The 72,089-nt window shown below is 42.3% G+C and overlaps 1 long non-coding RNA gene across 3 annotated transcripts; it reads right to left on the reverse strand.

The window, feature by feature from the left end:
- Positions 1 to 12,749: 12,749 nt before the first annotated feature.
- LOC126263665 (uncharacterized) lies at positions 12,750 to 39,722 on the reverse strand. 3 transcript variants are annotated; one of them, XR_007546882.1, is made up of 6 exons: positions 39,605 to 39,722; positions 34,808 to 34,914; positions 26,889 to 27,269; positions 20,546 to 20,694; positions 14,474 to 14,661; positions 12,750 to 14,375 (listed from the first exon to the last, which is right to left on the reverse strand). It is a non-coding gene; the product is annotated as an uncharacterized LOC126263665 (long non-coding RNA). The 3 variants fall into 3 exon arrangements; XR_007546880.1 differs by having other exon boundaries at positions 14,474 to 14,733; XR_007546881.1 differs by lacking the exon at positions 26,889 to 27,269 and having other exon boundaries at positions 14,474 to 14,733.
- Between the last annotated feature and the right edge of the window lie 32,367 nt (positions 39,723 to 72,089).

Here is a 72,089-nt window from a genome sequence, read left to right on the forward strand (position 1 = left end):
TTTGATTGTCTGGTCTAGAGAATGTAAACCGCATGTGCATTTTTCTTGTGTCACACTGTGTACTAAGTTCCTAAGATGGAACTGATTTATACTTTCCTTAATATAGACCAAACAAACATAAATTTGTAAAAATGCCACTGTCATAATATTGAGTTCCGTAAAGTAACTTGTAGAAGATTATTTTGTAATTCCAGCAATGTATCTAACTGTATTTTTCTGCCATTTACATCAACATCTACATCTACGTGATTACTCTGCTATTCACAATTAAGTGCCTGGCAGAGGGTGCAATGAACCACCTTCAAGCTGTCTCTCTATCGTTCCACTCTCGAACGGCATGCGGGAAAAACGAGCACTTAAATTTTTCTGTGTGAGCTCTGATCTCTCTAATTTTATCGTGATGATAATTTCTCCCTATGTATGTGGGTGGCAACAGAGTGTTTTCACAATCGAAAGGTGGTGATTGAAATTTCATGAGAAGATCCTGTCGCAAAGAAAAACGCCTTTGTTTTAATGATTGCCACTCCAATTCACGTATCATGCCTGTGACACTATCTCCCCTATTTCACGATAATACAAAACAAGCTGCTCTTCTTTGAACTTCTTTAATGTCATCCATCAGTTCCAGCTGATGCGGATCCCACACTGCACAGCAATACTGAAGAATAGAGCGGACAAGCATGGTGTAAGCAGTCTCTTTAGTAGACCTATTGCACCTTCTAAGTGTTCTGACGATGAATCGTAGTCTTTGGTTTGCTCTACCCACAATATTATCTATGTGATCATTCCAATTTAGGTTATTTGTAATTGTAATCCCTAAGTATTTAGCTGAATTTATAGCCTTCAGATTTGTTTGACTTATCGCGTAATCGAAATTTAGCTGATTTCTTTTAGTACTCAAGAGAATAAATTCACACTTTTCTTCATTCAGGGTCAACTGCCACTTTTTGCACCATACAGATATCTTATCTAAATCATTTTGCAGGTAATTTTGATCATCTAATGACTTTACAAGATGATAAATGGCAGCATCATCTGCAAACAATCTAAGACGGTTACTCAGATTGTTCCCTATGTCGTTAATATAGATCAGGAACAATAGAGGGCCTATAACACTTCTTTGGGGAATGCCAGATATTAAATAATTTAAATATTATATTTGTATTAACAGAATTTCCCCATAAAAGAATTAGGGCCTACATAAGTTATATGTGAACAGAATGCAAATTATAGAAATAATGAGGTGGTTTTCTTGATATAGCCTCTTAATTTTCACAAAGGGTATACTACCCCAAAAGAGCCTGCTGCATATTTTGTCTGTGTGAGTATGTCATGTAATTCTTTGGACAGTATGAAAACTAAGAAGTATTCTGACTTATTGTCATGTTCGGTGCATTCAAATTGAACACCATGGCTTCATTTTTTGTATCATTTACCTGCAGTGGATTTACCTCAAACAATTTGCTACATATATCTACTGCTGTTCCTACAGTAAGTTATAATTCCTCCAGGCTGAGATTTTGTGCATTTAGTGTAAAGTCACCTGTGCAGATTACTGTTTCACTTTGCAATAGTGCATCCAAACCATTCGTATACATTATAAATAAAAAGTGTCATAGAACTGAGCCCTGATGCACTTTATTTGTGACTGGTGGAATATCTTATTTTTATTTTCTACACACACAGGCTGCTTCATGTCATGTTTTCCATAATGGAGTAGCTTTTTAATTAGTTTGTTAGGGGAGACTTTGTTGGACGATTTACTCAAGTCAAGTAGTTTTGGAGAAGTAACTGTTTTATTGTCAGAGCTGTTATATACTTTTGACTTAAAGGTTTCCAATGCTTTAGCAGTAAAGAGGTCAGACCTGAAGCCATACTGTACAGAACTGGTTAAATTATTGTGTTCAAAACGTTTGCTAAGCTGTTGTCCTACACAATAGCCTACTTCATAATATTAGATCTTATTGGAATAATTGAGATGAGTCGGTAGGTCTTATTAAATGATGTTGGGGTGCCCTTTTTTTGTAAACGGTTTAATTATAGGGATTTTTAAGCGTTTTGTGTGAATACCATCATCTAACATCTCGTTTAATATGTTTGTTAATAGCATTACGATATCTTTTCTTATTGTTTTAGCTGCCGGCCGCAGTGGCCATGCGGTTAAAGGCGCTGCAGTCTGGAACCGCAAGACCGCTACGGTCGCAGGTTCGAATCCTGCCTCGGGCATGGATGTTTGTGATGTCCTTAGGTTAGTTAGGTTTAACTAGTTCTAAGTTCTAGGGGACTAATGACCTCAGCAGTTGAGTCCCATAGTGCTCAGAGCCATTTGAACCATTTTTTAGCTACAAAATTTGAGGTAGTAAGTTGATGTACGGGAGGGGGCTGGCAAAATGGGTGTTTAATACATTTGGTTGTGTAGGAATAGCACTGGCTTTCATCTGACACTGTACCTCTGTTTTAGTGACCTGCCACGCTGCCTTACATTTGTCTGTTGCATTAAGAACTCTTTTGAGATTCGATACCGCTAACTAAACTAATTTATTTTCAGATTACAAATGTATTGATAATATTAGCAGAGCAAGCAGTTTTGCAGGAAGAATTCGCGAGTCTTCATAAACATCAATGCATCTGCTCCTCTGGTTGACTTGTACTAGTATGGCCTGAGTTAGAATAAAGTCAATGTTATATTAAATGACCGTCTCATCAACTCCAGTGACAGCACTGTAGACAACTGAACGATGCACACAAGTCGGAAGCTTTAATTTAGGACCTACTCGCCAGTTAACTTGATCCACTAACTACCGTAGTTACGTACGGACCTATTCCAGGTATGTCTCTGCTCCCTCCGTTTACTCCTGCAGGGCATTTATTGTCTGCTCTCACGTTACAGGTACCTGACTCGGCGGTTCAACACACTCAAACATTTGTATCGCAAAGAGAAAAAGACTGATAGACTTTCTGTCGAATAAGAAGATACATTATTTTGTTTTTCGTACACAGCGGATATTTACAAAATGTCTTTCGAAACCAACTAAATAATGATAACGAATAACGCTGGAAAGATATTTAATTCAAACTACACATTAAGAGAGGGGGCTACGGCAGCCATCCCTCTTATGTCACCAGTAGACCTACTACAAATTCTTCTTGATCCATCGACCGGTACATAATTGTAGGTATCACCATTACTGACTTATGGCCCAAATTGTTGGTCCTAGACTGGGAAAGTAACGCATCACGCAAATTAAAAAAGATGTGCCGTAAGCCTAATAGACGAGACGTGAGGTCTTGACGTCCTGGAAAATACAGCTCGAAAGAATCTCAATTCTGAACTATTTTGAAACCGGTATTCAAATATTTTAGTAGATTCGTTTTTTTTGTAGATATAATTCAGAAAATTAAAGCTCACGAATTCGATTTCAAGCTCTCTAATCACCACTCTCAGTATAAGCCATTGAAACATGCTGAGAGAGAGACGCTGCTCTTTCAATATTGTGCTAATATTATCTCATTCTAGCACATTGACCATATTTTTGTGTTTTGTGGATATTACTCGGAAAGAAATTGTATCAATTTCTCTTTTTGTGTTTTAGAGGACATAAGGTCATAATAATGCACAACGGAATTAGACAGTCTAGAACGCCTCCAAGAAGGTTAATTCTAACTTCTTACATGTCACACATACGCCACATCTTCGATGTCGCGGCTGATATATTTCTCAATAAAACTGAAAACGCGCAAGAAAAATGTCATGAGAACAAGGAGAGACATGGGCCTACATGTAGTCGGTAGATGGTAAAGATGCCAATTTTGTAAAACCATTCACAAAAAACAGTAAACTGTTCCATTTTCACTATATGGATTTCTCTTTTCCTGTGCTTTCAGTGTCTTGTAGGACTGAAATCCGTGTGTAATGACTTTACTATCGGGCAGTATAAAGTGCTTTATCAAACCGATTAAAGCTATCTTGTCTCTGGACAACAATCTCACAACAAAACACTTCTCGGACTCTCGTTCTATGCCACCGAATACCCAAATATGTTTGATTTCATTCTTTCAATGTCGTCCTCTCTGGTTTTTGCTTCTTGCTATGTGCGACTCGTCCATTTCCACAACTTTATTACTTGGTCCACCAGTCGGTACACTGTCGTTCGTGACTATTATATAACACCTTTCTGTGCAAAACCCGAAATAGTCACACACGATAGTAGTAGGTAAGGCAGTTTCCGATGCTTTTGCTTGCAGTGTGTAGTCCCTAACCCAGCAAGATAGAAGAATTACGCTGGTCTGGATTGATAATTTGGAATAGCCAAACCATGTATTCTTCCTGATAGTCGTTCGTTTTCCACACTTTCTGCAATGAAATTGTAACGGTATTTCAGTATCAGAACTCTTCTTACGACGTTTTATACACTTCGCCCCACTGCAGTCTACACAGTTCCTCCTTTCCTCATCCGGTATTAGTCCACATTTGCGACAGAAATCCAAACAATTTTCTACATTGCATGCATAAGCATGGAATTAGATTCTTCCCCGTGAGGCAATCGGCAGAAGAAACGTCAACAACACCAGACATCCCACTCACTAAAGACATAAATCGTGTGGGTTTCCCTAGAAACATACAAATAATTTATCATAACGCCCGCCACCACAGTCGCATGATCGATTTACAGTCGCACGTTCGATATCTATCGTTTGGAGCTCGCGGCGTCGATTGGTAAACATTCTTGTATTGCTATCTCTATTTGAGAAACAGAATCATAGAACAATTCAGATGAATGACCCAAGAAAGAATATTATGCTTGCGGAAACGCAATACATGACAGCAGTTAGCAGTAATATCGACATCTCCATAGATGGAGTTCCTGGTTAGTATCGCAGTATGGAAATTGTATATCAAAGCTTTTTGAGTTTTCTGTACTTCAATGTGCTTAAGAGGACAGTGCAATGTTTGCTGATGGCCTACCTTCCGTCGTTATCTTGTCTGACAGGCGCGCTTGCAATGAAGATTCTCGATGGTGACCTTCCTTTGGAACTGATGCTAAGCAACGGCGCAGACGGCATATCATTCTTGGTTGATGACGTCACGTTGCAGTCTGCAAAGAGTACTGACAGAGCTTTCTGCGTGCTCTAAAGACCATGCATGCATGGTCAGTGCGAGTAATGAGTAATTCAGTGAAACATCAGTAGTACTACCGCAGTGCCAAGGAAACTAATTTAAAAATGGGGAACCAGAAAAAAAACTTAATGTCACCAAAAAAAGACAAATGGAGAAGGTAATAGCTTTGTCTATATTGTTCTAATGTGCGTGTGACAGTGGTGGCGTATTCAGAACTTTCATCGGTACTGCTCAGCATTCGGGAAGACCAAAGCAACAATTTCCACGTTATTGGGGATAGAGACAAGGCTTTCTATAATCTTATGGCTACAGTTTGTTGTGACCTTTAGTAATAATCAGCTATTTAATTATTTTCCTTGAGCAGAATAACAGTCAATACAGAACTGACCAATAATATTAATAAGAAATTCAAATGGAAGAATGCTAATGTTCAGTCACAGAGGGCCGGTCGGTGTGGCCGAGCGGTTCTAGGCGCTTCAGTCTGGAACCGCGCGACCGCTACAGCCGCAGGTTCGAATCCTGCCTCGGGCATGGATGTGTGTGTGTCCTTAGGTTAGTTAGGTTTAAGTAGTCTTAAGTTCTAGGGGACTGATGACCTTAGATGTTAAGTCCCATTGTGCTCAGAGCCATTTGAACTATATTTGTGAGTCACGAGAGGTGGCACTGTCGTTAGCTTTCACATGGTCTTGTTACGTGCAGCTGACTGTAATACTCGGTTACCCGGATCAGACGTGGATATGTTTGGTGTTTTGAACCTTTTGTGAATGTTATCCCTTTCAGTGTTATACAATCTATCGAGGTCAGCTTGCATCTTGTTACGTCTGTCTTCATTCCGTTGAGAGATTTGCAGGTAGCATAGGACACCTCACAGTGAACTGGCATTTTCTCTGGAATTTTGTGAGAGAGTGTGGTGTCTACAGATGTCACAGTCGTGTTCATCGCTCCTCACAAGTGGTTCTAAACAGTTCCTTAGTCTCTACGAAGCTCTGTCTTGACCAGAGTCTGGAAGCCCGCTCGGCATGTCCAGCACTGGTAATGCTGGCGTGTCAGTTACCTCGATCTTTCTGATGCTACTGCTGCTTCTCGTCTCGTTCGCGATGGTACTAAGCCAGTAAGGATGGGGTCAGCTTGAAGGCAGCCTGACACGATGCATCCTGCCTCAGTGATGGTGATGTGTGTCAGTTTGAGATAGTGTAGTTCTTTTCATTGTCGAGAACCTCAGCAATATTACTGGTACTCACTGCACTTGTGGTAAGCACCATACTATGCAGCTGTCAATTTGTGAATGTTAATGTTCGGAACAGACAATTTCATCTCTGTGTCATGGCATTGCTGTGTGTAGGCTAGAATTCTGTCCAGTTTCACTCCTGCATATTTTGAAGTGTTTCCGTGTTTAAGCTCTTGTTAATGCAATCTCACTCGAAGTGATCTTGCGAGTTCTCCATTTGTGGGCTGAAGGGCACTGGATAGAGTCGTGTTTTAGGCTCAGACCCTAGGGTGGCTTGGCGGAGGGGGATTATGGGAGTGGGGAGGGGGTGCCATCAGGGTCACGACCCTCCCTAATATTTCAATAGAAGTGTTCATACAGCTTGTTCAAACCCCTTGGGACAAACTGATGTAAGTGCTAGTGGGTCCACAACCGATTATTTTGAGATGGGGAACTAAAGGTCGGAAATGCATATTTATTGTATTTGGATATACACTGCATAACAACAAAGTAATAATTGTTCGCAGCGACGACTGCCAGTCTCAATGCACCCACGGCAATGATGCATTAAGTTCTGCTGCATTCTCTCAAAGATCCCTGGTGTCTTTTGTACCAGGAGACAGACAGCTTGGACCCCAGCGAGTCGTTTCTGCAGGGGTTTCATACACTAATATCTTGACGTAACACCAGAGGGAAAAGGCCAGCAAAAGTGCTGGCGATGAGACAGGACCTCCCTTTCCAACGATGAGGGTAGCTGTTGTTTAGGTGCTCATGGAAATTAATATCAAAGTGCACTCGTGCACTGCCATGTTGAAACCACATCCTTTCCCGGAACAAGGGGTAGAGTTTCCAAGAACTGTGGCAGCACATTTGGCAGGAACACCAGGTAACATGGACCAGTCAAATGGGGAGGCTTTGAACAAGTCCTGTGAGCTAGTTTCTTGTTATGCAGTGAACGCTGTGTATGCCCATAACACAATAAACATGCATTTCCGACCATTGGTTCGCTATCTCAATATAGTAGATTGTGGACCTACTATCCCCTATTTCAGTTTAACCCAGAAGTTTTGAGGCGCTCTGTACCTTTTCATATATCAGTTTCCCAATTGTGTGCTTCACTTGTTGTATGTCACGAGGTAAAGGGGAAAAGAACGCACTTTCCTTCACATATACCCAAAAGAAAAAAATCGCATGAGGTCGTGTCCGGCCAAGAATGCAGGGAGTGTCTCGGGGTGCCGTGCGCCCTGTCGAGCGTTGAGGCAGAGTTTCATTGAAAAACTGATGTGCGCTGTTGTACCAGTGTGGTGGCACTCCATACTAATGGAAAATGAAGTCCTCCTGAAGTTGCGGAAAAAGCCAGTTCTGCAGCATTTGAAGGCATCTCAACGTTGGAGAGGGCGCAAGGGAACCCGAGACACTGTCCTGCATTGTTGGCCCAAGACACGACTCCGTGCGATCTTTTCTTGTGGACACATGTGAAGGAAAGTGTGTTCATCTCCCCCTTACATCGTGACGTACTGCAAGTGAGGATAGAATAATAGCCGCCATAACTTCCGTAGAAGCAGATGCAATGTGTAAAGTTTATGACGAATTTAGCTGTCGTCTACATGTTGTTTGCTATGCTGCTGCTGGACACACTGATAATTTGTAATAGCGTAGCTAAAACTTTAACATTTTCTGAGTATTTTGCAATTCATCCCACGTCTGTAGTACGTTTTTACCAATAAATATGGAGTTTTGAAATCAGGTTTTTTCTTTAAACACTCTGTATAGTCCGATTAGAATCTGAGGTGGAGTGTTTTACCTTGGTCCACTTTTCATACTTTCGCCTCTAGCCAGCCTGTAATAGAAGGCTGATGAATTTCTTTATTCTGTATTTAAATTACGGCACTCACTTTCTATGGGCTGCAGTCCTCTTCTGAAATTACAAAAATTACTCCTAAAAATTAATGTTTTTCCAAATGTGGAAACATGTCCCAAGCTACGACATGATAATTTAACTAGGAACAGATATTCGACTGAAATTTAAATGCGTTGCAGTCAAGATAAGCTTGACGGTATTGTATTTAATAGTCAACATGTTACATTATTTCTCTACTTCACAGCAATAATCAGTAAGTGAAATCTAATTTAGTGGAAGTATTATAAAAAAAATCACAAGTTAAATACGTTTTGCAGCAGAAGTTATTGCAGACTAACACAAATTTACATTTTCAAGCCAGGAAAAACTGTCAGGACATTAAAGAAATTCAGTTCATTTGCAAGTATCACATGTTCCATGGCAAAAGGGTTACTGTTTCAAGGTACAAGATGGTGCACGACTGACGAAGTATGGCTTTACTGTCCACATGTTTCATGAATAGTTCTGACAATATATATCATTTTCTCTCCATAAAATTCAGTACCTGAAGAATTAAGAACGAACTGGGGTGACAAAATCATGGGACAGCGAAATGTACATATACAGATGGCGGTTGTATCGCGTACACACTGTGTAAACGGGCAATGTGTGGTGGAACTCTCATTTGTACTAAGGTGACTAATGTGAAAGGGTTTCCGACTTGATTATGGCTGCACGACAGGAATTAACAGTCTTTGAAAGCGGTATGGTAACTAGAGCTAGACGTATGGGACATTCTCTTACGGAAGTCGTTCGGCAATTCAGTGTTACTAGGTCCACAGTGTCACGAGTGTGCCGAGAATAACAGATTTCAGGTATTACAGGGTGATTCAAAAAGAATACCACAACTTTAGGAATTTAAAACTCTACAACGACAAAAGGCAGAGCTAAGCACTATCTGTCGGCGAATTAAGGGAGCTATAAAGTTTCATTTAGTTGTACATTTGTTCGCTTGAGGCGCTGTTGACTAGGCGTCACCGTCAGTTGATGCTAAGATGGCGACCGCTCAACAGAAAGCTAGAGAAAGTTAGAGAATTGGCTGTTCCCTCAGCTCGAACAAGAAGCACAACAATTCATATTTCAGCAGGATGGAGCGCCACCACATTGGCACTTATCTGTCCGTAACTACCTGAACGTCAACTACCCGAGGCGATGGATCGGCCGCCAGGCAGCCCGTGACAGAGCACTTCATCACTGGCCTCCAAGAAGCCCTGATCTTACCCCCTGCGATTTTTTCTTATGGGGGTATGTTAAGGATATGGTGTTTCGGCCACCTCTCCCAGCCACCATTGATGATTTGAAACGAGAAATAACAGCAGCTATCCAAACTGTTACGCCTAATATGCTACAGAGAGTGTGGAACGAGTTGGAGTATCGGGTTGATATAGCTCTAGTGTCTGGAGGGGGCCATATTGAACATCTCTGAACTTGTTTTTGAGTGAAAAAAAACCTTTTTAAATACTCTTTGTAATGATGTATAACAGAAGGTTATATTATGTTTCTTTCATTAAATACACATTTTTAAAGTTGTGGTATTCTTTTTGAATCACCCTGTACTGTTCACCACGGACAACGCAGTGGCCAACAGTCTTCACTTAAAGGCAGAGAGCGGATGCGTTTGCGTTGAGTTGTCAGTGATAATAGACAAGCAACACTGAGTGAAAAAATGTATCCGTTAGGACAGTGTGCTGAAATTTGGGGTTAATGGGATATGGCAACAGACGACCGACACAAATGCCTTTGGAAACAGCACGACATCGCCTGCAGCACCTCTCCTGGGCTCGTGACCATATCGGTTGGACCCTAGACAATTGGAAAACGTAGGCTTGTCAGATGAGTCCTGATTTCAGTTGGTAGGAGCTGACGGTAGGGTTCGAGTGTGGTGCAGACTCCGTGAAGCCATGGACCAAAGTTGTCAACAAGGCACTGTGCAAGCTTATGGTGGCTATGTGATGGTGTGGGCTGCGTTTACGTGCAATGGCCTGGGTCCTCTGGCCTAACTGAAGCGATCATTGACCGTAAATGATTGCGTTCGAGTACTTGGAGACCATTTACAGTTATTCATGTATGTTCCCAACCAACGATGGAATCTTATTGGATGACAATGCGCTATGTCACCGGGCCGCAATTTTCGCGATTGGTTTGAAGAACGTTTTGGACAATGCGAGCTATTTATTGGGGCACCTAGATCGCCCGACATGAATCCCATTGAACATTTATGGGACGTGATAGAGAGGTCAGTTCGTGCGCAAAGTCCTGCACCGGCAACAGTTTCGGAATTACGGACGACTGCAGAGGTAGCATGGCTCAATATTTCTATAGGGCATTTCCAACGACTCGTTGAGTCCATGCGGCGTCGAGTTTCTACGCCGGGCAAAATGAGGTCCGACACGTTATCAGGAGTTATCTCACAACTTTTGTCATCTCAGTTCTATTAAAAATAGCTTTAATACATGATACAAAGCTTATATATGTAGAACGAGAAATATCTACAAATGCTGTGCAAAACACATCATCATGTCCAACAACAAGAACAGCAGAAAATGGCGGGAACTGCTTATGGTGGTCTCTAGGACGCATTCTTTCATGTGATTCTAGAACGCGTCACTAGACTGTAGCCGGCCGAAGTGGCCGTGCGGTTAAAGGCGCTGCAGCCTGGAACCGCAAGACCGCTACGGTCGCAGGTTCGAATCCTGCCTCGGGAATGGATGTTTGTGATGTCCTTAGGTTAGTTAGGTTTAACTAGTTCTTAGTTCTAGGGGACTAATGACCTCAGCAGTTGAGTCCCATAGTGCTCAGAGCCATTTGAACCATTTTTTTTAACTAGACTGTATTACTGACAAAAAACATCATGTGTGTCTATTACACTGTCCGTCAGGCATAGTTCACATCCCTACTGTTGGGTCTCAGATTTTTGAAATGAAATGTACATTACCTGACCGTAACAGAATGTTCTCATTTTCTTCCAAGGATAGAGCGTATAGTGCACTTGAGGCTGTTTTCAGTTCGCGTTCAGTGGTATGAGATGGGAATATATGGATTCAAACCTCTTAGGATAGGACATCGTACAAAGTCCTATGTGAAAATAAACTGCCACCCCACTTAGAAACAATGTAACAGTGTTTTTCACGCTGCTATAAATCCTTTTCATAGAATTACCTAGCACTTAGGGTTTAGAGTACATCAATGCAAAAACCTGAAGGTCTGTGGGAAGAGCTGCTGTCCAGTCGTCGGATACGTAAAGCTAGCGAAAGACAGTTTAACATATTAACTGGATTCAGAGCGCCGTCGGCTCATTTTGCAGAACCATCCACAATTCTCGTGGCATTACATATCATGTGTAATACGTGGGCTGAAGTGTCGTTATCTTTAGTAAAGATGAAGTTGGAATGTGACTATTTTGACGCTTTGAGGTGATCGTCATCCTAACTAATACAATAAATTGTCTCAAAGCACAAATAACCTTAGGCACACAGTCATTAAAAACTCGCTGCACTCAAAGACGGTCTTTTCTGAGTTACAGATTTAATTCGGCAGCTAAAGTGACAATGTAATCCACAGATTTTAGATCACTTGAAGGTATTGTTCAGCTTTATCCACTTTAATTTATGACGTTATTCATTTTTCCGTCTCTCTTCAATTTCGGAAGTTTTGTTATTTCTATCGATACGTAGATTTTTTATATTATTATCAATTGTTAACTCGTGTTAAGGTTGTAGAGTACATACATAGGAGTGAACGTTATGTTCCGATTATTAATACTCTATTATTATATTCTGTTACTAATATTCTATTTCTTGATTTGTGCGTCCACAGTTGCTGTATAGTCAACTAAGGTCTTTCAAATCCGTCCATGCAACTACTAAAAAATAAGTTTTATTTTACCATACACGTTCCTTTTTCCTTCTTTACAGCGTCAGCGTCATTTTCGCCTAACCTAGACACTGACAGGTTTTAAATGAGTGAAACGAAACGTATACGGTGAAAGAAACTAACATTTTAATAGCTGCAAAGATGGATTAGACTTACCTTACGTGGGACTAAATATTCTTTTTATATAAATACAGGTATGTCGTTTGCATTTGTCACTTTTGTTTGATATACTGCTGTTGAATGTTTCTTGTATCTGTTACGAAGTATCAAGTGTGCTTTTCTATATTACTGCCTTCTATATTACTGCCTTATAACCCCATATGCAAAACTAGTGTCTCACCTACAATCAATTTAGGCAAGATGAAACACCGATGTGTAATTACGAGATAAATAAAAGAAAGTTTTTGGTATTTGGACTCAAAAAGGATGTGTCAGAGTAAACTCATATGTATCTATCTACTACACACATACTCTGCGAACCACTGTGAGGTACATGGCAGAGGGTACTTAGCTCTGCACACACAGCTAGTATACGAGTGTCTCTTTGGTTAAATGTTTACCAAGTATTCATGTAACCTCTGACGCTTACTGGATAAAAAAAAATCATATTTGCAATGAATATTGTGAAGTAAATGAGAAAGCGGATGCCATTTACAGACAATACTGGTACACAACTTTATTTTTCGAACATATAGACGTACAGAAGTCGTTGACACTAAAGGTAAGTGTTAGAAATGTAATAGCACTTAGAGTATTGTAATTATAAATGCTAAATGGAGCAAATCACTGACTTTTTCTCAGCGTTGCTAAAGCAAGAAAGTTAGAGATATTTCCTCCTTGGAGGAAATTTTCTCGTAACTTTATGTTATTAGAAATCTATTCTCTGAACACTGATTCCCGTATAGTAATCCTCATTTCGCGAGTCGACGTTTTCCTCATAATTACTATAAACGGGTGTCATATTGATTCCTTAAAAATACTACCACCCATTCTCTGTCCCCGCTTTGTCCAATGGAGCTTGTTCTCGGTATCTAGTCACCTCAACGTCGATAGTAAAACGACTGCTGCCTTCTGTAAGTCTCTCAGAGGACGTCTGACTGTCTTCTAGATAATAATCCTTCCATCACAAAATTACGCCCCGTCCGAGACGCTTCACATACGCCCGGAAGGCTGCGTGCTGCCTGTTAACTTTTACGGTCACCGATTTTATGTTAACTGAACAGGTACGATACATAATAGTTTCGAGATTTGTAATGACAACACGCATGAGATCCATATCTACCCGAAGAGCTACATGACGCACATAAAAAAACGATTCAGTTGCAGACAAAATCATTGACACTCAGAGCTGTGTCCCAGCAGACATTAGCTCCTATAGTTTTGCACTTAACTGCACAAAGTCTTTGTACAGAGTGCGGTGAGAAGAACATCGATTTGCAGATGATTCTCGGGTGTCATAGATATTCTCGTGTTCTGCACTTTCTGTCAATAAAACGTACACTGTAACTGGTGCTAAGCGCTCCAGTGAAAGAAGAAGCAAGTCTTAATATATATAATTAATTGATTGCAAATATAGGTAATGACTATTAATGAAACAGATAAGTAGAATGGGGCGTCTGATAAAGCAAGCGTGCCTTCTGAAAGGTAAGATGTCGGTTTTACTACTGTAGTTATCTTCTACTGATTGTAGTGACAAATAAGATTTAGTCACTGAATGGGAATACTTCTTCCTAATCAGCATATTATGTTCCATTGACTTTCAGGTACTTTTAGTCTCTTACTTGGTTCCATTATTTTATAGAGAGTGAGCAGTAGACTGTGTTTTTGGGGTATTCTATCGTGATTCTTACCTTCTTACCGTTCATTGCATTTCGAGTCTCAGTACAATGACAAAATTAGACAACGTCAGTGAAATGTTCACCTAAATCACTGGCACTATTGCTGATATAAACCAATGACGTATGTACCTATAATTTTTCACCATTATCAGATGCTCCAGGTCGCGTCACGAAGGGCATGCGGCCTCTGTCACTAATACTGCTTCAACCCGTATAAGAATGTCGTCACCATGGAGAAATGGGAAACGCTAAAGGAAAAGAAGAAGGAGAAGAAGAAGGAGAAGAAGACAGAAAATCAGATGCTCCAGCGTTGTTCCCCAGCCCCTAGAAATCGACTGTGGAAGCAATCTTTTTCTTTTTGTTCTTTACAGGTATTTTCAGTGTCTACTGGAGCCGAACACATGAAAGATCTTGAGATTATGAACCGAGAGCTTCAACCTGTAAGTAAATACGTGAAGATTAGCAGAAATTAAGAAAGTAATGATGAATTACATGTCTATCAATGTATTTCAAAGCCCAAAACCTAATATGTTTACCGTGGAAATCTATTAACTGTGGCCTTTTGTTTCAACGTGCTGTCCAGAAGAGGTATCCACCCCTTCGTACTCTTACGGATTAATGGACAGCTCTGCAGGATTCACGGTGTAAGTTCCCTCCGGCACTAGACGTTAGTCGAATCCATGCCACGTCGTGTTGCTGATCTTCTGCTCAGATAAGCAGATAACTGAAATAACAAAGCATAAAGACCAGCCACTTTGGCGCTTTTGTTCATCGTCGGCAGAGGACAGAGGATCACCTGTAACCGAACATCATTGAAAGATTTATAAATATACCTCGACATTGTCTTAATAACAAATTAAAATTCTAATATGTACCATACGATTCTAAAGTAACAGAAAAAGTGATAAATCTTCTATTTTTGTTTGTTAGTTAAATACACGTTGCCATTGGGGTTATATGGTTTTCGTAAAAATGGACCGAAAGACATACGATATTTTTCATGATGAAAAACGTAAGTTGAAAGCACAGATATTTTTAATCAACAATTGGAGCTGTAGCAGCTCTGGGAATTGCTATTTAAGCAGATTTTCTGGCCAGTGCAAATACACTGAAGCGCCAAAGAAACTGGTATAGGCATGCGTGTTCAAATACAGAGATATGTAAATAGGCAGAATATGGCGCTGGGGTCGAAAAAGCCTATATAAGACGACATGTGTCTGGCGCAGTTGTGAGATCGGTTACTACTGCTACAATGGTTATCAAGATTTAAGTGGTGATACAGTCGGCGCACGAGCGATGGGACACGGCATCTCCGAGGCAGCGATGAAGTGGTAATTTTCCCGTACGACCATTTCACGAGTGTACCGTGAATATCAGAAATCCGGTAAAACATCAAATCTCCGACATTGCTGCGACGGAAATGATCTTGCAAGTAAGGGACCACCGACGACTGAAGACAATCGTTCAACGTCACACAAGTGCAACCCTTCCGAAAATTGCTGCAGATTTCAACGCTGGGCCAATAAGTGTCAGTGTGCGAACCATTTAACGAAAAGTCATCGATACGTCTCACTCGTGTACTCTTGATGACTGCACGATAAAGAGCTTTCCGCCTCGCCTGGGCCCGTCAACGCCGACATCGGACTGTTAATGACTGGAAACATGTTGCCTGGTCGGACGAGACTCGTTTCAAATTGTATCGAGCGGATGGACGTGGGGACTGCTCAAGCTGGTAGTGGCTGTTTAATGGTGTGGGGCGTGTGCAGTTGGAGTAATATGGGACACTTGATACGTCTAGATACGACTATGACAGGTGACACATACGTATGCATCCTGTCTAATCACCTGCATCCATTCATGTCCATTGTGCATTTCGACGGTTTTGGGCAATTCCAGCAGTACAATGCGACACCCCATACGCCCAGAATTGCTGCAGAGAGGCTCCAGGAACACTCTTCTGAGTTTAAATACTTCTGCCGTCCACCATACTCCCCAGACATGAGCATTATTGACCATATCTGGGATGCCCTTAAACGTGCTGTCCAGAAGAGGTATCCACCCCCTCGTACTCTTGCGGATTTATGGACAGCCATGCAGGGTTCTTGGTGTTAATGCCCTCCAGCACTAGACATTAGTCGAGTCCATGCCACGTCGTGTTGCGGCACTTCTACGTGCTCGCGGGGGCCCTACACGATATTAGGCGAGTGTACCAGATTCTTTGTCTCTTCCGTGTATAAAGTAAGCACGATGGCTTTTAAACGCCTATGGCTGGTGCAAGGGGTTACTGTGAAGACCCAACTATTTTCCGTTCCCCAACATGCTCGGAAATTTGTGACAGTTTGAGACAAGTAACCAGAAACTTGACCTTCGGCCGGGTATGTGATTCTAACATGATGGAACTCCAACTCACACTATACAGGGTGGTCCATCGATCGTGACCGGGCCAAATATCTCACGAAATAAGCGTCAAACAAAAAAACTACAAAGAACGAAACTTGTCTAGCTTGAAGGGGGAAACCAGATAGCGCTATGGTTGGCCCGCTAGATGGCGCATGGCTGGCCCGCTAGATGGCGCTGCCATAGGTCAAACGGATATCAACTGCGTTTTTTAAAAATAGGAACCCCCATTTTTATTACATATTCGTGTAGTACGTAAACAAACATGAATGTTTTAGTTGGACCACTTTTTTCGCTTTGTGATAGATGGCGCTGTAATAGTCACAAACATATTGCTCACAATTTTAGACGAACAGATGGTAACAGGTAGGTTTTTTAAATTAAAATACAGAACGTAGGTACGTTTGAACATTTTATTTCGGTTGTTCCAATGTGATACACGTACCTTTAAAACTTATCATTTCTTAGAACGCATGCTGTTACAGCGTGATTACCTGTAAATACCACACTAATGCAATAAATGCTCAAAATGATGTCCGTCAACCTCAATGCATTTGGCAATACGAGTAACGACATTCATCTCAACAGCGAGTAGTTAGCCTTCCGTAATGTTCGCACATGCATTGGCAATGCGCTGACGCATGTTGTCAGGCATTGTCGGTGGATCACGATAGCAAATATCCTTCAACTTTCCCCACAGAGAGAAATCCGGGGACGTCAGATCCGGTGAACGTACGGGCCATGGTATGGTGCTTCGACGACCAATCCACCTGTCATGAAGTATGCTATTCAATACCGCTTCAACCGCACGCGAGCTATGTGCCGGACATCCATCATGTTGGAAATACATCGCCATTCTGTCATGCAGTGAAACATCTTGTAGTAACATCGGCAGAACATTGCGTAGGAAATCAGCATACATGGCACCATTTAGATTGCCATCGATAAAATGGGAGCCAATTATCCTTCCTGCCATAATGCCGCACCATACATTAACCCGCCAAGGTCGCTGATGTTCCACTTGTCGCAGCCATCGCGGATTTTCCGTTGCCCAATAGTGCATATTATGCCGGTTTACGTAACCGCTGTTGGTGAATGACGCTTCGTCGTTAAATAGAACGCGTGCAGAATATCTGTCATCGTCCCGTAATTTCTCTTGTGCCCGGCGGCAGAACTCTACACGACGTTTAAAGTCGTCGCCCTGCAATTCCTGGTCCATAGAAATATGGTACGGGTGCAATCGATGTTGATGTAGCATTCTCAACACCGACGTTTTAGAGATTCCCGATTCTCGCGCAGTTTGTCTGCTACTGATGTGCGGATTAACCGCGACAGCAGCTAAAACACTACTTGGGCATCATCATTTGTTGCAGGTCGTGGTTGACGTTTCACATGTGGCTGAACACTTTCTGTTTCCTTAAATAACTATCTGGCGAACGGTCCGGACACTTGGATGATGTCGTCCAGGATACCGAGCAGCATACATAGCACACGACCGTTGGGCATTTTGATCACAATGGCCATACATCAGCACGATATCGACTTTTTCCGCAATTGATAAACGGTCCATTTTAACACGGGTAATGTATCACGAAGCAAAGACCGTCCGCACTGGCGGAATGTTACGTGATACCACGTACTTATACGATTGTGACAATTACAGCGCCATCTATCACAAAGCGAAAAAAGTGGTCCAACTAAAACATTCATATTTCTTTACGTACTAAACGAATATGTAATAAAAAATTGGCGTTCCTATTTAAAAAAACGCAGTTGATATCCGTTTGACCTATGGCAGCGCCATCTAGCGGGCCAATCATAGCGCCATCTGGTTTCCCTCTTCAAGCTAGGCGAGTTTCGTTCTTTGTAGTTTTTTTCGTTTCATGCTTATTTCGTGAGGTATTTGGCACGGTCGCTATCAATGGACCACCCTGCACATCCTACTCGTGAACACTTTCGTTATACTTTCACTGAAAAGGCGAAAAAAAAAAGCTTCCAGCAGACTCCACATGATTTGTTCTTGTGAGCTGCTCTGAAAATTCTTGTGCGTGAAATAAGTATCGAGACCAAAGAGAATATCCTGTTAACAATTTTCTCTACGATTCAGTTCAACACCGAGCCTGTTCGAAGGTGTACAAGACTGCTTTGAACAACTGTTATGAATGTTGCACCTTGAGCGAGTTGTACTGATAAATAAAATTCTTACATAATCTGCTTATGACCAGCAGTTCGGTGGCAAAATTAGAAATTTTCTCATTTTGGCTTAAACTTCCGACTCAGCATTGCCCCTCTCCACCACTGTTGAAAGTTTTTGCCATCGTCACGGAAACAATCTTTCTAAAGGAATACACAATATGTGGTAAGTGCACTGTTAATGTAGTAGATCTGTACGCTAGTCTATCTTCACGTCTGCGTAACTAGTGCAACCTACATCCAACTGAAGCTGTTCGCGATAGTCAAGTCTTTTAGACTGTGGATGGCACAAGCTGTATCCCACCAAGGAATCCCCCCCTTTCAGTGTAGCTGTGCCATAAATTTGTTGTCTCCTCAGTTCGAATCACTACCTCTTCATTAGTTATAACGTCTATCCATCTAACCTTCCGCATTCTTCTATGGCACATTTCAAAAGGCTCTATGCTTTTCTCATCTGAACTGTTTATCGTCCGTTCTCACTTTCGTTACGTCCACTATTGATTCACTTCCGCACAAGGCTACACTCCAAACCAAATACCTTCAGAAACGTCTTACTAATGTATACATTTATCCTGTGGACTTGAAAAAACCCAATGATAAATTATTACACTGTTTGATCAAAAGTAGGGGTGGCCGTGCGGTTCTAGGCGCTACAGTCTGGAACCGCGTGACCGCTACGGTCGCAGGTTCGAATCCTGCCTCGGTCATGGATGTGTGTGATGTCCTTAGGTTAGTTAGATTTAAATAGTTCTAAGTTCTAGGGGATTGATGACCTTAGAAGTTAAGTCCCATAGTGCTCAGAACCATTTGAACCATTTGATCAAAAGTATCTGGTCAATTATTTAGTGGACATTGATATGCGGTATGTCAGTCGTTCATCTTTATGGCGGCTTCAGCTGTGCTGGGGAAACTTTCAGTGAGGCGTGTTAATGTCTGTGGAGGAATGGCAGCTATATTTTTTTCAAGAGAGAAGGTAGTGATGTTGGGCGATGATGTTAGAAAAGAAGTCTACTTTCTGACTAATCCCAAAGGTGTTCCGTTGGGTTCACGTCGGAACTCTTGGCAAGTCAGTCCATTTTAGGAATGTTATTGTCCAAAAACCAATTTCTCACAACTGATGCTTTACGAGAGGGTGCATTGTCTTGCTGATGCAGTCATGGTCTCCGAACGGTTCCTCTGTAGTGCGCACTACACAATGCTGTAAAATTTGCTCACATCCTTCCGCAATTAGCCTTTCTTAAGTACAGTAAGGGTACCACATCCCAACCACGAAAAACACACCCAACCCTAAAACCATCTGTTCCGTACTTCACTGTTGGCGCTACACATGGTGGCAGGTAAAGTACTCGCATTCGCCAAACCTAAACCCTTCTTTCGATTTGCCACGGCGTACAGCGCTTCCAGCTTTCCACTGTGCAGTGGCGTCTCTCTTTGCACCACCTCAAGTGACGCTTAGCACTGCCTGCAGAAATGTGTGGCTTATGAGATGCTGCTTGACTACTGTACCACATTCTTTGTAACTCCCGACGATCAGTCACTGTGTTATCTGGACTGCTGGTAGCACACTAGAACTCGCCATGATTTCTATCGCTGATTAACAGTGATTTTTTTTACAACCACACTCGACAATGCTCGACCGTCCCCATACGTCAGTGCATGAGATCTGCATGGTCTTAATTTATCTGTTGCTGTCCCTTCGTGTTTCCACTTCACTGTCACATCACCAACCGTCAACTTTGGGAGTCTTAGAAGGGTTGAAATGTGCCTGATGGATTTGTTACTCAGGTGACATCCAGTTACTAATCAACGTTCGAAGTCACAGATCTCCGCTGACTGACCCATTCTGTTTTTACTGCTTCCCTACTGACAACACAAACTCCCTGCCTCTATTTATACTGTCGTTCCGCCTCTTGTGACATCAGTTGTTCATTTCCGATTTACATAGGGGTGTCTGGATACTTTTGAGCAGATTTGACAATTTCCTGACTGAACGTAAGAGACTCAACCATTCTACTTACCAGTAAAATGTGCCATCCGTGAAATGGTCTTTTACATCGTGCGACTCATTGCAAAGAGAAGAACTTTGACAAAGATCATTGCCAAAGTACAAGGTGACACAGGTCGCATCTCTCCGGTGCAGTCATCCATTTCCTTTAGTTACCTGAAACTGCCGAAACAAATAATAGATTTTCAATAGTAAATCAGTCACAAATCCGCATCAGGTATTATATTACACATAGGTTTCAGTAATCATAAAGCAAAATTAAACACTGGAGGTCAAGTTATAGTACATATACACTAAGATTTTTAACTTCACTAGGAGACAGGCTTTCAAAAGGAGACAGAAATTAAAGCATATCTGTGGAGCATCCGGCAGTGCAGCGTTACCATTATTTCCGCAGGTGACATGTGTTTTCATTAAAACGACATCTCTTCAAATACTCACTGTGCTGTATGTAAAAATAAAAATGTCATGTCACTAGGGCCACCCGTCGGGTAGAGCGTTCGCCGGTTGCAAGTCTTTCGATTTGAAGCCACTTCAGCGACTTGCGCGTCGGTGGGGATGAAATGATGATGTTTAGGACAACACAGCACCCAGTTCCTGAGCGGAGAAAATCTCCGACCCAGCCGGAAATCGAACCCGGGCCCTTAGGATTGATAGTCCGTCGATCTGACCACTTTTTTTTTTTTTTTGGATCTCATTTTGTTCTATACTGTTCGTTGAATTTGTTCGTGGCGGACGTCCGATGACACCCGTGCAGGTTCTTTGTTGATCCGTGCACTCAGTTCTTTTTATTACAGAGGGTAGCTAACCCTCTGACCGAGCACGCTGAGCTACCGTGCCGGCGATCACTCAGCTACCGGGGGCGGACTTGATAGGTAAATAGCTAGAGTAGCCTAGAGTGAACTGAGAGTCTCTACATAGTCAAAATTGGATCGCAACTGGCATGACTGCTACAAAATGTGCACGGATGGTCTCAAAACGTGAATCCCTACAGGAACCGCAATTTTCGATGACGACGCGGGTTGGGAACTATCCTTCTTGTCACCAGCAGAAGCATCGATATTAACCGTGGAGTTGTTTGCCATTCATCAAGCTATACTTTACATTGTTGATTTACACGTCGACGAAAACGTAATATTTACCGACTTGACGGGTGCCGTACAGTCTCTTACGAGGACAGCTGAAGGAAAATCTGTAAATCCCATGGCATACGGTATACTGAGAAGTCTCGATAGGGCACAGGAGATGCGTCAACTGATTCATCTACATTAGATGCCAGGACACGTTTATATTAGCGGCAACGAATATAACTGGCGAAAAGGTCGCAACGGAGTTACCACTCTCATAGCCCTACGATTCAGTGATATTCATAACACATTCGTCAACCAAGCAAAACCAGAATGGACTGAATTAGCAGACATGGATCGTGACGTCAAAGCGTGATTCAGTAACAGATCTTACGTCACCCTTAGTGTCTCAAATGGGCGCTCACAGTGAAAGACCTTGTTACTGTTAACAGACTAAGAGGAGGTCACGTTAACACTAATAAGACAAGAAATTTCCTAAGATTATTACCTTCTCCTAGTTTCCATCACTGACTCATTGAAGAGGACAGTGTACATGTACCATTAGAACGTAATAAATACAATAATGACGGAACAATTACATTGCATAAAACACTACTGGCCATTAAAATTGCTACACCAAGAAAAAAAATGGTTCAAATGGCTCCGAGCACTATGGGACTCAACATCTGTGGTCATAAGTCCTCTAGAACTTAGAACTACTTAAACATAACTAACCTAAGGACATCACACACATCCATGCCCAAGGCAGGATTCGAACCTGCGACCGTAGCAGTCGCGCGGTTCCTGACTGAGCGCCTAGAACCGCTAGACCACCGCGGCCGGCACACCAAGAAGAAATGCAGATGATAAACGGGTATTCATTGGACAAATATATTATACTAGAACTGACACGTGATTATATTTTCACGCGATTTGGGTGCATAGATCCTGAGAAATCAGTACCCAGAACAACCACCTCTGGCCGTAATAACTGCCTTGATACGCCTGGGCATTGAGTCAAACAGAGCTTGGATGGCGTGTAGAGGTACAGCTGCCCATGCAGCTTCAACACGATACCACAGTTCATCATGACTAGTGACTGGCGTATTGTGACAAGCCAGTTGTTCGGCCACCATTGACCAGACGTTTTTAATTGGTGAGAGATCTGGAGAATGTGTGGGCCAGGGCAGCAGTCGAGCGTTTTCTGTATCCAGAAAGGCCCGTAGAGGACCTGCAACATGCGGTCGTGCACTACCCTGCTGAAATGTAGGGTTTCGCAGGGATCGAATGAAGGGTAGAGCCACGGTTCAAAGTGCCGTCAATGAGAACAAGAGGTGACCGAGACGTGTAACCAATGGCACCCCACACCATCACGCCGGGTGATACGCCAGTATGGCGATGACGAATATACGCTTCCAAAGTGCGTTCACCGCGATGTCGCCAAACATGGATGCGACCATCATGATGCTGCAAACAGAACCTGGATTCATCCGAAAAAAAGACGTTTTGTCATTCGTGCACCCAGGTTCGTCGTTGAGTACACCATCGCAGGCGCTCCTGACTGTGATGAAGCGTCAAGGGTAACCACAGCCATGGTCTCCGAGCTGATAGTCCATGCTGTTGCAAACGTTGTCAAACTGTTCGTGCAGATGGTTGTTGTCTTGCAAACGTCCCCATCTGTTGACTCAGGGATCGAGACGTAGGTGCACGATGCGTTACAGCCATGCGGATAAGATGCTTGTCATCTCGAGTGCTAGTGATACGAGGCTGTTGGGATCCAGCACGGCGTTCCGTATTACCCTTCTGAACCCACCGATTCCATATTTTGCTAACAGTCATTGGATCTCGACCAACTCGAGCAGCAATGTCGCGATACGATAAACCGCAATCGCGATAGGCTAAAATCCGACCTTTATCAAAGTCGGAAACGTGAAGGTACGCATTTCTCCTCCTTACACGAGGCATCACAACAACGTTTCACCAGGCAACGCTGGTCAACTGCTGTTTGTGTATGAGAAATCGCTTGGAAACTTTCCTCATGTCAGCATGTTGTAGGTGTCGCCACCGGCGCCAACCTTGTGTGAATGCTCTGAAAAGCTAATCATTTGCATATCACAGCATCTTCTTCCTGTCGGTTAAACTTCGCGATTCTGTAGCACGTCATCTTCGTGTTGTAGCAATTTTAATGGCCAGTAGTGTATTTTAAAATCGAAGCATTATTTTTCTTTTAGAGGAGCTCTTAGTTACATGAATAGGTCCATTGCCAAATGCGTTTGCCATTTTACCTGCATTTGTAAAACAGAATTTTAAAAGTTGAGGAGCTTTTCTGAAGTTCCATTATGTACGTTTTTGTGTGTATATTTTTATTAAAATATTTATTTATTTATTGTTCCGTGGGACCAAATTAAAGAGAAGTCTCCATGGTCATGGAACGAGTCAATACATAAAATTATAACACGATAGTAGAATCAGATAAAATGAAATACAAGAAACGTATTCAGGCGACAATTCGTAAGTTTAAATAAAGAAAATCAACAATGTAGCACTGGAATTTGCTTAATTTTTCAGCTCTTCCAGGAGCTCCTCGACAGAATAGGAGTGAGCCACGAGGAAACTCTTCAGTTTAGACTTAAAAGCGTTTGGGCTACTGCTAAGATTTTTGAGTTCTTGTGGTAGCTTATTGAAAATGGATGCAGCAGAATAGTGCACTCCTTTCTGCACAAGAGTTAAGGAAGTGCATTCCACATGCAGATTTGATTTCTGCCTAGTATTAACTGAGTGAAAGCTGCTAACTCTTGGGAATAAGCTAATATTGCTCACAACAAACGACATTAAAGAAAATATATACTGTGAGGGCAATGTCAGAATTCCCAGACTATTGAATAGGAGTCGACAAGAGGGTCTCGAACTTACACCACATATAGCTCGAACAGCCCGTGTTTGAGCCAAAAATACCCTTTTTTGAATCAGAAGAATTACCTCAAAAAATTGTACTATATGACATAAGCGTATGAAAATATGCGACGTCGACTACTTCTCGTGTTGAACTGTCACTTATTTCAGATACTGTTCTAATGGTAAATAAAGCAGCATTTAGTTTCTGAACAAGTTCCTGAACATGGGCTTTCCATGACAGCCTTACTATCTATCCGAATGCCTAGGAACTTGAACTGCTCCGTCTCGCTTATAATATGCCCATTCTGTCTGATCAAAATATCAGTTCTTGTTGAATTGTGAGTTAGAAACTGTAAAAACTGAGTCTTACTGTGATTTAGCATCAAATTATTTTCCACAAGCCACGAACTTATTTCATGAACTACATTATTTGATAATGTTTCAATATTACACACAAGATTCTTCACTACCAAGCTGGTGTCATCAGCAAACAGAAATATTTTTGAATCACCTGTAATACTAGAAGGCATATCATTTATATAAATAAGAAACAGGAGTGACCCCTCACCGACCCTTGCGGAACGCCCCACTTAACAGTGCCCCATTGGGACTGAACATCACTACCACTCCCAATATTGCAGAGAATTACCTTCTGCTTTCTGTTCTTAAAGTAAGAGGCGAACCAATTGTAAGCTACTCCCCTTACTCCATAATGGTCCAACTTCTGGAGTAATATTTTGTGGTCAACACAGTCGAAAGCCTTCGTTAAATCAAAGAAAACACCTAGCGTTCGCAACCTTTTATTTAATCCGTCCAAAACCTCACAGAGAATAGAGAATATAGCATTTTCAGTTGTTAAACCAATTCTAAAACCAAACTGTACATTTGACAGCAAATTATGTGAATTTAAATGCTTCAGTAACCTTGTACATACAACCTTCTCGATAACTTTAGCAAACACCGATGGCATAGAAATAGGTCTATAATTGTCAACATTATCCCTGTCTCCCTTTTTATAAAGTGGCTTCACTACCGAGTACTTTAATCGGTCAGGAAACCGACCACTCCTAAAGGAAAAGTTACAGATATGGCTAAGTACTGGGCTAACATACATAGAACAATACTTCAGTATTCTGCTAGATACCCCGTCATATCCATGAGAGTTCTTGGTCTTTAGTGATTTAATTATTAACTCAATCTCCCTCTTGTCAGTATCATGGAGGAGCATTTCAGGTAACAGTCTCGGAACACTTTTTTCTACTAGCGCTATATGATTCCCTGTTGGGACTAGGTTTGTATTTAGTTCACCTCCTATATTCTGAAAGTGATTATTAAATACTGTACATATATGCGACTTATCAGTAACACGGACATTCCCACTACGCACTGATTCTATATCCTCGAGCTGTCTCTGCAGACCAGCCACTTCCTTTACGACTGACTATATGATTTTAATTTTATCCTGAGACTTAGCTATTCTATCTGCATACCACATACTTTTTGCCTTCCTAATAACTTTTTTAAGTACCTTACAATACTGTTTGTAATGGGCTGCTGCATTTAGATTTTGACTGTTTCTAACGTTTTGATATAACTGCCACTTTGTTCTACAGGATATTCTTATCCCTCTAGTCAGCCACCCAGGCTGCCTGTTTGTGCTAGTACCCTGTTTTGAACGTTCTAACGGAAAGCAACTTTCAAAGAGCACAAGAAAAGTTTTGAGGAAAGCACTATATTTATCGTCTACTGTATCAGCACTATAAACATCTTGCCACTCTTGTTCCTTGATAAGGTTTACAAAGGTCGCTACAGCAACTGGATCAGCTTTCCTAAAAAGTTGATAACTATATTTAACATGTGTTGCAGCACAAAAGTCTTTTAGAGTTAAAACTTTTGCATCATGATCTGAAAGGCCATTCACTTTTTTGCTAACAGAATGCCCTTCTAGTAATGAGGAATGAACAGAAATGTTGTCTATGGTTGTTCTACTGTTCCCTTGCACTCTCGTTGGAAAGAATACGGTTTGCATAAGATTAATGAATTAAGGAGGTCTACCAGCATCCTTTTCCTTGCAGAATCTCTTATACAATTAATATTCAAGTCACCACATATAACTAACTTTTTGTATTTCCTATAAAGTGAACCAAGAACTCCTCTAGCTTTAGCAAAAATGTAACATCTATTGTATTTGTGCAGTCAGACTAATGTATTTTAGGCACGTTACCTGGCACACTTGTTCGCTTATCTTTATACAACTTGGTTATGAAATACATTGTGTTTTATGGTTTGTAACACGGTCATAAAAATGTCCTCTGTATTTAGTTGTGTGACATAACTGTATGTGGTGAAATGGGCTTTGCCTGAAATCAATAAATAATTATAAGGAGAATGTACCTTAGGAGGATGATGGAGGTGGTTGTGGATGTGGCTGCGCGACGCTTGTATTCAGTTTCTTCGGGTAGATATGAATCTCATGATTACTGACATCCCAAGTCTCGGAACTATTATGTGTCGTACCTGTTCAAATAACACAAAATCGGCTTATTTGTCACCAGTCCCCATGGTTTCCACGCACTGACAACTTGGTGGTGGGATCTCCATAAAACAAGGCTCTATGATTCCACAATCTCCAGAGGCGGCCAAAATGATGGCCGGAGATGTTGTTTGGAACTTCAGAAAATTTATCTAGTTTATCAGTTCTTGTCGTATGAGCCAACAGCCCACTTTCCACGAGCAAGAGAGTAATTCCTTTGATGAACAGCTTAACAGCAACCACTGGAAAAAAGCAATAGACTGGTATCAGTCCCCACGTGAAAGAACAGTGTCGATACACTACAGCATGGAAAAATGAAGCGCCACTGGTGCCTCTGTTTCGGACAGAAGCAAGGTGCGTGCATGATTCACCTTCTTTGCAGTTTGTTATTATCGCTGGGGAAGGGTGGCTACAGTAGAAAATTAGGACTATTTTTTGAAGGTTGTTTGCCGTTAACTGCAGACTAAAATATGCAACAAACTCGACAAATTGGATAAAATTAACTCGCCTTGACGTGGCCGTCACCCATATAACAGACCATATACTTAGTAAATAGGTAAAAACTCGATAACACAGATGAATTTGAGATAAAGTAAATCAGCAAGTAACTCGAATATTGGTTCAAAAAACTGCGATGTTTTACTAGGTATACTCAAATCAGCATTTTGTACTAAGGAATAACACTACAAAATAAATTTCCCAGGGATATTAAAGAGATTACTGAATCAAACTTATTTAAAAAGGCAGTTACAAAGTACCTGTTGATCAATACATTCCATACATTGTGGCTATACTTAGATAACACACGCTAGAGGTTTGGTGAAAAATGTAATACATGTAAATAATAATAACGACAGTAAAACATATATAATATCACATACCAATTTTACACTATTTTTTCTTTCTTTTTTCTTTTCTGAAAAAATCTGCTGTCACAGTATGCGTTTCATAATATTAACACTTAATCATGTTTCTGAGGTCGTTAGAGACAGATACTGGCTCAGTTTTTTTGAGCCGGCAAATGGGAAGTTGTGATACACAAAATGGAAACAGAAATAGTCGCTGTGACCCTGACATCAATAGACAGTGTGTGTAGTGGATGCAACGAAACAACATATGTATAATATGTGTAGTGACAGAGAGTGAGATATGAATGAACAGTGTAGCATTTTATATTATTGAATAACTTCTTCGTAAAACATTGTTGTACATTAGGGATAGACCAAATGGTGTAACATTTGTTTAAACAGATTGGCCTTATGTTTGGGAGAGTGGAGCCTCCAGTCTTCATCTGGTCACCCTGATATAGGTCTTAAGTCGTTTCCCTAAATTACTTCCGGCAAATGCCAGAATAATTCATAGTACAAGGCCACGGCTGACCACCTGTCGCATTCTTGTCAAACTAGACCTCTCCGTAACATCTTTTCTTCCAGTAGTGTTTGACTGCAAGTTTCGCAGGAAAACTTCTGTGAAGTTTGGAATGTAGGAGATGAGGTATTGGCCGAGGTAAAGCTGCGAGAACGCGTCTTGAGTTGTACTAGGGCAGCTCACTTGGTAGAGCCCTATCCTGCGAAAGATAAAGGTCCCGATTTCGAGTCTCGGTCCGGTACACAGTTCTGAAGTTTCGTATCAGTGCACTCTCCGTTACAGAGTGAAAATTTTATTATGTACACGTTATTGTTGCTGTTATTAAATTGTAATACCAGAACTTGTCAATTATCCTCGTAAAAGTGATCTACAGATGAATAAAATTACTGTCGCTGAATGCGACCCACTTATTTTTCTTCTCTAGCCATCGAACTGGCTTATCCAGGTCTAGTGTTGAACGCAGAATCCAGTCCACTGTGCAGTTTACCCTTGTCATCAAATACATCTGCTCTAACACGCACCATCTATGTCGCCTTTTCAGGTACACTAAGCACCATAATGACACAAATTTGCTGCAGGTTTAATGTGCATTAGTAAATCGAACAAAATTTTGTTGTAGCAATGTCACTAATATCCTTCTCCTTTCTGCTCGAATCGGAAAGTCGTCTTGTTCACATGAATGATCTCCGTTATGAGGACGACATTCCGCCACATGAAAAGATTAAGTGATATTCCGAAGTACAGCACCATGTACACTAATCAGCCAGAACATTGTAACCACCGGTCTACTATCGATATAAAGCCGACCAGGCGATGGCAGCGTCAACTGGCGAGGAATGACTGTTAGTCAGACACACACACGGCGCGTGAAGTATCAGTGGGTGATATAAGTTTGACCAATGGCAGATTGTCATAGCCCGGAGGCTCGGTACGGGCATTTTGGAAACTGCACGACTTGTCGGGTGTTCCGGGAGTGCTGCGGTGAGTGCCTTCAACACGTGGCGGAACCAAGGTGAAACCGCATCCAGATGTGCAAATGGTTGAAATGGCTCTGAGCACTATGGGACTTAACGTCGCCGGCCACTGTGGCTGAGCGGTTTTAGGCGCTTCAGTCCGGAACCGCGCTGCAATTACGGTCGCAGGTTCGAATCCTGCCTCGGGCATGGATGTGTGTGATGTCCGTAGGTTAGTTAGGTTTAAGTAGTTCTAAGTGTAGAGGACTGATGACCTCAGATGTTCTTAGAGCCATATGAACCATTTGGACTTAACATTTGAGGTCATCAGTACCCTAGAACTTAGAACTACTTAAACCTAACTAACCTAAGGACATCACACACATCCATGCCCGAGGCAGGATTCGAACCTGCGACCGTAGCGGTCACGCGGTTCCAGACTGAAGCGCCTAGAGCCGCACGGCCACACCGGCCGGCTGCCCTAGGCGCTTCAGTCTGGAACCGCGTGACCGCTACAGTCGCAGGTTCGAATCCTACCTCGGGCAAGGATGTGTGTGATGTTCTTAGGTTAGTTAGGTTTAAGTAGTTCCAAGGTCTAGGGGACTGATGACCACAGATGTTAAGTCCCATAGTGCTCAGAGCCTTTTTTTTTTGAAGCGCCTAGAACCGCTCGGCCACACCGGCCGGCTACATCCAGATGTCGTGGGGTTGGGCGGCCTTCCCTCATTACTAATTTTGGACGTCGTAGGCTCGGACAGGCGGCGCACCGTGGCGAGACTAACATCTGACTAATGCTAAGCTGAGTACAAGTGCGTCTGGGTATACAGTGCACATACAGTGAGCACTCCTAACGATGGGCCTCCGCAGTCGACGACGCATGCATGTGCCAAAGTTAACACCACGACATCGTCAACCACAACTGAAAATGGAGAGTGATCATCGTCACTGGACGCCGACGCAGTGGCAGTGCGTTGCATGGTCTCAGGAATTCTTGCAAGGCAACAGCTCCTTGACACCAGTACTGCAGGATGGAGATAAGCTGGCGGCGCTCCATTATGCTCGTGGGTACATTCATATTGGCATCCATGGGCCCAGTGAACTCGTACAAGGCACTATGACGGCCAAGCTTGCAGCTCATGTACACCCCTTCATGATGATCACGTTTCCCGACTACAGTGACGTTTTTCAGCAAGATAATGCGCCATGATCCAAGGCCAGAAGTACGCCGGAATGGTTCGAGGAACATAGTGGCGAGCTGCAATTGGTGTGCTTGCCCCCCATCTCGCCAGATCTGAACTCGATCGAACACATGTGGGATGCAATTGAACGTGTCCTCAGAGATCATCGCTCCCCTCCCCAGAATTTACGGGAATGAGGTGACTTGCGTGTGCAGATGTGGTGCCACCTTCCTCCAGCGACCTACCAAGGCCTCATTGCTTCACCGCTGTCATCCGTGCCAAAGGTGGACATACCGGATGTTAGGTAGGTGGTCTTAATGTTCTAGCGCTGATCAGTGTATGCTGCTGTCAGACAGAGATCTTTGTCGTTTCAAGGTCGAGATAACAAACTTGTGATTTCACTCAAATATTTGTACCTGAGAGTGGTTACACTCCATCATCGGTTATTTTCAGTATCACTTCATGCCCTGTTATTCTTTTTCATGTGATTTTGATCGGGCTCACATCACTAGATCACATATTTTTGACGTTACCCAACTGCATGAAATTCTCTCATTGCCCCACTTCCCATCTGCTGACTGTAATGCTTCGCTAGACAATGTACATCATGAAGCATACGTCCGAAACCATACAATATGTTCCACAAGTGAATAATACGGACTACAAGTAATTTAGTATTGGTTCAGTACGAACATATTGCTGACACTAGAACAGTATTTCACGAGACAAGTGTAACAAGACCTTCTAAGCCTCATGTCATCCGATCATAAAGGCTGTGGAGACTTTGCTAAGCGTCAGGAATCCTACTGACGACGAGCTGGTGTAAGCCGGAAGAAGAAGTTAATGGGTAACCCGTCGAGAGACGTCGTAACTTAGGAGTGAAGGAATAACGGATTCGTAGGGTCATAAAATTCTCGCTTGGAGTAATTTTTATTCGTGATTGTAAAGGAAACCAAAGATATCATTACCCCAGTTGACGCAACACAAAGACAGTTGCAATGGCCCGTAGTTGCAATGGCCCGTTGGCTCAAAGCGTAGAACGCAATACTGAATAATATTTTGCAAGTCACAATGAAGACCGTAACAGAGACATTTTCTCTTGTACTCTGTGCTATGGTTCTTTTGTTTTCAAGCTGTGATGGAACCCGTGAGGAATGTTCATATGCAGCTGTACGAGATTTCACAGTCTAATTTTGCCATCGGGCTCCCTACTGAATCCATGTGTATGTAGCTGAGTGATACTCGTAGATTACACCAAACCATAAATTTGTCGCTTCGCTGTAGGAATTAATGTGAAAAAAGAAGAAGAAAAAGAAGGCCTGGTAGACGGCCCTGTCGGCAGTCACTTGCAGCCGATACATCCTAATGATCGTGTACCTGAAGTCTGTTGTATTGATTACAATTAATAATCCGGGTGGAGGACGGCTGCAAGGTGCTGACTAAGCAATTAGAATTGCAAATTACAGTCGCCTTGCTTGAGAGGGTGAAATAGTTCGCGCTGCAACTAATGAAATGGAAATGGAAAAAAAAATATGTTCTCAGCAGAGAAGAAAGCTGCTATTACCAGAGAAACAGCTGTATCTGAGCATTGCATAAGTCATGGATGGAGATAAGTCGGCTAATAAGATGGATACTTAGCAGAAATGGCAAAATTTCCCGTCTGCAATTACTGCACAAATTGCTGTAGGGCTTGGTACTGCTGTAGTTAGTCACGTTTCTCCCACAATCATTTCACGACTAGGATACTATCCCGGGAATCCCGTGCTATGAATTCCACGCAATTGCACACGTCTCCTAATCATACCGTAATATCGCCGCGGAGGTCAACGGCAGCAGTTCAGGGTGATTCTGTTAAGTGGCTCTCGGTTCGATGTAATGAGCGACTATGAATACCACATGATATGGTCAGTACGTATCCGAAACAAACTGAAACGCGAAAAGAATGGTAAATCTGGATTTACAGTCTGGGTAGCATCATGATGCAAATATTCGGCATAAGTTCACTCACTGATAACTGTTTTCTACCAAGATGTGTTCACATTTTTTGTAGTGGAGTCGATCAGTACCTAATCTTCATGGACGAGAGCAGAAACCATTCCTTGGTGTTGGTACGCTGGAGACTTGGGGGCACTGCGTGAACCGGGAGACTAGCGTGTTCTACGTATCTGAATTCCACAGTCTCTGTCATTCGAGAGAGACCCGTTGCACAGATCATGGTACTATTTTGTCTATTCGGGGCATGCTAATAGTATTTAGGTTGGAATGAGACTCAGTGTGTACAAACTATTTGAACAGTTTCTTGGAGATATCCCATACAGAAGCCGGCTGGAATGGCCGAGCGGTTCTAGGCGCTACAGTCTGGAACCGCGCGACCGCTACGGTCGCAGGTTCGAATCCTGCCTCGGGCATGGATATGTGTGATGTCCTTAGGTTAGTTAAGTTTAAGTAGTTCTAAGTTATAGGGGACTGATGACCAAAGAAGTTAAGTCCCATAGTGCTCAGACCCATTTGAACCATTTGAACCCATACAGAACACCTGCATCCGTGATAGGCTCACTTTTCAGTGATCTCTTACATGCCTCTTGTCATTGCATCATACAGTGTGTAACATGTGTTTATTATGGTAGCGAGACTGTTAAAGGTAATTTCTGCCGTACCATAAAAATAAAATGAATACTGGTGAGTGCTGCAGGGCATTTCCGTTTATAAAAGAAAATTTGTCAAGCTCTCACCGTCTCACGCATGCCCCTTTGCCGTCTAAAACATTAGGATCTGTATGCAGTAAACATTCATGGTATCGTACTTCAAGGACAACAGATTGATGGCGTGGCCTGTCAATGGAATCTGTGTGTGACTTCAGTCACAAAATACTATGGATATTTTCAGTAACAGTAATTGCGATATTCTCGGGGTGTGGAAGCCTAGTCAGCAGAATTTCGTTATTGTGTTGCAGCAAGATAACACCAGACCACACGTCCCGCGAAAAGATTCCTAAGCACCTATCACACCACTTCTCCCCTCGTATTCAATCCCAGTGGATCTATATTCAGCTGTCACAGGCATTAGGTATGTGCACCCGGAAGCCATGAGTAAATTGCTAAGTACCAGCGAACTATGCAGTTGGACGGAAGAGACGTGGTAGACAATACATACAGCGCACAAACATGTTCAGTACATCCAGAATGAGATTTTCACTCTGCAGCGGAGTGTGCGCTGATATGAAACTTCCTGGCAGATTAAAACTGTGTGCCCGACCGAGACTCGAACTCGGGACCTTTGCCTTTCGCGGGCAAGTGCTCTATCAACTGAGCTACCGAAGCACGACTCACGCCCGGTACTCACAGCTTTAATTCTGCCAGTATCTCGTCTCCTACCTTCCAAACTTTACAGCAGCTCTTCTGCGAACCTTGCAGAACTAGCACTCCTGAAAGAAAGGATATAGCGGAGACATGGCTTAGCCACAGCACAGGAGAGCTTCTGTAAAGTTTGGAAGGTAGGAGACGAGATACTGGCAGAAGTAAAGCTGTGAGACGGGGCGTGAGTCGTGCTTCGGTGGCTCAGTTGGTAGAGCACTTGCCCGCGAAAGGCAAAGGTCCCGAGTTCGAGTCTCGGTCGGGCACACAGTTTTAATCTGCCAGGAAGTTTCATGTTCAGTACATTTTTTTGTCAATGCTGTCACGCCTTAGCTGTTTGAATAAATACTTTAATATTCTTGTTGGGACGTCTGGTCTTTGTGTGATTCTTTCTTTGTGACACAGTTTATGAGCTATACTGCAAACAGACACTGATGTTTCGCACGACCCAAAAACATTAATAACACGATCAGAGCCTACTATTTTTTTCATTACAAAGAAGATAATCAGCAACATTCACCAGCATTCAGAGTAAAAGTAATTGTATTCTTAAAGAGGTTGAAACCCCTTCTACGAGCCCTTTCTACGAGCGGCACAGTGATATTAATGATGTCAAGTAATATGTGATCCAGTGTTTCCACACTTCGTTTAATCTAACGTTATAAATAAACTTCACTACGTCCAGTATCATGATTCCTTTTTCTCTCCTGACGGGCTACATGGTTTTGCTAAACGATGTACAGCGACGTGTGAGTTTTTGATCTTTAAAGAATTCTGTACGCTCTATGGAAGGAATATTGTAAACTAAAGAAAGTGAACCTAGATTTAATATCAAGCATGTTGTAATACAGATTGCTGGATATGGAATAAACAGAGAAAAGACTAATTTACGACAAATGAAAGAAGAATGCGATGGTACACCACTTACCTGTAATAATGATGAAAGTGTTGTGGTATGTATCATGGACACAGCGTATGGTTTCAGCAACCATCGTTGAAATGTATATGGACTGACGCACGTTTCTCTTCCACGACCTGGCCAAGGGAAACAAACAGAAATAGAACAAAGTGATAGACTGGAATTATTCTAGGACCACACTATCGCAAGTTGAAGACATGGTGATGAGAAAGATAGAAATAAGAGATTCATAACTTTGAACAGAGAAGAGAAAGGAACAAGAATGGTACAGTATAAATCTAGAGACAATAAAGGACGCTGGATTGGTAGTTTACTGGCTGTTATTTTCCTCAAAACGATAAGTGAAAAATGAAAATTGTTTGACATCTAAAATATTAAAATTGCCGAATGACTGATTACGGTCTAAAAGGCATTATTAAACGTATATTCAGTGTCAAAAATACAATGAGGTCGTTACCAGTCAGATTTCCTTAACGTTTTATTTTGCATTTCTTAAAGCAAGTTTTTTTTGTGTAGCTTGTTCTTTTAGTTTCAAATAAATACTTCATTTTATTATTTAACAGTTAGCTAATTTTTTCCCCTTGGGTATCACCTATCTACATAAAGTTAAAAATCGTTTTTGCGTACAGCATGTTGTGGTCCATGCATCAGTGTGTGGATAAAACAACATGTGCAATGAGAGTTTCACACAGCCATAGTAGCTACGCGCAAGTCTATCCCAGATGTGAAGTCCATTTGTAAAATGGAGAAATTGCAATCCTGCTGAGGATTTTGTCACTGTGCCACATTAAAAAACAAATTAAAATGCGTTAGTGTAACTGTTGAAGTGGAAAACACATGACGTGGTGAAAGTCTTAAAATCAAATAGGATGCATGACAACAAATTTAGCACTTTTTTGATCTTTTTCTCAAGGACTTCATATCAGTGATAGATGTGCCTACGCAGAAAAATGACTTCGTTTAAGACATTTACATCTGTCATGTGATCCATGCGGAAAAAATATTTCATTGCACAGCTCTGCGAACTTCCCCTGACGCAACAGTCAGCAGTGACCGGCCGTCACCCGTGTGTAACGGGACATCCTCCGCTAGCATTACTTTTCCTCAACAGTAGTTGTCGATACCAGTATTATTTTTCGAATTTTGGACAGGTCAGTATTGTCTCAACTGATTTTCTGAAAACTTTCATACAGTTTTATACATTGTAGGCCTATGTTATATTTCAAGCTAAAATTTATGAAAAGGAATTACTTTATTTTGGATGATATGATCAATAAGTACTAGTACTGAATGTACGGTTACAATTATTTTTTAAGAAACATTTGAAATTACGAATTATTTGGCACATTTAAAATTTCTATTGTTAATTACACAATCTAGTACTGTTTATTATGTTTATTTCCTGATTCATTTATGAAATAATAATCAAAACAAATATAAACTCATTTATCAAGAAAAATTGTGAACCCTTTGGAATATTGTTATTTCCGCTGAGTGAGACGGTAGCAAGCATGCCTCTGATGTGATTGGAGGTATTTTTGTATTTTGTGCGAACAACGTAATTTCGGCTTTGTTAATGTGAAAAATCAAAAGACTGTATGATATACTAGAATGTGACAAAATATATTAACATAACAACAAAAATTCTGCAACAACAATCTTCAAATTTATTTCGATCAATTCAACTGTGAAAACCTAAAATGTGAGAATTTCAGCTTCAAGAATCAGACCCCTAGACAAGAAGAAGTGGAGCCAACTCTACATGAAAAGATAAGTAAACTAGAACGTTTATTGTAATCTTCGCTCCCCTCATATCTTTACAAAAGACTATTGTGGACAATAGCTGCAAGTAGGAAGGAGGGAGTGAATTACACGTGTCATTCTGTCCATAGTGTTATTCGGACGCAGTATCGATGGGCTGGTGTGTGTGTGTGGGGAGGGGGGGGGGCATAGAGTAACCGCACCGCTCTTCCGGCTCTTGCGAGTTTTCCACAGTATGGAGCCGCTACTTCTCACGCGAGTAGCTCCTCAGTTAGCAAAATGGCTCTGAGCACTATGCGACTTAACTTCTGAGGTCATCAGTCGCCTAGAACTTAGAACTAATTAAACCTACCTAACCTAAGGACATCAAACACATCCATGCCCGAGGCAGGATTCGAACCTGCGACCGTAGCGGTCTCGCGGTTCCGGACTGAGCGCCTTAACCGCGAGACCACCGCGGCCGCTCAGTTAGCATCGCGAGGCTGAATGCACCTCTTTTCGTTCCTCCAACAAACATATAATCCGTGGCAATACCTACAATCGATCCCTGATCCTCGGATACTAGTCAGACATGGTGCACACTCAGCTACGGAGACGGACACAGAATGACAGGGTCGCCTATTTTGTAAGATAGAAACTTACTAATGCTAACCTCATTATTCAGTCCATCCTTATCTCTGTCGTTAAATTACGTTGCTTTTGGGACCTACAGGCCCTCATTTACTTAATGATTAATTCGATGAACTTAAGTGCACGTTTATCACCGTAATACAGAATATTATGCTCCTCAACATCCTAAGCACTGTATTTTTATGACTGTAAACGAGTTAAACGCAAGCAGAGCAAGTCAGAGTTATTGACAGACGACAAATGTAACGAGCCATAAAGGAACAAAACCAGTTAAATTGAGTGTTAATGACAAAGTGGGCAGAAGATAAATGCAAGATGAGAGAAAAGTTGTAATTTAACGTCTCGACGATGTCGAATGCTAAAGGACGGAGCACTAGGTATGCTGCACGAGGGCAAGAGAAAGAAGTAGCCGTGGCAAATCACATTCACAATCGAAAAATTCAATTATGTAGACTCAAGCACAACTTCACAGCTTGAACTTAACTACGTAGGCTTCTGCGGTCGGTGTCAAGATGATTAAATTTATTGCGCCGAGGAAGGCCGTTGCAATACGGTCGAAACGTAGGTTTTGTAATTTATATATTTTAAAGTATATTATATTTTATACAATAAAGCGGTACTACACCCAGAAAGACTTTAATAATCTCCATAACTTGAACTTCAAAATAAAAATGACAATCGATAATCAAATCCATAGTAACTGGAGTACCAACACGCGAAATGAAAACTTATCTCTGTAACCAGCTGCAGCCCTGTTATCAATACATATTGGACACCTCCCAAAATATTCATTATTCCTTCTGAAAGGCGATTGTTGGTGTAGACGTGTTACAAAGCGACACCAAGAAGTTTCGAAAGCTTACGCTGAGTATCATGAGGAACAAACTGAGAACAGGAATCCATGTATCGAAACGATAATCAACGATGGTACACGTTCGATGCCGTCTAAGGTTCTGAATGTTGTCACACCCACTGTGAGTCGTTCCGTCTTGGGACTGTCAAAGAACCGACGCGTGTACTGCCGAAGAGGTGGTCTGGCAGCGTTAGATGGCTCTTTGGCGCTTTCGACACACTGTAGCACTGTTAGATGACACTTCCGGACATGGGTTCGTGCACTCAGTTTGGCCTCACGAGTCCGTCCTACAACCCCTCCCTCTTAATATACTTTGTGTGAGAGTTACTTGTTACCTAGGAGCACCATAAATGGGTACAAACCAATTTGTAGTCAAATGGATGGTAATACCAATAATATCATGACCTTTCTGTTCATTATAAGCTTTTGAATAAAACACTTTGTTTTCATGATGCTATTCATTCAAGCTGGTTTCCATATCAAATAATTCTGAATGCAGTGAGAACTTTGTTGTCAAATTATTTTGTCCTTTTTCCCTGAGTAATGTAGGTAATAATAACTGGAAGATGTTTTTTGTGCTTGTTTTAAGATCACATAACGTATAAATGCATGTTAGACATGAAAACATATAATCTCAATCTCCAAGAGCAGCTGATAAGTAATTCTTTATTCACAACTTGTTTCGATCTTCAAATCATTATCACGTATCTGAAAGTGATTTATAAAATCTTACATGCCAGTATTAAAACTGTGGCGTCAAATAACGTACAATACATTCTACGTCATTGCTATCAATAGTAAAATACATTACAGAGTCAATAGTAAAACATACCAACACTGTTAATCTTCGTCTATAAAAGAAAATGGCTCTGAGCACTATCAGACTTAACATCTGAGGTCATCAGTCTCCTAGAACTTAGAACTACTTAAACCTAACCAGCCTAAGGACATCACACACATCCATGCCCGAGGCAAGATTTGAACCTGCGACCGTAGCGGTCGCGCGGTTCCAGACTGAAGCGTCTAGAACCGCTCGGCCACAACGGTCGATTCTTCGTCTACATTTTACGCTGGATTCCACATGAAAAGTTGGGACAAAACTGTTGTAAGTAGATGACACTTAATAGCGTTCCACTTAACTATCGACAGTAGTGACTTGGGAACGATTTTATTTTATTTAACGCACATGTAACGCGTTATAAATGGAGTTTGGATACCTGATGAAGATCTGAAGGTCGAAACCAGTTGGGAATAAAGAGCTACTTAATCAGCTGCTTTTGGCGCGTCAACTATGACTTTTTCAAACATTTACGAACTGTGGTGAACTTCCTTCATGAAAAATTTTTATAACACCAGTACTGCTAGCGTTTGTTATGGCCTAGTCTACTGTAAATGTCACCATCTATCGATGAAGCTGCGGATTCTTACGGGCAGATAAAAAACTCTAAGAAAGGGACGAACTATATTTGATTATTGCAGAATTATTCTTAACTCGATATTGTGGTTTACTTGTGGACAAAGAATTTTCTTGGAAGGGGCGCATTGAACGAAACAGTCTTTACCTCCTTTTCCGCCAGCAACAAAGAGCGACGTGACCTCGTTGGTGGTGTTGAAGCCGGCGGAAGCTACACAGGAGCGTGTCGGCGCTAACCCCTTGGTTCCGTTAAGGCTGCTGCGGCGGTAGTGGCGGGTTGTTGCAGCGAGCGGCGTTTATATGGAGGCCTTGGGGAGGGGCTCGCTTCGCCTGCACATGTGTGTGTGTGTGTGTGTGAGTGTGTGTGTGTGTGTGTGTGTGTGTGTGTGCTGCCGCGGATCGGGTTACCCGGCCACGCGCAACCGCCTGTGCAGGTGGTTATGCAAAGAGCCAGCGACCAGGGAGATATTCTGATGTGAAAGCTTCTATTTGCTCGTTGGTCTAACTTTCTTTAATCACGAAACACCGCCAGATTTTAATCGATGATAATTAAGTGTCTAATAAAGCGTAAACAATGATTGAGCCCACAACGGATACATCATGTCTGAACATGTTTGTCGCGCAGTATTTGTTTTGTCTGTGACGTCGTCGTACCACTGTTGGCGAATGCAAGTGATTGTTATGAATTTGCTTGTGTAAAGTTATAAACAGGTGTTGCGTGGAAAAGCGGTTAGTTAGGACACTGACTCGGGTGTCTCTGTGATGACCTTGCGTAGAACTCTAGGATCCAAAGTTAAACAGTAAAAGTATTCGTCGGTATACAAATGAAAATCAGTATTGAACTGAAAACTACAGAATAATGAAAGATGTATCATATGACTTGTAAATATGCTCAGAATTACAGAAAACGCAAGTCAGAGGAGGGTTCGCGACGAAAGAAACCAAAACATCTCAAAAGTCCAACGCCAAGAGAATACGGAAGCTACGGTTCAAAAATGGTTAAAATGACTCTGAGCACTATGGGACTTAACATCTGTGGTCATCAGTCCCCTAGAACTTAGAACTACTTAAACCTAACTAACCTAAGGACATCACACACATCCATGCCCGAGGCAGGATTCGAACCTGCGACCGTAGCGGCCGCTCGGCTCCAGACTGCAGCGCCTAGAAACGCACGGCCACTCCGGCCGTCGGAAGCTACGGTTGCGACCAGTTGGACACACAGCAACCAGCGACAATTCGTACTTGAGATTAATCTATTCTGTCATCACTGTCGCTTCCCACGTCCGGGTTCCCGGGTTCGATTCCCGGCGGGGTCAGGGATTATCTCTACCTCGTGATGGCTGGGTGTTGTGTGATGTCCTTAGGTTAGCTAGGTTTAAGTAGTTCTAAGTTCTAGGGGACTGGTGACCATAGAAGTTAAGTCCCATAGTGCTCAGAGCCATTTTTTTGTCATCATTGTACTACCCTGCGAAACCCCTGCGTTAAAGAGATTGACAATTGAATTACATATTAATATGAAATATTTATTTTGATTTTAGAGCGACATTTCCTGTAAAAATGTGCCACGCGGACCCAAACTGTTTAAAAAGAATTTTTTTATTCATTTATTCAGTCGCACTCTACAATCGGGACAAAAACGATTATTTTCACTGACGAACGATGAAAATGCATTCGACCTATTAAACAAGCATATTTATTTACTGTAGTTTACCTAGCCTCATTTCTATAATTTTTCGGCTTCATCGTCGAGAGATGTGACCCTGTAGTGATATACGGGATTCACATTCAGAACTAAATTTGTTGTGGTGCCCCCAAATTTCTCAAGGCAAATGCCATGGCTATTCCTTTGAAAATGTTACTGTCACTTCCATTTTGTATTCTTTTCCAATAGGAACTTATACTCCGCTTGTAATGAAACCATTGTCAGTTGGACGTTAAACGCTAATCTTCCTTCCTTCCATCTTCGACATAGTTAGTAAAGTAGACGCATTTAACGTTTGAAAATTTCAATTAAAATGCAAATTACAGTCGACCTGAGGCCTGAAATTAAGGCTACGCTTTTACTGTTGCTACAGCTGTGTGCAACAGCTTTGCTGGCTAATATCAAAGTTAAAATACAATGAAGCGCCAAAGAAACTGAGATATGTTAACAGGCAGAATACGGCGTTGCGGTCGACAACACGACTACAAGTGTCTGGCGTAGCTGTTAGATCGGTTAACAATGGCAGGTTAACAAGATCTACGTGAGTTTGTACGTGGTGTTATAGTCGGTGCACGAGCGATGGGACACAGCACCTCAGAGGTGCGATGAAGTGGGGATTTTCCCGCACGATTATTTCGCCAGTGTACCGTCAATATCAGGAATCCGGTAGAACATCAAATCTCCGACATCACTGCGGCCGGAAAAAGATCGTGCAAGAATGGGACCAACGACGACTGAACAAAATCGTTCAACGTGGCAGAAGTGCAACCCTTCCGCAAAATTGCTGAAGGTTCCAATGTTGGGCCATCAACAAGTGTCAGGTGCGAACCATTCAACGAAACATCATTGATATGGGCTTTCGGAGCCGATGGGCCACTCGTGTATTCTTGATGACTGCACGACACAAAGCTTTACGCATTGCCTGTGCCCGTCGACACCGACATTGGACTGTTGATGCCTGGAAACATGTTGCCTGGTCGGACGAGTCTCGTTTCAAATTATGTCAGGCGGATGGTTGTGTACGGGTAAGGAGACAACCTCATGAATCCATGGACCATACATGTCAGCAAGGGCTGTTTAAGTTTGTGAAGGCTCTGTAAGGGTGTGGGGCGTGTGCATTGTGAGTGATATGGGAGCCCTGATAAGTCTAGATACGACTCTGATCGGTGACATGTACGTAAGCATCCTGTGTGATCACCTGCATATCCATTTATGTCCGTTGTTCATTCCGACGTACTTGGGCAATTCCAGCAGGACAATGCGACATCCCTTATGGCCAGAATTGCTACAGACTGACTCCAAGTATACTCTTCTGAGTTTAAACACTTCCGCTGGCCACCAAATTCCCCAGACATGAATGTTATTGAGCATATCTGCGATCCAGTACGGTTCTCAGAGCAGGGTTTGCCTGCATTGGCGCCTGTATCCTGCCGTAAACATACCAATATCACGACGGCACGCTCTACCTTCAGTGTACAAGTGTCTCCCAACCTGGTCTGCTGAACTGCTCTCATACTGTAACGTAATTCACATACGTTGCCACATTAACACCTGTTTACTTGTGGCTTGTTACATTTTCCGTCATCTAATCGATATGCCGCCTTCAGTAATGAAGAAAAAACTAGATATTATTTTAATTTATGGCGAATGTCACAGAAATGCAACCGCAGCTGTGACACTGTCTGCTGAACGCTACCGAGATCGGCGGTGTTCGTTACGTCGAACCATTGGCAACATCTCCAAGACACTCACGGAAACAGGAAGCTGGGCTCCCACAAAACGCCGTCGTACATCGCCAGAGACTGGCAATGGAAACGAAATTGCTGTTCTGGCTGCTGTAGCGCACAATCCTCAGGTGGATGTACTAGAAATTGCACGGGGTATAGGAATAAGCCACAGTAGTGTGTGAAGAATCTTGCATCGGCATCGGTTTCATACGTTCCGTATCTCACTGCACCAATAACTGTACGGGAATGACTTGGATTCCCTCATTGCATTCTGTCGTTTTGCACTTCAGCGGTTGCAACGTATTCTAGTAATCCAAAGCAATATGTTGTTTACGGACGAGGCTTCAGTTACTAATCATGGCAATGTGAATCTGCGGAACATGCACTATTGGTCCGTGCAAAATCCCCACTGGATTCGCGAAGTTGCTCATCAACGACAGTGGAGTGTCAGTGTTTGGTGCGTTATCATTGCTAACTGTATTGTAGGTCCCTATTTTTTTTCCATGGAACACTAAATGGACAACGATATGCATCATTTCTTCAACACACACTAGCGCTCCTCATGGAGGATCTAGGATTGCAAACTCATCTATCAATGTGATTCCAACATGCTAGATGTCCCGCACACAATGCAAAAGTTGCCAGAGACGTTCTAGATGCGACATTTCCAAACAGGTGGATGGGGCGGTGAGGTACTGTGCCAACACGGTCCCCTGGCTTGACGTCATTAGACTTCTTTCTCTAGGGCGCAATGACAGTGTATCAAGAACCCTCAACGACAGGATGCAAACGGAGGGCACTTCGAACATATGTTGACGTGACACTGTTTCACTGGTCAAGATGTGGGTGTATTTTCTATGCTGGATGTAATGCACAATACAGTTTCTGTGGGCGACAGGGCACTAGTAAATGTGTTTAGCAAAGTGAATTCAAGTGTGTTATCTCTAATTGTAGCACTAGTTGTCATTTCGCTAGAATAAACATACGTTTACAATTTGAAAAACGTAACTTTGCACTGGACGTGTTACTTGTTTATTTTGTGGATTGTGCATACCTTCCCATTGTGTGAGCCCCTGACACAGGCAGCATGAGGTGCACGCTTGAGTCTCAGGACGTGCGCTAGCTGTGCGCTTCATTTATTTCAAGCATCAACTTCGCTTCGCAATCCTTCGGGATGTAATTGACGAATTGCGATGCAACCAAGCCATTATTTTTGTCATTTTTCATGCTATTGATTGCAATCGAAATAATAGGGGGTGAAACACAACTAGCTCTTTATTCACATGAAATATTAAAGATCGAATCTGTATTTTTGGATTTCCGGAAGGCTTTTGACACTGTACCACACGAGTGGCTTGTAGTGAAATAGCGTCTCAGTTATGTGACTGGATTTGTGTTTTCCTGTCAGAGAGGTCACAGTTCGTAGTAACTGACAAAAAGTCATCGAGTAAAACAGAAGTGATTTCTGGTGTTCCCCAAGGTAGTGTAATAGGCCCTTTTCTGTTCCTTACCTATATAAACGATTTGGGAGACAATCTGAGCAGCTGCATTAGATTGTTTGCAAATGACGCTGTCGTTTATCGACTAATAAAGTCATCAGAAGATCACAACAAACTGCAAAACGACTTAGAAAAGATATCTGAATGGTGCGAAAATTGCTAGTTGACCCTAAATAACGAAAAGTGTGAGATCATCCAACTGAGTGCTAAAAGAAATTCGCTCAACTTCGGTTACACGAAAAATCAGTCTAATCTAAAAGCCGTAAATTCAACTAAATACCTAGCTATTACAATTACGAACAACTTAAATTGGAAGCATCTGGTATTCTTCAGCTGCGAGCAGAACATGTCACCAAACGGTAATTGGAAGCACGTTCAACAGGTGATGTGTCAGGTGATTGGACAGATGAAGGAAGAACCGACGACGAACAGAAAAGTTCTATTAGGCACAGAGAAGAAGTCTCACACATTCTTTGACACACAATCATTCCTTTTCAGTATAAACATAAATATAATACTAATACTAATATTCAGAAATTGTACAATACATGCTCGATGCTGGCCTATTTACGGTTACAAACAGTATTTATTTTTCTAATGAAAAGTAATTAATATGTGGCCAGTAGGCAATGAAAACTAAAGCTGTCAGTGGATTCTAACTGCAATGCTGCCCATTCTGACACAGAGCCAGTACCCAGCATCAAGCTACGGTAATAAAAAATTAACTTCCATGTTGCCCATCTCAAAATGAGCCTGTAAAGGAGCACAAACTAGTTCATGGGAATAACCAAATATTTCAAGAAGTGGCTGGAGCAGTTTTTCTGCATTTCTGTTTATGTTACGAGTATTGTACATTTTTTGCACATTTTGTTGAAGTGACAAGTTAAAACTGCACGATGAAGCTTGAACTGTTAGTCCTGCCTTATAAAGGCAGAAAGCTATCAATGTTGTGAAAACTCTTACAAAGCTCGGAGCAGCCATCCTCCTAGCTGCATCAATTATTCGTGAGAAGCTCCTGATGTAGCATTTTAGGACAGTGTCTGCAATGCTTGGAAAGAATGGGGAGAAATCTCTGGCAGAATGAAATTTTCAGCCAGTCAATGAGGTTTTCTCTGCCTGCGAACGCCACGTATCTGCTTCAAATGGTTCAAATGGCTCTGAGCACTATGGGACTTAACATCTGTGGTCATCAGTCCCCTAGAACTTAGAACTACTTAAACCTAACTAACCTAAGGACATCACACACATCCATGCCCGAGGCAGGATTCGAACCTGCGACCGTAGCAGCCGCGCGGTTCCGGACTGCGCGCCTAGAACCGCTAGACCACCGCGGCCGGCGCCACATATCTGGATTAGAGTCCAAGACGGCTACACAGTTCTAACTTGTTGTGTACATTGGCCATTACAATTCTTTAGTACCTTGTCTCACTGGTTCAGTTAGTATGTCTGTGCTCTTCAGATATACTTTATCGCTCTGTAGATCAGATAACCGACATAAAATATCCAGTCCTGAAAACATAGTACTTTTTGCAATATAATCTTCTTGGGATGTTAATCAAGTCAAACCGAAGTTCCTCCTCCCATCTCCAGGAAAAGTACCGGAATATCACTTTCCATAACGTGATATAAGCGGCGGTAGAAAGAAGCAAGTAAATCCCGTGTCGGCAATTTCACGGCCGTCGGGTCACATTCTTACGCGGGTCGCAGGTCTTCTGGCAAAGTGCAGAGTAGCGCAAATCTAGCTCTGGAAAGCTTCCCGTCCGTCCATTTTCTGTGAAGCGTAAGTCTTATGGGCTATTCTTTCAAAAGATCTGTTTATGGGCTTTTCTCCTCTACATCTGTAACAAAAAAAAAAAAACGCTTTTGGTTGTAACTGTATTTATTGTGCTATAGGAATTTCGACTTATCTACGTCACACCGCACAGCAATACTCCAGAATAGGGCGGACAAGCGGGGTGTAAGCAGTCTCTTTACTAGACCTGTTGCCCCTTCTAAGCGTTCTGCCAATGAATCGCAGTTTTTTGTTTGCTCTACCCACAACATTATGTATGTGATGGTTCCAAATTAGGTTATTTGTAATAGTAATCCCTAAGTGTTTGTTTGCTATTGTTAAGTATGAGATTGAATGTCAAAATAAAACTTGTGCGAACAAGTTAAAGACCAGATTGAAAAAGGCTCCTCTCAAAGCACAAATGGTGAATGTGTCCTGTGCAGAGCTGGGGATGTAAGAGAACGGAACTAACTTTCCGACTTATCTGGCAACTTCAGAGACATTTAAATCAAAATATCGTGACATATTCGCGCTTTTAATCCACCGCTAGAAATTCTATCCACCAAATAATCTCATGTAGTATTGCGTATATGTTCTTCAGTCAGGTGGTATTATATACTGTTTATAATGGGACAGGATGAGGGACTTCAGCCTATAAATTGCAAGATGCATGTGTGCCAACAGCTTGCAGCTAAGAGAGCGCACTATGCTGGAGAGGTAATGTTAACTTGCAAGAAAGCACAAATAAGTTAAAATGTTTTGTTTTAAATGTCTTTGAAGTTGCCGGATAAGTCGAAAAGCTAGTTCTCTCCTTTTACACCCCTAACTATATCCAGAACGTATTCGCCTTTTCGTGCTTTGATAGGAGCTTTTTTCATTCTGGTTCCCAAGTTTTACTCAACCATAATTTTGACATTGGACCGCCGTAGTTTGGCAACCAATGTAGATTTTTGTTGACTCGGTTGACGACTGGTTAGATATGGGTTTTTATTGTTTGTCGTGCCAGATTGCTTATATCTTGGCAACGGATATAGCTTTCACAAAACAACAGAACCACCATGAACTACAATTATTTCTCTACCATATTACAAAATTTCATCCGATTCGCGTAAGTCTGAAATATAGAAGTGGCGTGTGCAAGAAGCTGACAAAACACGTGTTTTTTGCATGTAAAATAGGAATGAGGCCAGATTTCTTACAGCGAGTTTTAAATTTTATCGTAAGAAGGCATTTTTATTTATTTGAATCACTTTAAACCTTAGAAAAGACCGGGAGATACGGGAAGATTTCAGTTAGATTACATCATGGTCAGACAGGGATTCCGAAATCAGATACTGGATTGTAAGGCGTACCCAGGAGCAGATATAGACTCAGATCACAATATGGTAGTGATGAAGAGTAGGCTGAAGTTCAAGACATTAGTCAGGAAGAATCAATACGCAAAGAAGTGGGATACGGAAGTACTAAGGAATGACGAGATACGTTTGAAGTTCTCTAACGCTATAGATACAGCAATAAGGAATAGCGCAGTAGGCAGTACAGTTGAAGAGGAATGGACATCTCTAAACAGGGCCATCACAGAAGTTGGGAAGGAAAACATAGGTACAAAGAAGGTAGCTGCGAAGAAACCATTGGTAACAGAAGAAATACTTCAGTTGATTGATGAAAGGAGGAAGTACAAACATGTTCCGGGAAAATCAGGAATACAGAAATACAAGTCGCTGAGGAATCAGATAAATAGGAAGTGCAGAGAAGCTAAGACGAAATGGCTGCAGGAAAAATGTGAAGACATCGAAAAAGATATGATTGTCGGAAGGACAGACTCAGCATACTGGAAAGTCAAAACAACCTTTGGTGACATTAAAAGCAACGGTGGTAACATTAAGAGTGCAACGGGAATTCCACTGTTAAATGCAGAGGAGAGAGCAGATAGGTGGAAAGAATACATTGAAAGCCTCTATGAGGATGAAGATTTGTCTGATGTGATAGAAGATGAAACAGGAGTCGATTTAGAAGAGATAGGAGATCCAGTATTAGAATCGGAATTTAAAAGAGCTTTGGAGGACTTACGGTCAAATAAGGCAGAAGGGATAGATAGCATTCCATCAGAATTTCTAAAATCATTGGGGGAAGTGGCAACAAAACGACTATTCACGTTGGTGTGTAGAATATATGAGTCTGGCGATATACCATCTGACTTTCGGAAAAGCATCATCCACACAATTCCGAAGACGGCAAGAGCTGACAACTGCGAGAATTATCGCACAATCAGCTTAACAGCCCATGCATCGAAGCTGCTTACAAGAATAATATACAGAAGAATGGAAAATAAAATTGAGAATGCGCTAGGTGACGATCAGTTTGGCTTTATGAAAAGTAAAGGGACGAGAGAGGCAATTCTGACGTTACGGCTAATAATGGAAGCAAGGCTAAAGAAAAATCAAGACACTTTCATAGGATTTGTCGACCTGGAAAAAGCGTTCGACAATATAAAATGGTGCAAGCTGTTCGAGATTCTGAAAAAAGTAGGGGTAAGCTATAGGGAGAGACGGGTCATATGCAATATGTACAACAACCAAGAGGGAATAATAAGAGTGGACGATCAAGAACGAAGTGCTCGTATTAAGAAGGGTGTAAGACAAGGCTGTAGCCTTTCGCCCCTACTCTTCAATCTGTACATCGAGGAAGCAATGATGGAAATAAAAGAAAGGTTCAGGAGTGGAATTAAAATACAAGGTGAAAGGATATCAATGATACGATTCGCTGATGACATTGCTATCCTGAGTGAAAGTGAAGAAGAATTAAATGATCTGCTGAACGGAATGAACAGTCTAATGAGTACACAGTATGGTTTGAGAGTAAATCGGAGAAAGACGAAGGTAATGAGAAGTAGTAGAAATGAGAACAGCGAGAAACTTAACATCAGGATTGATGGTCACGAAGTCAATGAAGTTAAGGAATTCTGCTACCTAGGCAGTAAAATAACCAATGACGGACGGAGCAAGGAGGACATCAAAAGCAGACTCGCTATGGCAAAAAAGGCATTTCTGGCCAAGAGAAGTCTACTAATGTCAAATACCGGCCTTAATTTGAGGAAGAAATTTCTGAGGATGTACGTCTGGAGTACAGCATTGTATGGTAGTGAAACATGGACTGGGGGAAAACCGGAGAATCGAAGCATTTGAGATGTGGTGCTATAGACGAATGTTGAAAATTAGGTGGACTGATAAGGTAAGGAATGAGGAGGTTCTACGCAGAATCGGAGAGAAAGGAATATGTGGAAAACACTGATAAGGAGAAGGGACAGGATGATAGGACATCTGCTAAGACATGAGGGAATGACTTTCATGGTACTAGAGGGAGCTGTAGAGGGCAAAAACTGTAGAGGAAGACAGAGATTGGAATACGTCAAGCAAATAATTGAGGACGTAGGTTGCAAGTGCTACTCTGAGATGCTATCTATGTTCGTGCAAAGTTTGAACCGATTCGTACAATTTTAAAGTACAGAAGTGCCGCAACTCAGAAACTTCTCAGAAAAAAGTGTTTTATACAGAAAAGCTCCAAACGAAGTAAGATTTTTTCAAACGGTTAAAACTTATCTTAGACCAAGGTCCGAGACACCGTTGGACCAGATTTGAACCATCATGCCGCTCGAGTCCGGAGTTATTTAAGGGTGACTATTTTTGCACGTAAAATACAAACGGCGCACATAAAAATGGTGCCATTATCTGAGCATTAATTTCAGCTCAATCAAAATATTTTGCAAAAGTAATTAATCGATGTAACATAGCTATACTAAGACAAACGTTGGACAAATGGCAGCTGGTTCGGGCTAAACCAAAAATTTGTTACCTCATGCTCCTAGCTCAAAAAGAAACAGAGCACCAAGACAACCCCCCCCCCCCCACCCCTCCACCCACAAACCACTATTCTGCGTGCGACATTTCATGCATATATTTTTACGATGAGAACCATCTTGCAAGCCGGTGTCACTCTATATGATAATAGTCAACGGCTCTTATCAATGACACGAGAAACATGATACATTCATTCTTGTTATTTACACGAAGGTTGAAACGAACTTGAGTTTAAACTTAGTCGTGCCGATAATACACTGTAAAGATATTTTCTCTGCCACGTGGCTCTTGAAATAAAGCAATTTTGACACTGCATCTGCCATTAAAGAGACAGGCATATTCATGGCATGAGAATTACATCGCGCTTTACAGGGCGCACTGTACCGGGAACATTTGGTCTTAATACTTCCGTACACCGGAAGCCAATCTACTGGGAATCTTCTAGAAAGCTCTCGAAGCTCATGTAGGTCTTCCGGTCACTCTGTGACTTCGTGTCCCTTTCTCCTGCAAGAGTGTCCCTCTTACGTCGACGGACTGCTAAGGCTGAATACAAAATTGGCTCCTCGCTCTCTGCTTTGCGTCAGTTGCATATTGCTTGACGCTAAGTCACACACTACTCTCATCGAACACATAAATATGATTACATAAACGGAATTCCTAATATTTTTTGTCCTGTCCAACTCTGAAGGGCACTCTGTTGATTTTAATTGGTTGCTCGGAACTCTTTATCCCATTTAAAAAATTTATAATAAAAAACTTAGCCTGTGTTGCTTGTATCTGTGTGCATGTACCGGGCAAATTCTGCAGTTAGTGATTTGCTTTGCCTGTACTGTGGGTAATTCTTGTTTTACGTGAGCGTTTACTGTTGCCTTTGGTTACAAAGGCCAGTGAATAAACAAGAACAAAAAGAGACACGCGTGTTCTTGCGAGAGACCCCGAAAGACACTTAGAGACTCGTCTGACAGGTTTGCTATTACGAGCCAGCCCCTGACTTGCAGCACGACGCCCGGTAGCCTCCGGCCAGAGTACCCACAGCGGCACCGCTAAATCTCCAAGAAAATGTCTGTCTGTTGTGATAAAGCCACTTATAATTTGACACGCACGGCAGATTGTACCCTACATTGTATTAACACCGAACAAGGCGACTCAGCAGTTGCGTAACACAGTCTCGTTTTCGAGCATTTTATATGTAACAATTACCTCTTCTCCCGCGGCCTCAATCTCTTTCGTATTGCCACACAAACACACACACACACACACACACAGATTCGTTCATATACAGTGCGGATCACCTAAAACTTGCACCGCAAATATTGCGGAAACCGAAAATGATAGTGATGTTTGGTTTTCACAACAAGGTTTGGTATCAGGGACTCGTATTGTTAAACGATAAACAGATTGTAATAATACACTACTGACCATTAAAATTGCTACACCACGAAGATGTGCTACAGACGCGAAATTTAACCGACAGGAAGAAGATGCTGTGATATGCAAATGATTAGCTTTTCAGGGCATTCACACAAGGTTGGCGCCGGTGGCACCTACAACGTGCTGATATGAGGAAAGTTTCCAACCGATTTCTCATACTCAAACAGCATTTGACCGGCGTTGCCTGGTGAAACGTTGTTGAGATACTCCGTGTAAGGAGGAGAATTGCGTACCATCACGTTTCCGACTTTGATAAAGGTCGGATTGTAGCCTATCGCGTTTGCGGTTTATCGTAACGCGACATTGCTGCTCGCGTTGGTCGAGATCCAATGCCTTTTACCAGAATGTGGAATCGGTAGGTTCAGGAGGGTAATACGGAACGCCGTGCTGGATCCCAACGGCCTCGTATCACTAGCAGTCGAGATGACAGGCATCTTATCCGCATGGCTGTAACGGATCGTGCACCCACGTCTCGACCCCTGAGTCAACAGATGGGGACGTTTGCAAGACAACAACCATCTGCACGAACAGATCGACGACGTTTGCAGCAGCATGGACTATCAGCTTGGAGACCATGGCTGCAGTTACCCTTGACGCTGCATCACAGACAGGAGCGCCTGCGATGGTGTACTCAACGAAGAACGTGGGTGCACTAATGGCAAAACGTCATTTTTTCGGATAAATTCAGGCTCTGTTTACAGCATCATGATGGTCGCATCCGTGTTTGGCGACATCGCGGTGAACGCACATTGGAAGCGTTTATTCGTCATCGCCATACTGGCGTATCATCCGGCGTGAGGGTATGGGGTGTCATTGGTTACACGTCTCGGTCATCTCCTGTTCGCATTGACGGCACTTTGAACAGTGGACGTTACATTTCAGAAGTATTACGTCCCGTGGCTCTACCCTTCATTCGATCCCTGCGAAACCCTACATTTCAGCTGGATAATGCACGACCGCATGTTGCAGGTCCTGTACGGGCCTTTTTGGAAACAGAAAATGTTCGACTGCTGCCCTGGCCCACACATTCTCCAGATCTCTCAACAATTGAAAACGTCTGGTCAATGGTGGCCGAGCAACTGGCTCGTGACAATACGCCAGTCACTACTCTTGATGAACTGTGGTATCGTGTTGAAGCTACATGGGCAGCTGTACCTGTTCACGCCATTCAAGCCCTGTTTGACTCTATCCCCAGGCGTATCAAGGCCGTTATTACGGCCAGAGTTGGTTGTTCTGGGTACTGATTTCTCAGGATCTATGCACCCAAATTGCGTGAAAATGTAATCACATGTCAATTCGAGTATAATATATTTGTCCAATGACTACCCATTTATCATCTGTATTTCTTATTGGTATAGCAATTTTAATGGTCAGTAGTGTACTTAGAAAGTGTATTTTTTGTGTAAACATACACTTTTTTAAATGGAACGATGCCTGTTGACATTAACAAACTGCAAGTAGGGTAAATTGTATTAGTTGCAGGATTATAGTGCGAATCGTTCATGAGATATCGTAGTTTGAAAAGTTTCCGTTCGAACTGCGTAATTGCTAGTTACAGCATAGTTATGTTTCCTACTGTGTGTTTGTGTGTTCCTTGAGTGAATCTCGACTTGCTAGTCAGTTAGTGTGTGACAGTCCTAGCAGCAGGTAGTGAATGGAAGATGGGATTTGCCAATGTAGAAAAAGCCCAATTGCTCAAGACGTATAGAGAATGCACTTAGTTACCGTACGGTGTATGCTGCGAGATATCCCAACAGACTTCAACCGTCTCGACAATTATTTATCAACCTCTTTCAACAGTTACGTGTAGTGTAACACCTAGACAGCAGAACAGAAGAAGCAGGAATTAATGTTCTTGCTGCTGTTCCTCATGTAGCTCCCTCGCAATCGCACGCAGAAGTGTCATGATTCAAGCAAGTGTCCTGCCCATTCTCCATCGACAGAAGTTCCGTCCCTATCACATCTCTCTCATCAAGAGATGCATGGAAACGATTATGGGAATCGTGTTAACTTCTGTTCATGAACATTAACACAGGATACTCCAGTTGTATCATGTATCTTATTCAGTAATGAAGCCACATTTACCAATCATGGCTAGGTAAACAACCGAAACGTGCACTGTTGGTCTGTGGACAATTCCCATTGGCTTCGTCAGGTGGAACATCAGCATCCATGGAGTGTAAACGGGTGGTGTGGGATAGTGAACCAACAGCCCATAGGCCCGCGTTTCGTGGACGGAATACCGAACGCACGAAGTATCGCAGCTTCCTAACACACCATCTTCCACGAATTCCTCTGCTGGCTAGGAGAAACCTGTGGTACCAACATGATGGCTGTCCAGCCCAAAGAGCAAGAAGTACTACAGCATGTCTTCACGAATTGTTTCCAAGTTGTTGGATTGGAAGCAGAGGACCTGTACCTTGGCCGATCCATTCCCCGGATTTGACGTTTGTAGACTTTTTTCTGTGGAGAAAGCTGAAAGATGCCGTCTGCAAGGACATACCAACTACACCAGATTATGTGCAACGACTTATTTCTGCAGCCTAGTCCGACATCTCCGCTGAAATGTAGTGAGTAGCTGTCATTTCACACCAAACAGAAAGTGTGTATTGCCACTGCCGGTGGTAATTTTGAACACAACCTGTGATAGTCAATTGTCTCGTTACTGGCAGAAGCCATATAACTAATGTATGCACTCGTGTTGTTCTTTATTAAGTTCTGCCACATGTATCGTACGTGTCGCTGTGGGAACTTTTCAAAATACGATATCTCGTAAACGACTCGCAATAGAATTCAGCAACAAACACTACTTATCTTCTGCTTTACCCTACTTTTAGTTTCTTAATGTCAATAGGCACTGTTCGATTTAGAAAGTTTATGTTTGCACAGAAAATAATCTTTCTAAGTATTATTGAGAGGCAGCTGGTGTGCCCAAGCAGTTCTAGGTGCTACAGTCTGGAACCGCGCGACCGCTATGGTCACAGGTTCGGTTAAAATGGTTCAAATGGCTCTGAGCACTATGCGACTTAATTTCTGAGGTCATCAGTCGCCTAGAACTTAGAACTAATTAAACCTAACTAACCTAAGGACATAACACACATCCATGCCCGAGTCAGGATTCGAACCTGCGACCGTAGCGGTCGCTCGGCTCCAGACGGTAGCGCTTAGAACCACACGGCCACTCCGGCCTGCGGTCTCAGGTTCGAATCCTGCCTCGGGCATGGATGTGTGTGATGTCCTTAGGTTAGTTAGGTTTAAGTAGTTCTAAGTTTTAGGGGACTTATGACCTCAGATGTTAAAAGTCCCATAGTGCTCAGAGCTATTTGAACCATTTATTATTAAGATCTCTTGATTGTCTAACAATACGGCACCCTGACACTCAATCCATTCTGTGAAAACGGCACATCAACAGCACTTTCGATTCACCCTGTAGATTTAATATGCGTCAAACATGTTTCTAAACATATTTCATCTGCATCTGTAGCGATTTTCGCCTGGCACTTTCATCTGAATTCTGGGGAAACTGTTTTTCTACGGATTTAAACCATTGGATTCCAGAGAAAACGTTAACTATATCTGTGTGACGTGTAATCTGTGGTCTGACCAAATTATTGCCTCGCAACAGTGGACAGTCTAGAGATGTGGTTGATACATCAAACAACAAAAATCAGATTTAATTTTTCAGGCTTTCGCCGGCAATCTGTCGACATCTTCAGGTGTAGGTGTTCCGCCACACATTAGTGTCGTCCTTCTACAATATTTCGAGAACGTGACTCGTTGTCTTCATCAGGTGCTACCTAAGGTTGGCAGTCGAGGCCCTTTTTTTAAATTTTTTTCAATCCCGTACCTGAGGTGAAATGGCCGGGATGCTTCAGAGTGTTTTTATGTTCTATGCAGCGAAGGAGTTTTACATATACTTTTTTATTATATGTATTTGTTTTATGTCATAATTTATTGTACATTTTATTTTGGTGAGAGAGATAAATTGTGTTTTGTTATGTTTCTGTGTCCTTATATCTAATATTTATAAATCCACTGCTCCCTGCAGTGGCTGGTTACTACAGTCGTTTGGTGACATCTCAAAATTTTTGCTTTCACCATTTCATTGTTCGGTGGCTCGTTGTTACATGTTTTGTCCTAAAAGTCTGTTTTAGTTGTTACGGTTACTGTAGTTTTGCGTATTAGTTATTTGCTTATTAAACTCTTCTTTTATCTATATGAGCTGGTGTTTCTTCATTTTGTGTCAGAGCTAGCATGATGAGGGTTAATTCTGGGAAAATTTCGCATGTGTTCAAGGGTATTTTTTTATTTATATACTTACGTTTGCGTTTCTTTGTTCATATTGATGTTATTGTTAAAATTGGAAAATATTGGAACACAGCGAGAAATGCGTTCTTGAACGTAAGTGCAGTAGCTACCCAAGCCTGCGGATAGCACGGTCGTATTTGGCCACGAACGGCACTTGTGCAAAATCCTCCATACCTAGCAAGTGCCTGTCGTGGTCAGAGGACTAAGTGAATTTGAACATGGGCAAAGTGTAGGTTCTCCTATGGTAGGTGCTGCCGTAACGAAGGTAGCCGAAGTGTTTGGTCTTTCAAGAGACACCGAATCGAACTTACATACCACATACGGGGAAAAAGCATCAGTTTCTGAAACACAACGCGGACGAACGTGTATGGTGAGTAATACTGACAGACGTCATTGAAGAGAACTGTGACAAAAAATAAGAGGATGACAAGTGCAAAAGTCACTGCAGAACCGAAGATGACATTCGCGAACTCTGAGAGCACCAAAACACGAAGAGCGCTCCAGAAGCTGGAAATTGCTGGGCAAGTTGAAATTCCAAAAACACTTACCAGTGATGCAAAATCCCCTATCAGGAAAAGGTGGTGAAGCCATAAAATCTGGACTATGGAGCAATGGAAGAAAGCCATCCGGTCGGATAAATCTTGTTGCGCATTGTTTCCAACTTCTGTCCAACTTTACGTTCCTAGAATGGGACATGCCGGCGGTTTGTTGATGGTTTGGGAAGCCATATTATATGGACCTCATGGTTACTCTACAGGGTCGCATTACTGGAAACGAATTATGTGACCAATTTAGCAAATCAGGTCCATCCCATGGTACAATGTTTGTTTCGCAATGGTCATGCTGTGTTCCAAGACGACAGGGTTCCTGTTTATGCAGCTCGCATCATGCAGTACCGGCTTTGTGAACAGGACGATTAACTGTCGCATCTGCCCTGGCCAACACAGTCACCTTCGGGGTCTAATTTCAAGAGAAGGGTGCTTGATGGCTATCCACCTCCATCCTCCTACCTGAACTTGACACTGATTTGAAGGGAGTATGATATACGAATCTGTTGCAAACCATACTACGAGAGCAATATTTATCCATTCCGAGACGACTCTAAGCTCTTTTGAATGCCAACGGTTTACCTAAACCGTATTAGACACGGTAATGTATTTTTTTGTTGTTTCCATGTTTTTGTCCATAACCTGAACGTGGCCGAATAATTTTTGAAGTGGGCGATTAGTTGAGTGATTCTTCATGAAGTCTGCTTGTAAGGCGGGGATTAATTGTCTGATTTCTACTTTTTTCCCTTAATCTAGCGGTTATTACACGCTCATATGACCCCAGATCACGTAAGAAACAGATTGCCCGATCGCTTGGTCTAGCAGGCAACCCTTGTCAGGGAACTGCCACCAGGCGGCAACAACGTCACACCCTTACTTCTGGAATCAACCACTAGATGGCACTCCGTTCTGTGAAATATGTGGCAACATCGGCCAAATGTGCGCAGTTTTTCACTATTTGGCGTCTGTGAAGTACAGCTGTTTGTGACATACCGGTGGTAGTGGGTCGAGTCGTTATACCGAGGACCTACGAGTATATCAGCTGTGGAAGGAGTAGACGAACAAATCCTCAACTAAAAATGTTCAGATTTCCCGTCAAAGATAAAGAAAGGTTACGCGAGTGGATTTTAAATTCAGGTAAATCAATAAATCAGTTACGAGTAAGAATTAATAAAGAGCCATAAGCATTCGATCCTATTTAAATTTTGTCGATTTTATATTCGATATAACGTGGCAGCCCTTCCTGTACAAAAATCATGTCATATAATTTTTAAATGAAATCTTTGCTGCGATTTGGACTTTTTAAAAGTGTTTATTCACTTCACTATCGTAATTTTGGGTGTAGAGGCATTTGTGTGCAATGTGAAAACTGAAACCAATCTAACATATGGATAACAAAATGCAAAGCATAGTGTGGTAACATGTGGTAAACAATTTAAGAAGCATTACCTTACAAGACCTTTCCCTTGGTACTCGAAAGTGGCTCTAGAGCTGTAATCGCAACAGTGAAATAAATGAATAATAGCCGTCATCTAACTGCTAGATCATCGGTCCTTCTAAATCCTGGTATATACTAGAGCGAACGAGTGTTAAACATCGTTTACACTGCTGCAAACGAGTATTCATAGATAATTCGCCAATGTTCACTGCCATTCGTTTATACTTGTGAACAAGCGTTTATACTGGAATGAAGGGAGGAGAATAGAAGAGAACGAGCATAACATGCAAACTATAGACGCTGCCTATTTTAATTTTCTTTTAAATCTCTGCGCTAATAATCCTCTCACAACTTTCACTTGAAAACAACACTACTTATAGTAACAGGTCTGCGCGAGTGCGGATATCCCTAGTAATAACTGTGTCTGTTGCCAATATTTGCGGGTTATCTTTAAACTGTACAAAGTAAATTTTTAACATAATTATGGTTTGCCGTCTGTGGCTCTTCAAAGTTGACACCGCCAAAATATGCTCGAAAAACACGCTTTCACTTGTATATTACCGCGTTTGCAGCCCCCTTTCAACAACAATCCAAAATTCATCGTTTTGTGCCACTCTTATATCATTTACGATAAGTTACATGCAAAATAAAAGAATTTAAATTAGAAATGACTGTCACTGAAATATGTCCAGCCTTAATTCGCATCATAACCGAGTGCGGATTTTGAAAACTTTCTAGTGTTAACCTGCACGTGGAGATCTTTTTTACCACCATAATCCGTATCAGAAGAGCTGTATAGCAAAGAGGAAATCGACGGCATGGAAGTCGAGTGTAAAACCCTTGCGACTGCAATACAGTCTGCATTTAAACAGTAACTCGCGAGAAATGTTTGTGTGTTACTTTTCATTTATTTCATTTCGCATATGATTGTGAGAAATAAACTTGGTTTGTAGAATTACAGGAGCTAATATACATCCTTAGATTGAAAACTCGGGAAAAACCACAGCCGATAATGAGCTACAGTCAGCAGTGTGACGAATGCATTTCGCGCGCAGCGCTCTAGCCAAACGCAAATGAGCGTCATTCACGTCACCGAAGGTACAGCGTTGCCAATTCCGCGACATGAACAGGTCAGTTAGCATTGTAGCGTCGCCTGTGACATCTGTTGACCGATGGGAAAACTATTTTTACGGTTGCCTGTTTCGCCGTAAGGACGGTCAATCTGTTTCTTACGTGATCTGGGATATGACTTCCCGCTGGAGATTAGCAGCGTTATAGGTCTGTACCAGTTTGCTTTAATTTTTGGTTTTTCTGGTTGTGCCCATTATTATTGTTGGTGTCATTTGTTTTCCGCGGATTATAAGCTGGTATTTCTCCCAGATGGTTCTCCGGACTGGGTGACCAGGTGGTGTGTTTGGGGAGGAACTTTTGATAATGTAAAGGTTATTGATAGATGATCACTAGCCACTGAATCTCTTACTTCATGCTGGATCGTACTATCTTACGAACTGTTGCTCAACAGCACATGGTATGGGGTGGAGTGGTCGTTGTATGTGATGTACATCGGTTGATTGCGGTAACCTGCCCTTGGGTTTAGTTGTTAATATGTCAGACTGTAACCTTCTGTTATGTTATGTTATGTTGTGGTAACCGGGGACCTAGAAACGACGGAGAGGCTCCGTCCCCGCCGTAGCCACAGTGGTCCGCAACCCCACGTCGACTATCGCAGTCCACTTCACCCCTCCGCCGCTCCACACCGAACCCAGGCTTATTGTGCGGTTCGGCCCCCGGTGGACCCACCAGGGAACGTCTCACACCAGACGAGTGTAACCCCTATGTTTGCGTGGTAGAGTAAGGGCGGTGTGCGCGTACGTGAAGAACTTGTTTGTGCAGCAATCACCGACATAGTGTAGCTGACGCGGAATAAGGGGAACCAGCCCGCATTCGCCGAGGCAGATGGAAAACCGCCTAAAAACCATCCACAGACTGGCCGGCGCACCGGACCTCGACACAAATCCGCCGGGCGGATTCGTGCCGGGGACCGGCGCTCCTTCCCACCCGGAAAACCGTGCGTTAGACCGCACGGCCAATCGGGCGGGCTAACCTTCTGTTACTATTGTCCGTCGTATCACCTAGATGACTGTCTTGGATTTGGGTCTGTCATCAGTATCATTTCCTGGAAGGTTATCAGATGTCACAGAAGGTCGTTTGGTTTAGATGTAGAGACTCGCCACTGTTAGTATTTCTGTACCTCTAATCGGTATGTGTGTGACTATGAGCTATAAATCTTGAAATTGTGGATATTGTTGTTCGTTGACATGCACTCTTTTCAGTATGTAGACGACTATTTCTCCTCTTCCGTTTTCATTAGTTGTGTGTTCTGTGTGGATGTTGTATTTGGGCATTTCATAATTGTCTTTCTTTTTTCGTACACGTTTCTGTTACTCCCACCACACGTGTGACGCAGTGTGTGATTTATATTGTCTTGTTTTTATGACCGTTCCCGTCGATAAATAAGAATTTTAGTTGGGTGACGGTTTACAGTCACAGCATGAGCAGATGTTAACTGCATGCTGTATCCTTGGACAATAACAGAGGAACGTTTACTGCATTCTCTACGTCGTTCAAATGTTCAAATATGTGTGAATTCTTAAGGGACCAAACTGCTGAGGTCATCGGTCCCTAAGCCTGCACACTACTTAATCTAACTTAAACTAATTTAAGGTAAGGACAACACACACACCCATGCCCGAGGAAGGACTCGAACTTCCGACGGGGGCAGCCGCTTAAGTCGTTCTTAATAGCAAAGAGCTTGTAGTAGAAGAGGAGTGGCGAAGATGAACAAGTGCTCATAGCTCTTATGGTACGGATTTTAGAACCCACCTATCAAAATAGAGATTTTTTGTAACACCCTGTATACCCTATGAAGTATACGGCATATATAAAGGTTTCGTCCCGTTCCATTTATGGATTGAACGTAGGAAGCATGACTCGCTTTATGCCTGTGTGCGAGCTGTCATCTGCTTAATTTCACGTGTGCAGTCTCTGCAGCACAGAAAAGTAGTAGCGTGAACGGTAGGCCTATTTGTACGTTCTGTCCTCAAACGCAGTTCGTAAAATTTTCCAAGCAGGTTCTCTAGAGCGTCAAGCATCTTTCTTCAGGTGTCAGACAGATAAAATTCTTCAGTACGTCTTTGACACCCTCTCGCCAGTCAAGTGTGGTTGTAACCATTCACATGGCTCTTGTTCGTATATGCTCGATTTCCCATGTCAGTCGATCTGATACGGGTCCCATGCACTTGAGCTGTATGTGGGTAGTACAAGTGTTTTGTACAATCTTTTTTGTAGACTTGCTGCAGTTTATCGTACCTTACCAATGAATCTTAGCCTATCATTTGCTTTACCATATAAATGACCACACACGTCGTTCCGCTTCTTACTTATACACAGTATTACTTTCAGATATTTGCATGACATGACTGACCATAGCTGAAGACTCATTAATTCAATCATCGAAAAATATGAGGTTCCATGCAGCTTTTTAAATAGATTACAACACTAGAACGTGCTATAGTAATAAACACTTTCGATCATATTTGGAAAGTATTAAATCTTGACCAAAACAGACTTCTTTTCCAGAGGGCTGCCACAACGAAAAGGATTGTTTTTATTAACTTTCTGCAAGTTCGGAAGTTGAGAGAGACAGAGATTCAGTATTGTGCGCATCAAACAACGATAAACCTTCTTGACTTCTCCCAAACTGCACCAGTTGCTCAATATCTCTGCTGGCAACTAACTCCCAGTGTATCGAACGGTGCCTCACTTTAATATTAAATGACCTTCCAAAATTGATGAAATGAATTACTTTCGGTCCTCAAATCAATCATCAAATAACGACGACAGTCTAAAAAAATCGTACACATCTTTATCATCTTCCGACGTATCAACGTTCTTGATTGAAAAACTGTACAACTTTCACAAATATCGATGTATATTTTCATATCAGAAATCATACACTAACACAGTTTTTTTTGGTATCAAGTTTAAAAAAGACCTGATCTTCAACTTGGTATGTTTCCATTTCCAACGTGGCTACCCATTACTACGAAAACATTTAAACAATTATTTTCCGTCGTTAATATAAGTCAAACGCATTGACACGCGCCGACAGGACATTCTCTCGCCCGACTTCATTCGTGTGGAGCTCAAGAGCGGCCATCACATGGTTCGAAGATGCTTCCTACTGCAAAATGGTTCAAATGGCCCTGAGCACTATGGGAGTTAACTTCTGAGGTCATCAGTCCCCTAGAACTTAGAACTACTTAAACCTAACTAACCTAAGGACATGACACACATCCATGCCCGAGGCAGGATTCGAACCTGCGACCGTAGCGGTCGCACGGTTCGGTCGCACGGTTCCAGACTGTATCGCCTAGAACCGCTCGGCCACTCCGGCCGGCTTTCCTACTGCAAGTTATGGCACCTTTTCTCGTCATTGTACAGAATACATACAGAACGTTCAACGTGTTGTTGTTGTTGTGGTCTTCAGTCCTGAGACTGGTTTGATGCAGCTCTCCATGCTACTCTATCCTGTGCAAGCTTCTTCATCTCCCAGTACCTACTGCAACCTACATCCTTCTGAATCTGCTTAGTGTATTTATCTCTTGGTCTCCCCCTACGATTTTTACCCTCCACGCTGCCCTCCAATACTGAATTGGTGATCCCTTGATGCCTCAGAACATGTCCTACCAACCGATCCATTCTTCTGGTCAAGTTGTACCACAAACTTCTCTTCTCCCCAATCCTATTCAATACTTCCTATTCAATACTTCCTCATACGTTCAACGTACAGTTCAAATATTTTTAGTTGCCACAACAACATTTAACACTAATGCTATTAAATATGTCATCATAATGGTATAATATTGACTCACCTACCAAATGAGCTGTAGTACATGGTGCAGCTGTCTGGACCTTCTTGTCACAACACAAATATCACACTTTTACGTTTGTTGTAAGTGCACAACTTTGCGTTTCTCCACTTCAAGGGCAAGTTACCAGACTTTGTACCACGCTGATATATTCTCAAACTCTAACTAGTTTTTACTTCACAGATAATTGAATCCTCTACAATAAACCTGACAGGGCAACTAACTAACGGCATTAACAGCAACGGCCTATTGCACTCACCAAGGCAGACTAGTTATTAATTCAGTGTCAGTAGATGAATCTATCCCCAGGATAAATTACTGCACCACGCCCATCAGGAAATTTTCGATCCACCTGCAAACTAGGTTTGATATCCCTTAATAACCAACTTTCTTTAGCATATGTCGATGTGACAATGAATGAAAAGCTTTTAGAAAGCTTACAAACGCCGAATCTAACTGGTTTCCCCTACATCAACCACTGAGGATATCATGTGCGGCGATCATGAGTTGATCTCCGCGCTACATCATTTCCAGGGTCCATACGTATTTCCGCAGAGAAGGTAATTTTGTTTAGGGCAGGTCTAAATGTTTGAACTCCGAATATGTTCTAATACTTCGAATAAATGATGAGCCAAGACATAATGAGCACTTGCTTAATAGCTTGGTCCATCTTTGGAACTCAACACAACAGTGATCTTGAGTGCTACGGATTGGGAAGTCCTTGGTAGGTTTCGATAGGTATGAGGCATCAGATGTCTATCCGCAGGTAATATAGGGGAGGGAAAGGATCCACCTTGGCACAACAAACATATTTGGAAGTTGCTGAGAAAACAGAGAATTTTGCACAGTCGTTTTAAACGTAGTCACTGCCCCTCTGACAAACAGAAATTATGCGAAATGAAAGCAGCTGTCAAAAGGTCAATGAGAGATTCTTTCAACGAATTTGAAAGCAATATTTTATCTGCAGATTCCAAAAATAAACCCAAAAAAATTTGGTCGTACGTAAAATCTATGAACGCTACAAATAATTCAATAGCTTCTCTTGCTGACAGTACGGGTAATGTAAACAGAATGATGATAAAAAGAAGGGCGAAATTTTAAACCTAGCTTTCAAAAACTCGTTTACGGTAGAGGACTTCTGCACCATTCCCCCTTTCAATTATCGAACAAACGCAAGGATGGCTGACATAGTGTTTAGTGTATCTATGACTCTAGAACATTAAGATCCTTAAACGCCAGGAAGGCATCTGGCCCAGACGGTATCTTCGTAAGATTTTGTGTTGACTATGCTACAAATATAGCACCATTCTTATCCATCATCTATCAGAGATCAATGGAACAGTGGAAAGTTCCACGGGATTGGAGGAAGGCCCAGGTCATAGCAATATATAAAAAGGATAGAAAATCGGATGCAGAGAATTACCGGACAATTTCACTGACATCGATTTGTTGTAGAATCGTGGAACATATTTTGTGTTCAGACATAAAGACCTTTCTAGACTCTGAGAAGCTCATCTGCAGAAACTAGCACGCTTTTAGGAAACAGCGCCCATGCGAGACACATCTGGCTCTCTTTGTGCATGATATACAACAGGCTCTAGATACCGGCTCCCAGGTTGATGCAATATTTCTCGACTTTCGAAAGGCGTTCGACTCAGTTCCGCACTGTCGTTTGCTCCAAAAACTGCGCGCTTACGGTCTATCCGATGACATATGCGGTTGGATAGAAAGTTTTCTAACAGACAGGGAGCATGTCGTCCTGAACGGGATGACTTCAGCAGAAACAAACATAACTTCAGGTGTGCCCCAGGGCAGCGTAATAGGTCCGCTTCTTTTTACGATTTACATAAACGATCTGGTTGATGGTGTTGACAGCGGCATTAGACTGTAAGCTGATAATGCTGTAGTATACAGGAAAGTAGTATCACACGAAAGTTGTGAACAAATCAATGAGAATTTGCAGAAAATAAATGCGTGGTGTAATGACTGGCAGTTATCTCTCAATGTTAGTAAGTGTAACCTACTGCGCATAACAAGGCGCAAATTCCCATTGATGTACAAAATTAATGCCCAGTCTTTCGAAGCGGTTACATCCGTCAAGTATCTGGGTGTGACTATTCAAAATGATCTCAAATTACAACAGTAACGGGTAAGGCAAACTCTAGATTGCCGTTAATTGGTAGAATCCTGAAGTGATGTAGTCATTCAACAAGGGATATGGCTTACAATACGTTAGTTCGTCCAGTCTTAGAGTATTGTTCGTCTGTATGGGACTCTTACTGGTTGGATCTGATTCAAGAGATCCTTTGCCCAAAACACAACAGAGTTTACATAGTCTCCCGTCATTAACATGTTGTGCAGACAAAATTGCGAGAGAATTCTGAAACAGAGGTTTATTAAGTTTGTTAAGTGAGGATCTGAGGGAAAGTAAGGTGAGTAGCTTATGAAAAAGCACATCCTCGGTAAAAAAAAAAAAAAAAAAACAACCTATAATGCCTTCACTTATGTTCCATAACCCGTAGCGTTTCTCGTTTCACCGGCTATCGATGGCCCTTCAAAATTACATTCTTTCATCGAAAAAGTCTGTAGTTAGTGGAATAACATGGTAGATAATGCAGGTATATATAACAAAGATATAGCACAATACTCCTCTTTGTGTGCTATCATTTACCAAAATCTCATTTCGGTATCTCAAACCGTTTAGAAAATATGAGTAATGTTGTACATATTTCGCTCTGGCTTTATCGCTGACGTAGCGCGATCGCAAGTGGGTGTGCTACGTCAGATAAATTTTCTCGAGATTGGTGATAGATAGATGTCTCTACCCAAAGAAAAATTCAATACGTTAGCTAAATTTCATACGCAACAACGTACTATGTAATATGTACCAAACGCAAAATCATAGAGACCTCTAATTTTCGTTTCAAAGTTTTCCGAATTTCGTGCGGTGTCTTACTTGGACATAAATGTCACAATAACTAGGACCATTAACGAAATAATGGGCACGTCATAATGAACCTGACCTATCAAGTAAAGCGAAAGTGAATGTTTTTTTACCGACTACTTCCTGTAAAATCGTTTGAGAAAGATTGCAGGTGGTGCGCCTCGATTCTGTCATCGCTGACTGCCCGAAAGGTGGAAACACTTATCGGCCACCCCTTCTGAACAAACGAGTGAACTTGCCCAACGCTTTGGACGAAAACTGGTCACTGTGCACCGGCCACCGTATCCTGCACGGCCTCAAAAATGGTTCAAATGGCTCTGAGCACTATGGGACTTAACATCTGAGGTCATCAGTCGCCTAGAACTTAGAACTACTTAAACCTAACTAAACTAAGGACATCACACACATCCATGCCCGAGGCAGGATTCGAACCTGCGACCGTAGCTGTCGCGCGTTTCCAGACTGAAGCGCCTAGAACCGCTCGGCCACTGCGGCCGGCTCCTGCGCTGCCTATACGTGGGTTATGCGACCACGTGACACATTTCCACTGACGGACTGTCCAAGGTGTCGAGGTCCGGTAAGCCGGCCAGTCTGTGGATGGTTTTTAGGCCGTTTTTCCATCTGACTCGGTGAACGCGGACTGGTTCCCCTTATTCCACCTCAGCTACACCATGTCGGCGATTGCTGCGCAAAAAAGTTCTCCACGCACTCGGACACCACCATTACTCTACCACGCAAACATAGGAGTTACACTCGTCTGGTGTGAGACGTTCCCTCGTGGGGTCCACTGGGGGACGAACCGCGCAATAACCTTGGGTTCGGTGTGGGGCGGCGGAGGGGTGAAGTGGACTGTGGTAGTCGTCGTGAGGTTGTGGACTACTGCGGCTGCGGCGTGGACGGAGCCTCTCCGTCGTTTCTAGGTCCCCGATTAACATACAATACGATACAATACCAGAAGGAAGCCTATATTGATTCACAGCCGGCATCAGTATTTTGTGGACTACACCAACAAAGAAGATGTAACATATTACTGTTACGAGTAAGTGCAAAGGAGGACAGTCCAGTAAATAAGCCTTATGCTGTTTTATCCCAGTTGGCTCTTGTAAACTTCGCGGTCGCAAAAGGCTGGTTGCGTTATTCACCAACTGAAAAGAAAACAACAAAATTTTAGGCGAAGGTATCCGTGTTTGTATTTCAGATAAAGCAGTAAATGAAGTGCCAAAATTTTATATTTGTGCAAGAAGGCGTGTAAAAGAGATAGATACTACGATTTAATCAACTTACGCTGAAGAAGGAGGGCTGTTATTCAGTTGAGGCTACGAGTTAGGAACGTCGTTATCGGCACATAGAAGTGCGAAACAGTCGCCTCATCGCATTATACGAAAATATATGGGACCTACACAAGATCCTATCGATGCTGGAGGAATATTCTTTCAAGAAAATAATTTCCTTTTGAACGATGGCAGCAAAACTTTACAAATGAAACCAGAGGACCTTATGACACAATATTGAGGTTTGCCACAGAAAATGTGGATTGATGTTTATTAAGAGGTAAATCCTTCCTCGTGGACGGAACGTTCAAGAGTCAGAGCAAGCAGTATGGACAGTTGTTTATACTTCACGTTGCTCTTACGAGTGTTTGGGAGGGAAGAAATCCGAGAAACATATATTTGTTTTTTTGAAGCTGTTAAATTGAGTGTGCTGGATGGAACGCTGCTACTGTCCAATCACCAACAAGTTTGTTTCTAGAAAGAGAGATTGCGAGTTACAGCTCTCACTTTAAACAGAGTTTGCGGAAACAGGAAACAAGTTCGACGTTGAGCTCTTCTTGCTGCCTATAAGGAAAATGATAAGATTCTCTTTTACAAGTCTTCAGGTCTAGAACATCTTCCTCTAGAAACGCTGGATTACCGTCCTGCGGTGTATTTTGGAGAGCAGGCCTAAAATCCAAAAGCTTGAGGACATCTACGACTATTTTCTGTACCAGCATCTCGATAACGAGCACATGACAAGAAATATGTGGAACTCCAGCTGAAGCCGTCATCGCACTAGCAACGTCTCGGAAGAATGGAACCAAAGAAAACACAAATTCATATCAAAAGTTCATCAAAATGTTTACTCTTTAGTACAAAATCTTCAAGAGGACGCAGGGTACCAGACCTACCACATTGACGGATTAATTTTAAGAGTCGGTGGGAAAACAAGAAAGAAGTCAGCAGTTCAATATGACAAGAGTACTGCAAAGGCTTTAAAAGCACTCAGTATTGACAGTAACATAAGATCGTTTCTAACTTGTGTGCTGTATGCACATAAATTACGGTAACCGAAAATATGTCCAGTCACGGAAAATTAAGAACTTCATTCACGTTACACCAATTGCCTATATTGTAAATAGCGTAAGTATGTAATTAAATTTAATGGGGGACTAAAAGAGATTATCCCCTCTTGGTATTCCCTGGGAACTATGCAAAGTCGACTCAGTAGTTTGCAGTTTGGAAAATACTTTATTTTATCCATGTTATATTTTAGAACTGTTCATGTAATGGGAAATCCCGAATGCAACAATTTATGCAAAACTGATGTCCCTGTATGTAAATGTCCACATGTAACCGCCATCATGTATTAAAATTAATTTTTAGAAATATGAGTCGTCGACTACAGTACTCACCTGTTACTACCTGAAGAGTGCAAACGTCATTCCATGCAAGTATTGCTCCGTCCAAGTGTTCCATGGTCCCAATTGCAGTTGTAATTGATGATGTCGTTTGGTCCACAGGGGAACACGTAGGGGTCATCTGCTTCGGAGCTTCATGTTCAACAATGTGCGCTGAACGGTACTTGTGCCTACAGCAGCATTGTACTCTGTGGTTATATCTGGCACAGATCTCCTCAAATCTGCCAGAGATCACCTGTTTTACGGACTGAGCAAGCCTCCGACCTCTGCGTTCTGTGACGAGGAATGGACGTCAGACACCTCGTTTCCTGCTGTGGTTTCACCTTCCTTCCTCCACTTTCCATAGATGCTCACGACAATTGCGCTCCAACAGCTGACCAGCTTTGCGTCTTTTGAGGTGTCCGTTCCCAGGCGCCGTGCCACAGTACAGTAAGGTCACAAAATTCATGGGACACCTCCAAATATCACGTCGGACCTTCTTTTGCCTGGCGTAGTGTAGCAACTCGACGTGGCATGGACTCAACAAGTAGGTGGAAGTCTCCTGCAGAAATATTCCTTGCTGCCTCTATAGTAGAGATGGGTGGTTCGGGAACTAACGGGTCCAAAGGAACTGTTCACCAAGGTGAACGGAACGCGCGAGGAACGAATTCTAAGGAACGATCTTTCATAGTTTACTTCGGTCGCGGCTTTCTAATTATAGTTCCCGGGAACGGGAAACGGTCAGTCTCGTTCCCGCAACAGTTCGGCCGGTTTCGTTCCAGCCTCGGTCCCGTTCCCGTCTGTCTCTGTCTCGGTCTCGCTCGGCCGGACTCTTCCTTTTTCGCGTGGCCACTCGTCGCAGCTCAACTGCCGACTGCTCATAGTTCGGTATCGAGTTGTTGTTGTTCGTTTCGTTCGCTTCGTACGCCCATTCTAGATCTGTTTCAAACCTTTCTTGAACTTTGAACATCTGCTTCTTTTCGTATTCTATTCAGCGCCCACGACCGGTAATTAAAAAGTATTTTATAATTACGTAAACTACACAAAAATTACGGGGTATGTAATACATACAAATTTTTCAGGTAACAAAACGGCGTATCAGCTTTCTTCACTATTTCGATAAACAGCAGAAGAAAGACTTGTAAAAAGGCAAGATTTTTTGTTATTACACATGAAAAGGACATCGGCACGGCACACACGAGTAGCCATTTTCCGTCTTTTTTTGATCCAAGGTAAAAGAGCATGTTCATTGTTATGGAATGCAGATCGACTTACAACCGAATGAAGTCCGCGCTTCGTAATCGAGTGTATGGTGTCACGTTTTGTAAAGTGAATATGATAACACCTACAATATTGTTTCAGTGGTACAGGGTGGCGCACGAAAAATCGGCCTCGAGTACTAAACTGCTCATTGTCGCTTACCAATCGTCATCTCTTGTTTCGAAGTTGTTTGCATTAGCTTGTTATTTCTTCACTTCCTAATTATTACATGCTTATGTATTCTGCTCGTAGCGGTCAACAAATCGTGCGTAATTGGCGAGCTGTCTGTACTCGGGACCGGTTTCTCTCGCGCCACCTTATATTATTCCAGTGCGATCAGCCACGTAACGCTACAGTTGGCTAAACGAGATGTTTTGCAGAATCACGAAAATTACAAGTGGGCGAGCATTCTGTTACGTATAAAATTTCTGTACTTCAGAGGGGAGGCAAGTGCCCCCTCTTGGCGCCTTCCATCCTTCACTCACCTATGCTACTAATTTTCAATTATTCATAAGAATCATATACCAAGCACAATGAACGGTGAACAAGTAAAAATGAAGGGTTCCCAAAAAAGAGCGATCACCAGTGAACTAGTTTCCAAGGATGAGCTGCTTTGCCCACCTCTACTCTATAGCCGTCGACAATTGTGAAAGTGTGCCGGAGCAGTATTTTGTGCACGATATACCCTCACGATTATGTCCTATAAATGTTCGATAAGATTCATGTCAGGCAATCTGAGTGTCCAAATCATTCGCTAGAATCGTCCAGAATGTTCTTTAAACAAATCGCGGGAACTATGGACCAGTGACATGGTGCACTTTCATCCATAAAAATTCCATCATTGTCAGGAACATGAAGTTCATGAAACGGTTTTTGATTCATTTGGACCAGAGAACCCAGTCCTTTCCATGCAAACGCACCCACACCATTATGGAGCCACCACCAATTTGCGCAGTGCACTTGTGTTCATGGCTTCATGAAGTTTGCGCCACGTTCGAGCCCTACAATGTGCTCTTAATAGCGGAAATCGGGACTCATATGACCAGGCCAAGGGTTTCCAGTCGTCTAGGATCCAACCGCTATGATCACAAGCCTAAGAGGCGATGTTGTGCTGATGGAAAATTCACTCGCGTCGGTCTTCTCCTGCCATGTGCCACTAACGCCGAATTTCGCCGCTCTATCCTAACATATTCGTTCGTCGTACGTCCCCCACTGATTTCTGCGCTTATTTCTCGTAGTATTGCTTTTCTGTTAGCACTGATATCTCTACCCAAACGCCACTGCTCTCTGTTTTTAAGTGAAGGACGTCAACCACAGCGTTGTCCGTGATGAGAGGTAATTTGGTATTCTCGGCGCATTCTTGACACTATGGATTTCCGAATAATAAATTCCATAACGATTTCCAAATAACATTCCGCGTTCAAAGTCTGTCAGTTCCTTTCCTCCGACCATAATCACATCGGAAACAATTTCACATAAATCGCCTGAGTACAGGTGGCAGCTCCTCCAATGCATTTTTCTTCTCTACCTTGTGTACCCGAAACTACTGCCATCTGCATATGTGCATATCGCTGTCCTGTGACTTTTGTCACGTCATTGTAATCTGTTCTTTATTGAAAGTCACTTATGCCAGTTGATTTCTCCATTTTCGAGCAGAATCGTCGTTAGAATGACTCCCCATTCGTCTCTGTTCCACTTAAACACTTTCATTACCACGTCACGTGCCCGTAATACCACCAGGATGCATTCTGTTTCGCGGTGTGCATTTGTAACATTTTGTGTGTATTGATTTATATAAGACAGTCGTTCTGTGAATCACACCCTTCTACTTGCTCGTTGATGAATGTGACCTGTGTTTTTTTCGCAGTCACTGGGAACTTATTCTACTCAAAGGATTTGCGGTAAATTATGGCCACAAAGAGAACTAACTCAGTCAAAAATTCTGTAAAGAACTTGACGAGAACCCCATAGCCGTGGGATCTTATTGAAATTTTATAGTAAGAGCTTCTTTTCAATGATACTGGTACTGATTATAATATCAGTCATCTTTACAGCGGTGCGGCTGTTGAATGACGGCAACATTCGTTTATTTTATTTTGTTAAGAAACGTTTTAAGAGAACTTCTCAACATTTCTGTCCACGTCTTAATATTTTCTATTTCGTACCCTGTCCCTCCTGAAAAGGGACCCTATGAGTGCAAGGTCACAAGTTCAGTCTTTAGTCAGGCTCATTTGTTGTGTTAACAATTACGACAGGAAAAATATTAGTTGCTAATGACTCGCCATTTGGATCAGCTGAGCGACAGAAAATGAGTGTTCAGGAGGTGCAGAGATCAACCTTCTATGCGGTGTATGTATTACACTTCCACATCTACATCTACATCTACATCTACATGGATACTCTGCAAATTACATTTAAGTGCTTGGCAGAGGGTTCATCGAACCACCTTCACAATTCTCTATTATTCCAATCTCGTATAGTGCGCGGAAAGAATGAACACCTATATCTTTCCGTATGGGCTCTGATTTCCCTTATTTTATCTTGGTGATCGTTTCTCCCTA

This window comes from Schistocerca nitens, chromosome 6 (genome assembly GCF_023898315.1).
Source record: "Schistocerca nitens isolate TAMUIC-IGC-003100 chromosome 6, iqSchNite1.1, whole genome shotgun sequence".
Classification (NCBI taxonomy): domain Eukaryota; kingdom Metazoa; phylum Arthropoda; class Insecta; order Orthoptera; family Acrididae; genus Schistocerca; species Schistocerca nitens.